Source organism: Nyctibius grandis, chromosome 2 (genome assembly GCF_013368605.1).
Source record: "Nyctibius grandis isolate bNycGra1 chromosome 2, bNycGra1.pri, whole genome shotgun sequence".
NCBI lineage: Eukaryota > Metazoa > Chordata > Aves > Nyctibiiformes > Nyctibiidae > Nyctibius > Nyctibius grandis.
In genome coordinates, this window is record NC_090659.1 from 24,921,177 (window position 1) to 24,992,479 (window position 71,303).

The following is a 71,303-nucleotide window of genomic DNA, read 5'->3' on the forward strand; positions in this document are numbered from 1 at the left end:
CTTTGGTCTTTTTGCAATAAATGAACTCTCTGGAAAACATTGTCAGAGGTAATCCGTTGTGGAAAGTCTTGTGGGCTATCTGATGTGACACAGAGTATGCAGGTCTCTCATAAAGAGGCTGCAAATAACCCTAACGCCCCCAAGAACTCTGTTTTCTGGGCATTGCAGTTACAGAATAACCCAGCCGCCCTTTCCTGGCTGCCTCCTCAAACAGGGCCGTCTTGAAGTGGAGCCACGTTAAAAACCAAAATTCTTCCCTTCAGTGACCAAACTGCAATAAGTGGTGACCTTTTCATCCTAAAATGCAACAGAGATTTGGATGGGCATCTGGAGGGACAGAGGATCATTTTGAAATAAAATACTTGGTTTAGCGGATGTTTTTTTTTTTAACGGAATGTTTTCTTCAGAAAAGGTCTAAATGGGGACTTCAAAAAAAATTCCCCATGCCCTTTTTTTTGGGCGAGGTAAAAGCTGTTAGCTAAATTTGATCAAAATGCTCAAGTAATTTGCCCTCCACCACTGTCCCCGGAGCTCCTCTGCGGTTTGGCTCTGTTCGGCATTACCAGCCCTACGGGCGCACACACAGCCAGTTTTGCCCCCAGCAGGTGAGGATGGCAGGTGTTTTGACGTAGGTTTTCCTGCTTTGCCTGTGCCTGGGTTGAGAGCAGAGGAGGAGCTGGTCTGCGGGAGGCTGGCGGGGGTCTGCGCTGGCACCCTTGTAGTGCTCCCACTCCACACAGACACGCCAGGCACTTCACAATCCCCTGCACATAGTAAAAACATGGCCCGTGGGTACCTAATTTCACCTTGCTGTTCTGCGGTGCTTGGGTTTAAACATTATTCAGTTGAAAAAACACATGAAAGCACATCGCACAGCTGTTGATTCCACAGCAGGCTCGCACCGCCCTGTCCTTTACCCGAAAGGTTACCTTGCAGGTTTTACCCCGCGGGATCCCGCTGACTAAATGGCAGCGTCCTCGGGACAGGAGGCAGCAACCAGAGAGAACCTGCCACCGGGCCATAAAAAGAGAGGGGGGCACTGGGAGTGACGGAGGTGGCCAAGAGCACTGGGACGGCTCCTGGTTCTCCTGAGAAGGTGGGAGGGGAGAGTTCATGCGCGTGCACAGGGAGAGGGCCTCTGCTTTTGAAGCATCATGGAAAAGACTCTTTGGAAAGGCAATTTCATGGTACCCATCTCGGCAGGGTCAGAAGGGATGCAGCACTCAGGTTTTACTTCTGGGCGCTTGGAAGGAGAGATCTTCCGTGACCACAGATCCACCCCCCTGGTGAGTTTTTCTCCTAAAGGAGACAAACCGGTTTTAAAACATTCCTGATTCTGCTGTACCAAGCAGGAAGAAATCCACATTTTTCCCTCCCATGAAATTTAATAATCAAAATGGCTTTGTCAAAACAGTTGAAGCTCCATGGTAGGGCTTGATAGGATGTCAGGAGAAAAAGGGTTAGTATGTTCTGGGAAGGCCCAGCAGATAATTCAGGGCAGAACAGGCTTTCCTTGACTCTTGGCTTATCTTTGGCCTTCAGAGAAAGCCATTATGCTGTGAGAACATGGAGTCAAAACTGCTACTGGTCAAGATGAATGGGACTGTGAGTTGGAACACTGATCATAATAACCGCTATCTGAATTATGTGAGTAAACTGGGGAAAAAGGGAGGATGTTACTTGCTGTTAAACATATTTTTCACCTGTTCAACACACTTGGTGTAAAAGCCTTATTTTAGTGCAAAACTATTCCAACTGAAACATGACATGTGCCATCTGTCCAAAATATGTATTTTATGAAGCCTTCCTCCCCATAATTAAAGTCTTGCCAAAAACAGATAAAGAATTTATTTGAGGAGTGGCTGATACACCAGAAGGCTGTGCTGCCATTCATCGAGACCTGGACAGGCTAGAGAGTTGGGCAGAGAGGAACCTAATGAAGTTCAACAAAGGCAAGTGTAGGGTCCTGCACCTAGGGAGGAATAACCCCATGCACCAGTATAGGTTAGGGGCTGACCTGCTGGAAAGCAGCTCTGTGGAGAAGGACCTCGAGTCCTGGTGGACAACAAGTTCACCTTGAGCCAGCCTTGTGGCCAAGAAGGCCAGTAGCATCCTGGGGTGCATTAGGAAGAGTGTGGCCAGCAAGTCGAGGGAGGTTATCCTCCCCCTCTACACTGCCCTAGTGAAGCCACACCTGGAGTACTGTGTGCAGTTCTGGGATCCGCAGTTCAAGAAAGACCAGGAACTACTGGAGAGAGTCCAGTGGAGGGCTACAAAGATGATCAGAGGACTGGAGCATCTCTCCTATGAGGAGAGGCTGAGGGAGCTGGGTCTGTTTAGCCTGGAGAAGAGAAGACTGAGGGGGGATCTTATCAATGCTTACAAATACCTTAAGGGTGGGTGTCAAGAGGATGGGGCCAGACTCTTCTCAGTGGTGCCCAGCAATAGGACAAGAGGCGATGGGACAAACTGAAACATGGGAAGTTCCATCTAAATATGAGGAAAAACGTCTTTACTTCGAGGGTGACAGAGCATTGAAACAGCGAGGTTGTGGAGTCTCCTTCTCTGAAGATGCCCAAAACCTGCCTGGATGTGACCCTGTACAACCTGCTCTAGGTGAACCTGCTTTAGCAGGGGGTTGGACTAGGTGATCTCCAGAGGTCCCTTCCAACCCCAACCATTCTGTGAGTCTGTAATTTAATTGCCTATGACTAGACCCCACTGACACTTCTGAACAGCGCTGTGTTTTGTGACTAGCCTCACCTTGGCAGAGATGTGTATGAGGGAGTGAGGTACTCAGTGTAAGGTGCACCAGCCCAAGCCTGCCACAACCCAAGGCAGAAATGGGTTAGAAAAGTTACATTTTTGTTGCTGCGTTGAAAAAGCCTTTCATATCCACCTGTTTCAGGAGAAGTCAGCATTTGCTTGTACAACCCACAGATGTTTTCAATGCATCTGATGTGCCTCCTTTGATGGGGCTGGTGGCTGTAGGGAGAGCTATGCTCCAGAGATAGGTGGGCAAAGAGTAGACCTGCTAGCTTTTCTTAGGAGGACACTGGAAGGAACCCAAGGCACGAGCAGCTCCAAACACGCTGGGTTTCCAACCCTTCGCAGGTCAACCTACTGTGCTTGACCCATGGGGCTGATCAATGCATTCCCATATCCTGATGGGTCCAAAAGGCCGCTGTCTCACTGTGAATCAGCACATTGCCTTCACTCCAGTTTCCCTATGGACATGAATTATCATCTGTTACATACCACACTATGCAGGGAACATAGGGGCAGTGGGTGCACGCAGGCCGCTTGCCCTGTTTGTTTGGGCATACAAATCCATCTGGTTACCACTAGAAGACGGCGTAACGTTTCAAAGCCTGAGAGTTGGCAGGTGTGAAAGAGGAAGGTGCATTTGTTTGAAGAAGCTATGGTGTATTTTTACGTACTGAAAGAGTAGTGCAACCTGCAGTATAAACAGCACTTGACTTCCCCTAAATAGGGGTAGATTTTTTTCTTAAGACTAAGGCGGGGACGCAGGGTTGATGGCAGGTGAGTTGGCTGTTCTTCTTACTGCCACACCACAGGTCAGGTCCTGCAGGCTCTCCCCTCACTCACCATCCTCCAGCACTACAGCCACTGGGTGACTCTTGGCATTTGGCACCAAACAAAGCAGTGGCTGGACGTAGCCATGACAGGTGGCTCTCCTCCATCATTCCCCCTGACCTTGAGGAAGGCACAGGGCTGGTCCTGCTTCACAGGAGTTGCTGTTTGATGCAGCAGCCATACCCAGCTGAGCAACCCTTGCCTGCAGTCCTCCCTCCCACCCCGCTTCCAGCCATCGCTATCATACAGTGCCCGCTCTATTACGGACACCTAAAAAAAACAAACCAGAAAACTGATTTCACTGATGAGGTAACGTGGTGTGGGGGGGAAAGCTGCATTTCAGCTGGATGTGGTCTGCAACGCAGTTTACTGTGCAGAGCTAGGACAGCTTTGAGGCCAAGCCAGGGCCCTATCAGGCGAGATGGCAGCGTGGGTGGCTGGGTGCAAGGCTGGGCACAGGCATGACTGCAGCACAGCTTAGGCAGGGACTGAGGCAGAGGGCCTGGGCTCTGTGGGACCCACATGCACACAGAGCATCCCCGCTACATGTGTTTAACCCTGCGGCAAGCAGGGCCAGCAGCCTGGTGCAGGCTGGGCTCCTTGTGCCCTGGCAGGGGCCGTGCCTGTGCATGCCTGTGCACAGCCACTTCCATCGCCTGAGCTCCACTTCCCTAAGCCCGTATAGATAAAGAACGCCTTCAGGAACATTTCACGAGCAAAGCTCAAACATGTCTGCCTTTACCTTGCCGTGGCAAAAGGTAGTGGCACTTCCATCAGCAACACAAGTGTGGACTGGTGGTGGTGGTTTTTTTTTTTCCCCAAAGGGAATTTATTGCTTTTGTAAGGTAACTTTCTGGACTGAAGTCCTCCGTTTATCTCCAGAGCCAGTACAACAGATTGTACCCAGTAATTTTCCCTGCGCCGGTGACCCATGAGGAGGGGCACCTCCGCGGCTGGGGCCAGTTCAGTGCTAGCAGTGCCGCAGCCACCGGGAAAGGTCGTGCCTCCTTCTGCAAAAAGGGGGTGTGCGTGATCACCTGCGCACAACGCTCAAGGGGCTGCTGCTAACAGGACGCCCTTGGGGCATGCCAGGGAGCCCCGGGTATTTCTCTCAATAGCTGCACTTCCTAAAACCACCCCGATCTACCTTCCTAGGGTATTTTTTAACTGGTTCAGCTCCTTGTTTGTGACCGAGGCAGGAGAAGCAGCAGCACACAGCAGGGGCCGGGGCTGGGGCAGGCATGCCTTTAGCCTGCTGGCAGGTGGAACTTGATCTGGCGCACTGCCTGCTGCTCTGTGCCCGGTTAGCCTTTGGCCTTTCTGCTGAAATGCTCTTTCCTTGCACAGTGAGCCTGGGAGCGACATCAGCCTTCTGCATATCAGACTGCGATATCAGGATCCTTTTTGCCTCTGAGTAGACTGCCAAAAGGTAAAGGTAAGGCAATGATCTGCAATTGCTGCCGGCAACGACAGCACTTCAACTCATCACATGAAAAGCACGTGTAAGGTAAAGAAAGTTTAGTGCATTGTTTGCTTGCTGTGTCAGTCACCCCATGCTGCTGAGGAGCAAACTGGATCAGAAGTGAGAAGGTAAAGCTAAGGACAGAGCACTCTGTGTGTGTGAGAAGGCAGATGAACCATGCCCCTATAAGAAAACCCAGCATGCAGGCAAGTGAGCCAGCAAGGATTTCATGCCACATGCCCGGGGGACCAGCATGGGCACCCGAGGCAAGCAGGGGAAGGCCCCTTGCACCTCTCCACCCCCTGGCCTTTCCCCATGTCTCTGAGATGGAACAACATTGCAATGAGAGTGGCCAACAGGGCCCTAAGCTATTTGGACAGGGCTGAGCAAGGACTGACCGCATAAGGAAATGGGGACCAGAAGAACAGGGGATGGTGGTGGTGGTAGGGGGTGTTTATTCACTTGCCTAGCAGATACAAACCACCTTCACCCTGGTTTAACTTGAGCAATCGACCAAGATGCTGAGTGGCAGCACAAACGCGTAGCTCTGAAATAACACAGCCAGCCCCTTTGGTTTCTGCCAGCTGCTCCTTATCCACAGAACAACACCCACACACCTCACTTGAATTCATGCACCTTTTAACATTATAGCTTCACCATAATTCCCAAAAGACATCACCTTCTCACAGAAACACAGGCTGGCCATACCCCTTGCATTTATTCAGAAATATCTACCCAATTGACCACACAGGCACCTCTTGCTGTAGGAACTTCAACAGTGACATCTGAGCCTGAGCTCTACACCCTTCCTTTCCTGCCCCGTACAGAAACACCAGGATTGTACTAAAGCCAGCCACAAGCAGCAGATGGTGGGCTGGCTCACTGCCAGTCCTGCCATACCAGCAGCCCTCCAGAGACAGAACTGCACAGTCTTGCAGTCCACACATGGAAAGTGGGAGGTCTTCTGTAGCCAATAGGAATTTCTCACAGTCTGCAGTCTAATACACTTTCAACTTGAACTGCCATTAAAAAACCCAGAGTCATTCTGCAATCAAACAAGCTTTTATTGAACTCTTTATATTGTACATTTGTGAACATTTGTGCAATAAATACAGCACAGAGTATTGATTTTTCCCAGCTCCTTAAAGCATAAGAAGTCTTCCCTTTGTCATGGTAGTGTGTTGACACTATGTAGTAAAGAAAGGCTGTTGGAGGACAGTGGCAATGCTAGGCAGCTCCTGACAGTGAACATGTGTGAGATTCATAACAGCAAGCAGAAGTTTTGAGAAACCATTTAGTGACAAGCTTGGTGGGCAGATGAGACTGGTCTGGCTGCTTAGAGGAACCTCAGCTAGACAGAGTTCTGGAGTCAGCCACAGCTTGTGCAAGAAGTAGGAAATAACATTGGACGTGACGACTTCAAAATGATCCTGAAGTCATTGCCTGATAACTGCTTGCAAAATATTATACAGATTTTACTGGATAATTGCATTCAGATGAGAAAATAAAAGTATTTTTGCAGGTTGCAAAGTTAAACCAAAAGGACAGATATTCTCTTACAGTGACAAAACAAATACAGTGTAAATTGCTGATATAAATATCCATGTGCAAAATAGTTCTCAGGCTTAATCAGCATTTGCATAACCAGCACAGGTAAACAGAAGATGCAGGCACCCACTTCAGAAAAAAAACAAAACAAAACACAGTTCTGTTCAAGCTCTGGACTTGAATTTCAGGTTAAACACCAAACAAACTGAAATGTGTTTCTTGGTCCTCCCAGTATTTGAAACAAAGAGATGAGTCCAGCGTTACTACAGCCCTACCACTACTAAGCAGGGCCAGGCTAGTAACAACATTCTCACACATGCAAAAAAGCATCACGCTCATAAGCTTTTGCATGAGAGGAACTTCAACCCTGCAGAATTCCCTGTCCCCTTCTCTCTGCTGCCTTCATCCCTACTATAGGAAAGAGCTCTGGAAAGTTTTTCAGTCATTCAGCAACTCCATTTATTTACCAATTCCTCTGGTCAAACAGGGATGCTACTGTGAGTAAGAGTGGCTGGGGGCCACCGTTTCCTCCTTGTGCCAGTGTAGAACAGGAGACAGCTTCTGCTCTTACCAAACTGCACAGGCAGAGTGGTGCTGGTGGATTTCTTTGGATATTTTGGCTTACTTGGATTGCTTTAGACTCACATCCCCTCTTCCCTACCAGCTCTAACCACCTCTTTTTTCTTAGTCAGCAATACTACCTGTTTTCTTGATGCTACAGAGATTAACATACAAACAGTAAACTAAAAAAACCCAAATTAAAATCTTTACACTTTTCTCTGTGTCACAGGTAAAGCTACCCATTTATCTGCTGCTGCCCCAACTCTAACTTCTCTCTTCTACTGCTGTTCTGAAAAGCAACTTTGGGAACCTCCTTCTACCCTCCTTGCATTTCTTGCTGAATTCAGTTAGGCTGGGGCATGGAGCTTTTACAGGCACTAAAAGAAAAGGCAAAAAAAACCAACTACTTAAGCACCCCCCTCCCTGCCGCCATCAGTGAAGGTCAGGTGGAAAATGGGGAAAAAAAAAAAAAATCAGATAAAAGCAAGTAAAATAAATTTTCAAGAGCAACAGTAATGCTAAAATTCAGCGTCAGTGATGGCTATGATTGCAGCAAACACTTCAGTTTGTAGCATCTAGTGAAGTACACAGGTTCTTTTACAAGTGTGGGAATCAAAGGATGCAGTGAAAATAAAAGTAATCAAAGAAATAAGTCTCTCTCAGCCTTCCCTGTAAAGTAAGAATAGATACGAAAATATATCTGGCAACAGTATCTGAAATAATAGGGAAAGAAATTTAGAAGCTTGGCTGAAATACTAATGTCTCAAGGGGTACAACTAACCATTCACAGACTCTCGCTATGCTACGAAACATCAAGGATGTTAAAAGTGCCAAGATCAAAGACAGTGCCCTTAACTGTGCAAAGTTATTTGTCACCCCTTGGGAAGTAGCTCAAAAATACAGTTTGAAAGATGAGTTATTAGACTCTGCCAAGCAGCAACAGAGGTAAGACAGAGCTGTTCAGCCTAGAAAAGCTAATCCAGATTTGAAAACGGTGTCTTTAACACACAGGTACACGCATCTGATAACTCACATCAGTTCAGCTTTCCACTAGTCAGAGCACCCGAGCTGGGGTTGCTACTCAGTGAGGGGGAGCAGTGAGAAAGGAATCACTGCACAGTGTAAGGGTAAAAAAAAAATTAAAAAAAAATCAACCATCCTTTAGAACCAATTATTATTGAAGTTACAACATTTTTAGACTTTATAGCAGTTTATTCCAGAGCCTTGGGAAAAGTTTTCTTAAATCTTAAGGAAATATATGAATTCAATGGTTAAATCATAGTTTAAAGTAAGTATGGGTCATATTACTTCAGTAATAGCCCTAATCTGAGGGGACAGCCAATGTCTAAGGAAATAAACTGAACAAGGGCAGAATAAACTTAGCATTCACCAGCAAGGAATTAAAGAGTTACCAGAAATCAGTCTGAGGCTTTTTGTTATTACAACAAAGCTCTTAACATTCACAAATTTAAGGTGAGAGAGAAGCAGCTAGACAACAAACCAGGCTGTCACACTGCTGGCAGGCAGACACTATCACTGGTGTCACTTCTTTGGCTTTGAGCTCTTGCCTCCCTCCTCCAGGCCAGCATCACTCAAGGCACAACTGCAAAGGCTCTGCTTGGTGTTCTTTGCTGAGCACTGACACGGGACAGGGTGGCTTCCACCACCTGTCTCCTCTGAGCACACACTGCCAAAATGTATGGCAAATTCCACTGCCCCAGGGAGGCCAGCAAGGTAGAAAGAAATCTATATACAGGAGGTAGTAATTGTGACTTGTAATTAACCCTTTTGTTTTCTCTTAGCTGACTCACAACTCCTGGCTTTCAGCTTCTAAAAAACTTTGCTATCCTACCAGCAATAGCCCCAGCCTAAACAGTATTTTTTTTACTTCAGTGGAAAGAAAGACAAACTAAGAAAAGTGTCCTCTTGCTCATCAAAAACTTTATCCTTGGCAAAAGGCCAGTCAGAAGACGATTAGAGCAGTCTTTATGAAAATGAGGAACAGCTACTTTTCTCCTGTAACTACGGGGTCATTCCACTCACCATTACCACTAACAGCAGTCGTCAGCCTGAGCACAGCAGTGTACGGATGAGGCTGCTGGTGCTAAACTGTGCCACGGCTACACAAGTCAAACATTACTGAAGAATCCAGAGTTACAGAAGCGGTGAAAAGTTGTAGCTGCACACACCTACTGCACATTACTCTTGTGTCCTCTTGACAGTACCCGCCCACACCATGTTTGCCAGTTACTTCCAAGTTTGGCTACTGTGAATTCAATTAATAGTAGGGTTTTTCTCCTGGAATAAGGCACTACAGTGTAGGAGCACTTGAACAGGACTTGAAAGAGTTTACAGCTCTTGACAGATTACCTTTGGCTCTTCTAAAACAGGCATAAAAAGAAGCACTTTAAGATAAATAAGAGGGTGGGGAGGAAAGGGGAAGCTACTAGATGAAACAGCCTGATTTTCAAAAACCTTCAGGCAAGAAGCTTGATCTTACCTTTTAATCTTTTCACTTGTGCTTACTTATCAGGGTACAACTGGAAAAAAAAGAAAGGTCTGATTTTACAGTGAAAGCTGGTGCACTATGTAAAACAAAGTCACTAATTTGTGTTTGTCACTTCACTGTCAGGCTTCCACTCAAGTCAGTTTTTCCTCAGAGCAGCTGGTTTAAACAAGCCTCAGCTCCAGCCCTCACGATTTCCTCTTGTTTTACACTGGTGTCACCAAAAGGGAAACCCCCCTTCTCTCCATGCCCCAGTCCCATTTTTGTCTCCACACAGGTATTATCTAACTTAACACCCTTGCACAAAAAAAAAAAAAAAACCATCCAAAACTTTCCAGAGCTCTGTCAGGCCTCTGCGTCAGTAACTCTTTATTTCAACACATTTTATGAATCTGAAACAATGTTTTGGAAAGCCAGACTTTAGACATAACAAGTAAGGAACATACCAGTTAATTTAGGCAATATTTTTACATATACATATAGGTAAAAAAATAAATTGTCTTGATAAGAAATATTGTGTAACCTGATTAAGAAACAAGTCCCCAGAAGCTGTGCAATACAGCAAAATGCACTGGCTATATAGCTGACACAAGTATAGCTAACTGCTTATTTTCAGAATTAAACAAAAAAAAACAAAACAAAAAACACCAACACCCTAAGGGCAGACTGTTCTACCTAAGAAATAAACCTGATTCTTTGTTGGAGATTGCAAAATGTTGTTGAAGAGGCTCCACATTGCTACTTGATTTTAGTTGGACTTTCTTTCCCGTTCTCGTGCAGTCACAAAGTTAAGCAGGTCGATGGCTGTAACGATGCCAAACACCATTTGCCGCTTACTGGAGGAACCGTCAGTGTGATCTACACAGGAACAAAGAGGGGATTCTGGCTTTAGGAGGTACAAAAACACAGCACCCCACTTGGTTTTAATGGCATTGTTTGTAAAGGCAGGTGCCAAGCCATCCCAGCTCCACATGTCAGAGCCTGTTGGCAGAGCTGGTTATCACTACTGACCCCTGTATATTGAGGGGGAACCCAAATGTCATCTTGACCAACAGTTACATAGGAAATGGCAAGGATTTTTATTTCAGAAAGGCTCCTCAACAGAAGGGCTTTAGAAACTGAAACATTACGGAAGGAAGGATGGATAAGAGTCCATCAGATTTATTCTTCTTGACTTGAAAATTCAAACCAAATCCTGTTATATCTTCCTCATACATTAGTTTCTGTAGCTCTACTTGAAACAGCTGCAAACTGATATTATCCTGCTTGAACCAGAGGCCACTAGAGGAGGACATGCAACACTACCACCTTCCACTGTCAAATACAGAATTAGTATAGAAATCACCATACAACATTTCCCCATTTACATCCAAAAAACTTACTAACCTTCTAATCATTGCTGCATTGAGAGCAGAGGTTCGAGTGATCTTTCATTGTGAGCATAAGCCTTTGACCTGGGAACCAAGTGGCCAAGCAACCTCTTGCCCTTTATCTATGGTCTAAGTTCCCTGTTCCTAAAGTCTGGCTGTATTGAGATGTTTAGCCTACTTAAATACTCAGTTTGTTCAGCCAGCTGGATTGTCCTGGACTTTTCATTTACTCAATCTTTGTTCCATTGCAAGCTTCCAGCGAGAGTCTAGGTTTACAAATAGTTAGTCAGCACAGAGTCAAGAGCACATCCTTATGTAGATTATCAGGAACAAGCCCAAATTTGATACCTATTCTTGATTTACAGTTATAACTGAGATAGCTGTCAGATAAATTTATCTGGTGAGTCTTAATATTGTTTTTAGTTTAGTTTCTCAGTGTTTGTAATTTTGCAAGTTGCCTGCTGTAAGGAAGATAAAACAGGAAAAAATATTATTCACATACAACAGTGATATACCCTAGATCTGAGGATTTATTTAGTCATTTCCAGTTCATAAAGAAGGCAGTGTAAAGAGTTTTGAGAAGGATGAAGAAAAGTAGAGTTTGGAGGAAAAACATGAAGTGAAGGGGAGTAAGTTAGTTTAAACAAAATGAACAGGAAAAAGAAATATTAAGCTGTCTTGAGATGGTGATGTCAGTGTTGACATCTAGGTCTTACTAAACTTTATGAAGTTCTAATAAAGGTTTTGCTTTAGAAAGGCAAAAACAATGAAGTGTAGTTAATCTGGGACACTCACTGTCATGGAACTGCTGGAAGTGGTATGACAGGAGTAGGAAGAAGCAAACATCAGTTGTACTGCAGGAGCTTATTCATTGGTTTACTGCTACTAACAAACCCACTGAACAGTGGACGGGACTCAGGCATTCAGTTCTGAGCAGTACCTTGCTCCAAAAGCAGGTGTGTTACAGTATGTGAGGTTATTAATGGATTTAACATTTACTCCACAAGAATTGCAGTGCTAGTGTCTTACTAAGTGTTAGTAGCACAAAGTTACATATATAAAAAGAGGGTTTGGCTTCTTCAGAACATGTTTACACACTCACGCTTGTACTTGCTTCTTGTTACCACTCAAAGATTACCTCTTACGAGGTGCAGTACATCATACTCACATTGAATTTGTTCATGAACCACTAGAGCAAAGTGGTCTGTTTCCAGGATATGAGAGAGTTTCCCCAAGTTGTCTTTCAGGTTAATCTGAGGAGAGAGTTACAAAACGTCAATAAAACAGTCCTTTATAAATCTAGTAGTCAATAATCCCCATATACTTTGTGCAGTATTAAAACCAATACATTAGCATTCATATACTGCTCCCATCTGAAGTATTGTAAAACACGAACAAATCAAGGCCGAATTAAAAGATCAGTTTTCTTTGTTTCTAATTTCCAAGAAAACAGAACAAAAAATTGAGGCACTACATGAAGTTATTCATTCTGATTCTGTAAACATAATGAATATACTGAACATATGGAATATCTGAAAAATGTTAATGATGGAAGAAGGTCAAGTGTTCTACGTGTCTAACAAAATATATATACCATATAACTCATTGGTAAGTTTGGTTATTTTACTCTAGCAAGACTGGGAAAAAGTGAATGTATCAGGCTGCAAATCATTGTGGAAATTAATACAGTCTGCAGAGGCAGCAGGGGAAGAGAAAAGCTCAAACAAGCCAAAAACAAAACCAAAGGTGAAGATCACAGAATCAATCAGGTTGGAAGAGACCTCAGGGATCATCGAGTCCAACCATTGCCCTGACACCACCATGTCACAGAATCACAGAATCACAGAATCACAGAATGTTAGGGATTGGAAGGGACCTCGAAAGATCATCTAGTCCAATCCCCCTGCCGGGGCAGGATTACCTAGACCATATCACACACGAACGCGTCCAGGCGGGTTTTGAATGTCTCAACTAGATCATGGCACTAAGTGCCACGTCCAGTCTTTTTTTAAACACATCCAGAGATGGTGACTCCACCACCTCCCTGGGCAGCCCATTCCAATGTCTAATAATCCTTTCTGAGAAGAAATTCTTCCTATGTCCAACCTGAACCTCTCCTGGCAAAGCTTGAGGCTATGTCCTCTTGTCCTATTGCTAGTTGCCTGGGAGAAGAGGCCGACTCCCACTTCACTACAATCTCCCTTCAGGTATTTGTAGACTACAATAAGGTCACCTCTGAGCCTCCTCATTCAGGTATTCAGGTGCAAATCAAGGACTGAGAATTAAGAATTAATTTTTAGTGAAGTTCAACTTTGCTAAGACTAAGCAAGAAAGCACCCTGTGTTGATTCTGCTGAAAGAATACAGATCCTTCTGAAACACTTAGCTAATCACCCGCTGAAACCATTTGAAAGAATGCATAAAACTGTTCTTCCTACATGCTATAACATACTAAGCAGCAGCAACAGGTCTAATGCCCAGGTGACTCTCTCCAGGTAACAGCAGCCCACACCATCTCATGTACTTTCATCAAAGGGGACTAAATGAATTTGCAGCAAAGAAAAGTCTTGTACTGCAGATTAAAAAAGCCTTTATCCTGCACTGAGCTCAGCTTGTGACTGAAGAATAAATGCCACAGCATGAACAGTTGGGCTGCACAGAGCTCCCGTCTCCATACTGTGAGTTAGAAGAGAGCAAAAGGATTCCCAGCAGCCTGTGTTTAAGGGACCAGCAGGCTATAGTGCGTACTTAAGCTTGTGGGCCAGGCAAGGGGTGGGGGGAAATCTGGACCTACTGCCACATCGAGCCAACTATCAGTCACCACCACTGACAAGCAGTTTTGTGCAAATGTACGTGCAAAGCCTAACTTTTGAACTTAAGTTCAAAGCTCACTGAAGGGGTAGAGCCCCTTGCCATCTGTGTATAATCAATAGGCCTGTTTTCAGGGACTGGGTAGGCTAAAGATGACCAGGACAAGCAGCCCATAGGCAGCACTAGGACAACTACAAAGACATAAACATGTTTTGAAATGCTTAACAGAACTCCCATGGAGTTTTCACCTGTCTCAGTACTGCTCATTCAAGCTCCCTAAAAATTTTGCCCACAAGTTTTCCCACATTTATGCATTTTTTTTAAACCTATTAAGTCTTTAAGGCAATTAGCCTATGCACATGCTACTACACTACACATGACTGGGACTGCTTGATTGGCTCTAAGGGCAAGTGACATGGCACTGCTCATGGCCCTACAACTAAATTCTCTCCTTCCCCAGAAGTAGGCTCTGGTCCACTGGGGATGCTGGGGACACCAGGCCTCACGTTGTTTAGCAGAGTGCTAAATGGTTTAGGACACTAACCAAAAAATCACACCAGGGAACAGGGTAACAATTAAACACTAGGTATAGAACAAGAAAGTGTCAGAGACCATGCCTCAGTCCTATTTTCTGGTAAAGGCAGACAAGAAGTCTGCTAAGGCTATGTCTGCACCACACCTAACAGATGTTAGTAGTTGATGCAAAGATCCTTTGGGGAAGAAGTGGTAAAGAGACCCCAAACCACTGGAACCAACATCTGACTCCACAAGAATGGCCCTCCTCTCCACTAACACACAGCACTTGTTTGGACTAGCAAATTATCCTGTAACTAATCTTTCAAAGCCCTAGGGTACTACCCTACTGGAGACTTTAAAAAAAAACTATAACCATTGCTTCTCCATTCTAAGAGATTGCCACAAAATATTTGTGGCAATCATACCAAAGAGAGTTTCCTATGTTGCCAAAAGATAGCTTTGCCTTGGTAGTCACAGACTAAGCCAACCTCTCATTGATGCATGCTGTGGTACAGATCCTAACTGTAGGATATCCTAAGTCATTTCAGTGACACGGATGATCCGTTTTCCCAATTTCACCAGTAAACAAGCCAAACAAGCTTCACTACATCGGTAAGAATAGCAAAATCCACAATACTTCTGAGGTTATGTGCATTTAACCATGTTTCTCCATTGAAACATCAATTCAAATGGAAAATAACCAATGAATGATGCTTTTAGTTAGCAAGTTAGCAATACCACCGCTTTTGTGTCACTCCCCTTCCCTCCTCCACCAAGAAAAAAAGTCAGAACTAAAGAGAAAAGAAATGGTTAAGCTGTTCTTCATTAAGCATGAGAAACTTCAAGCTGCCCATGGAAAAAAGCCACAACCTCAGAAGTGCAGAGAATTGGCTACTACAGCTAACACCAGTGTAGCTACAGAATTGATTGCACACCACCAGCCCCAGAAACTCTTAAGGTGTCCAAGTGAGGGAGAACATGAACTAAGCAGTTTTGTTACGCACCACATTTCCACCTGATGCTTGATTATCTGTCTGGGAAGGAAAAAATATATTTACATTTGTCCATAAAGAACTAGCATCCTTTCTCAACCTCAGGGACTTGGTAGTTTGTAGACTGAACAGAAGCATTACACATACTTCCAGAACACAGCACCTCATCTACTATGAGACAGTGTTGAAACTAAAAGTCTGGTGAAAACTACACCAAGCATTCCATGTTAAAAACAAAATCCTTTTCCTGCAAGAGAAGCAAACTGTGCTGGTTTTAGCTGGGATAGAGTTAATTTTCTTCATAGTAGCTAGTATTGGGCTGTGCTTTGGATTTGCCTGAAAACAGCTGATAGCACAGGGATGTTTTTATTACTGCTGAGCAGTACTTACACAGAGACAAGGCCTTTTCTGCTCCTCACACCACCCCACCAGCAAGAAGGCTGGGGGTGCACAAGACGCTGGGAGGGGACACAGCTGGGACAGCTGACCCCAGCTGACCACAGGGATATTCCATACCATATGGCGTCATGCTCAGCATATAAAGCTGGGGGAAGAAGGAAGGGGGGATGTTTGGAGTGATGGTGTTTGTCTTCCGTTGTTTTAGCAAGGCATCTGATATAAAAGGCAAACAGTTGCTAGTTTTTAGCCAATACAGAAACTATTTAGAAGTGCTGTTTCAACATCTCCCTGTCTCTTCTCCTGGATAGTTACATTGCCCAGATTTGTGCTAGGGTTTTTGGAGAAGGATGAAAGGACAAGCATGCTAGAAGGCGGCCTGTTGAAGCAATGGAACAGCACAATACAGAGCCACAACACAAACCTCAGAGCTGTTGAGTGACCTAGGACAGAGTTTGGAGCACATCTGTGCTCAGTTACAGCTGCTCTGTATGGTCCCAGGTAAACCTTACCCAACCTGATGCCATTGTAGTGTTAGGACACCTACAGTAGTACTTTAAAGCAGAGAACTAGGAGTTGTAGAATATACCTGCTTACCTGTTTAAATTGTTTGTAGATCACTTTGCTGACTTCATCAGAAGGCTGAACTTTTCCAGCAAGCAGTGAAGAAAGCATGTTACCCAGAGTAACCATGCCCAAAATCACCCTAGGGAAGGAGAGAGAGAAGATAGAGCTAAACAACACAAAAGTGTCAGGTGTTCCTGTAGATAAAAGCATCCACTCTCAGCCAGCCTGGAGAAGTCAGTTCAGTTGGTTCATGGTATAAAGCAACATTACTGATGGTACACTTGGATTCTGTGTCTCTGCAGGAGACAGAGTCCAGTTCTCAGAAGCTCTGGAGACTCACACAGAAGTCAGCAGGTGCTGTGGATGCCTGGCCCTTCTGAGCATCAGGCTCTTTGTATCTCTAGTCCTTGCAACTGGAGAGGCTCCTGCAATCTGAGAGAGCTTTTGAAAAGCACAACTTCATTGTTTTATACCCTCATCTGTCCTTTTGAAAGGTGTGATGGCCAAGGACATGCTCACCTCAGTTTTGCTCATTCCCGTTCTCCCTACAAGGGCCTGCAACAATTAATCCCTTGAGTTAGCACTTTAAGGGGAGAGTAATTTAGCAACTCTTCATTACTCAGCCTGTCCTACAAGAGACCTACAGGGTGATAAGGCATACCAGCTGGCTGGGGACACCCTGGTTTATAGGGGTCACTACAACATTGCATTATAATGTAGTGTTCTTAAGAAACTGGGTGAAAGTTGTGGTGAACATGGGTAGGTTTGGTGGTTTTTGTTTTAAATATGAATTTTTGCTTTGTTAAGTTAAACAGCTATTATAAAAAAACAATTAAATTATCCTGCAGAGACACACTGAGTAAGTGTATCATAATAATCATTAGAAACTTATTATGTGAAGGGCAGGACAGTTCTGGCATGACAACATATTAAGTCCAGCATTGGTGTGTTTAAGGTAACATTTCTGAACTGTGTTACTATAACTGAAGAAAGATGAGTGAGAGGATATTTTACTTCTAGTAAGCATTTAAAAGACATCCCTTGGGACCTGGTGAGGGAAGTGATACATATGGATGAATAGTGATATATGTGGACATACCCAGATTCATCAACAACTGGTACCTGGTCGAATCCCTTCTCCCGGAGAATTTCAACAGTCTTTGCACAGGTAACAGTTGGAAGCACAGTCAGGGGAGCAGAGAGGCTTAGTTCCTGAACACTGATATTCCACCACCTGGGGATGAAATTAAAACCAAACCCATGCAAGTTTTATGGATAGAACAGAACCAGTTGCTCATGTACAGTGGCCTTCAACACTCCAGGAATGACAAAAGGCTGCAAGGAAGACTCAGGATTCACCCACAGTCAGTAAAGCATCAAGGCTTTCAAGTTTTCTCCCCAATATCAGAAAGACACTGAAGTGTGAGGCTTTAAGACCAAAACTCACTTCCTCATTTCATCTACTTTCTAGGATTACAGATAGTTAGTGGAGAGTACTGATCTCCCTAGTTCCATTGTTTGTATCTTACACAGAAAATTTTGTGCTCCTACTCAAAGAGCTACCCATATTTACAGTCATTATAGGTAGCAATTTAGGGAAGATCCCCTTCCACCTATGTAGACTTGCAGTGCTTTGCACTCAAAAACTCTGATCTTGGAAGTGTTCTCTGTATACTACTTCTTCATTTCAGATACAACCTTTTAATTTATTAAAAAAAAAAAATCATTAAGTACCAAGTTTTCTTCTGCTGCCACGCAACTCAAAGAAGGAAATCAACTAATTTAAGCAGATTTGATTAACAGCTGCAATTATATATCAACACAATAGCATGAAACATTAGCTAAATCAGAGGAAGTAGTGTAAACTGAAATGAGTTTTAAATTATCAACTGCCATAAAGTCAATTGAATAGACTCATGAAAATCCAAATGGATCCGATATGCTTACCAAGGTTTTTTGACAAGGTCTTCTTCTTTCATGAACCCTTTCTGAATCATCCATTTGTCACTCAAGAACTTGGACCTGGAAAGCATCAGGAAGTGAAATGCTCATTAGCAGGCTGAACAACTGACAGAAAACCTAATAGCACACAGAGGTGACTGTTTACAGCTCACTACCATCAACAACTAAAGCGTAATTGAAAATATACCACCATTTGCCATTCAAACTTACCAGCCAGTGACATTAAGAAGAAGTACTCATAGAAAGAAAAAGGAATCCCATAGGAAAAAAAGTTTCAACTACACCAGTCCCTTGCAATATGATAGACAGCCTGGAATGGAGGAGTGCCAACCTGCACTTACACAAGGTCTGTCTGCAGTTTCTAGTCAACTAGTATTGTGTTGGATGCAAGAGAAGTCAGGAAACACAACAAAAAACATCATGTTTTGGAATATGTTTCAATGCAGTAGGAGAGAAACTTCTCAACACAGCTCAAAGCCCTCACACTTCCACCTGTAAACTCACCCCAACACTGGCTGCTGCTACAGTAGTGCTGTGCTCTACTATGGACACAGGAAGAGAGAGCAGACAGCCTTACAGGGACCCTTCCAGGAATGGGGTAATACCAATGGTCCCCAATACATAAAACAGTGAAAGCAAGTCTTTTCCTGTGAAGGATGCTAACCAGTGATGGTTATATATTGAAGTCAGACACAAGGAGGAGCTCAGCTTTCAGATGGCGAAGCTCCCTTCTACTCCATGTCAGACCCTTTCTAGATACCTCAGAAGCTGTGCCCCAAACATATTCCTTGCTTGGGTAACTGGGTGCTATAATACGTATTCAACTCGACGCTGCTGTAAGGAGGTCTGAGGGACTGCCTCACCCTTTTCCCAGAGGGAAAACAAGCAGGTTCTTACATGTAGTTCCTGATAGAGTCAGGGAGGATAACAACACAGCGCTGACCTTCCTTCAGCTCTTTGGCTGCCTTCACAGCTACAGACATGGCACTGCCCGAGCTGCCACCTGCCAAAACGCAGATCAGAGGCAAAACTGTCAAACCATAAGCGAAATGATAAACAATGAAAGAGAGGAAGAGAAACAGTAGAGGAGCCCAGGGTGAGGAAAACAGCTTCTGAAGTGGAAGGAGGTCTCCCTGACCTGCACAAGGCTTCAGCCTCCCACATACTATTCAGAGAAACCCAAAGGATTCGCATCTGCTCTTACCACACAGCAGTCCTTCCTCTCGGATCATCATGCGAGCTAAAGCAAATGACTCCTCATCATTGCTCTTGTACCACTGGTCCACTGTCTGGGAAGGGGTAGGAAGACAGAAACAAGGGTCTATTTAAACGAGGAGAGCTAGGGGAGCTACACAACTAGTGTGAATTCAACCCATGCTCTTTGAGGTAACAGCTGCCCTACTGAGCCATATGCCTGGGTTTCCATCCTCCAAATGCCAAGTGAGGGTTTTTTTTGCCAAGGTAAGATGATCACATTAGCACCACAGGCTCCTTATGGAAACCTCACTGTGAGAACAGGCTGTTGTGAGACAGCCACAGAGGGCATCAGTTTCCTCCCCTCTTGGAGGGCTTCCCAGGGACACAAGCTCTGCTCAGGACATAGTTATACCACTTTTGGCCAGGAGGGGCTGGGGTGCTTTGTTGAGGGGTTTTTTTTTTTTTGATTGGTTGGTTGGGTGTTTTTTGTGGTTTTTTTTTTTTGTTTGGTTGGTTTGGTTTTGTTAAAAAAAAATAGTAGTACTGTGTTCTAGGAAAATGTTATCTGTTCACAGCATTTCCACCTAGCATTGTAAAACAAATGCGGCCAGTGCAAAAGCCTTCCGAGGAGTGGTTTTGCTGATGGAAAGAACGGGAATAGTTCTGTCTGCTAGTCCTCCCCTTTCAGCTCAAAGGAATACTTCCCCAAGTTTTTCCTCCACCTTTCACCTCACTTCTGCACCCCAACAGAGGGCAAAGGCCAGTAAACCAACAAGCATGACTTACAGATCTATCCAGGACTGTGGGGACAAAATCATATCCGATTCCTTCCACTTCATACATTGTCTTGTCAGTCTTGTTCAGTTCTTCTGGTGCAGCAAGGATGGAGCCTTCAGGATCAACACCTATAATCTGGAGAAGGAGTTTCCACTTTGGCTACCATGACACACTGCTTTTGAGAACACAGCTATTTACTCATGAGCGCTGGCCTTGTGACAGCTGTTGGTGTGACACTGGCTGCACACACAGCCAAGCTAACAGCAATCTAGTCTCCCAATTCATTTCTTCCTGGCAGCATTCACCTCCCCTCTGAGCAAAATGCTTTGCTGCTTCTGGCTCCTTGGCAACCTGTCTCCTCAGGCTGTGGACACTAAGTGAGGGGCAACACTTGTTCTCATAGGTTTTGCTTGGTTTAAACAGAAGATAGGGTTTCCCTGAGACAAGATTGTCCTCATTCACATGTCAGGCATCATTACAGCCAATACATTTTGTGCCAAGTGTAAGCAGATAGGTTTTATTTTGTTTACCACCCCTTGCCTATGTAGGAAAATATTCACAACTGAAACACAATACCAACTTCTGCGAGGAAATCTAACACAGCACACAGGTAGACACACAGCTTGGTGCATGCAGAGAAAATTTCACTGAGTAAAACCTCAGCTGCTCCAGACAAGTTAGGGAAGGCAGAGTCAGAGAGAAAACACAAGACCGCAGTACACTCCAGAAAAGGAAGTTTCTCAGACACCCCATGAAGGGATCTGAGGGCCAGTTTTCATCTGCTGAGCCAACCTGAACTCTGGTCACCAGTGAGACCAGAGCATGATGATTTCAAACAGTCAGAAAACCCTTCTTTGCTGCTTAAAGCTACCCTCTAACTGAGCACATCCAAGAGCTTCCCATAGAGACCCAGGGCAGGCTTGCAAGGAATAGGACATGTCAAGTGGAGCAGTTTGAGGTTCACCCCGCTAAAGATAAATGCTTTAGGCTTGCCACTTACTTTGCAACCTGGACACTTCTCCTTTAGCTTTCTGGAGATGCCAGTGATAGTACCTCCTGTGCCAGCCGTAGCCACCAGCATGTCTATTTTTCCTGTTTAATGGTGAGGGATAGAAGGCAGTTGTGAAATCTCCCCCAGAATTATGGATTAAAAACCCACCTTACCCCTAAGTATGGACTTTCTTCAACAAAAATGCAGAAAGTGGCAAGATAAGGCTCTTTGCTTCTCCAGAATTGTTATGAGACCTATCTTGAGACCACCTTGCTCAATCCTCCTTTACTTCAACAATGGTTTTGAAATGTCTGTCCAGTTTGTGGTACTTTGGACACAGCTGGAGGTGGCCCATAGAGCTGACACCTGTAGTTTTCCTGTTACTGTGTTTGCTGATACAGATAATTCATTCTCTAACCTAAAATGAGCAGCCCATTATATTAGTTAATTTACTGAATGAGTGCCAAGAGCATGGGATAGGTACCCATTGAGAGAACTGTTAACACAACTCCTCTCATTTTCTTGTGAAAAAGATTGTTTTGGTCATGAGCACTCAGAGTGAGTGCAGGTATGATAGTTCATCCTTCTGTCACCACCTACAGTTTCCCTGGTGCATCCACATGACAGCTTTGTTAATTAAAAAAAAAAAAAAAACAAAACCAAAACCAAACATTTTTAAAAGGTCACCAATTCACACACAAAACCAACTGCTTACCAGTCAAAAGAATAACACCCCTCCAAGCAGGGGTAACTGAACAGTGCCTGGCCTATAAGGAAAAGTAAATACAAACAAGAAGCCTAAAGCTAGAACTCATCTAGAATCTCAGTTTGTGGGATGGCAGCTTGTTAAAGCATACTCATTTTAACTCAAATATAAAGAAAGTTTGTCACAGAAAGACAAGCCAAATCCTCTGAACAGCTAGAGATACTTTTGGGGAGGGAGGAAGAGAATCCTTCACATGGTCCTCACCTTAATGAGAAGGAATTTAATAGCTGATTTTCTTATGAGAGGGTCCCATCAGAAACTGTACCATTTTATAAGGCAGGTCAGTAGTCTCCTATATGACTTCTACCACTATGGCAAATGCCTACATGATAGGCTGCAGCATCCCATTGAATGCCTCCCACAGCTCTCAAACCAGTTCCTCAGCTGGGTGAGTTAGCCCAGCTAAAGCTCTCTGCTGCCACAGCTCATTCACTTCTGGTACTCCAACTCAGCTGCCTAGGGCTAACATGGAAGAGACTCCTGCACAGTAAAAAGGTCTTAGTGGTGACAACTGCAACACAGAGCAGTTTGTACTCCTGAGGACTCCCAAGTGAAGAAGCTTCCAGTGTATTGGAGTATTTGGTTTGAGAATGTAAAAATATCTATTTCTGTATTTGTCATCAGAGAAAAATGACCCTATTTTTTCACGCCAGTCTACTCGTGTCTTTTTTTTTTTTTTTTAAAGATAACTTAAGCATCACTGCTTTCTCCACCTAATCACAAGCAGAGGAGTCTAAAAAACAAAGCATCCTTCTTAAATGGGAAAAAAATTTCATTACTACATCTACTGAAATAAGGTAATTCTCTTATGACACACAGCACACGTGGGGTTTGCTGTATCAAAATCCTTGCATTTCTCATCCACCTCAGGTCTCATTCTCCAGGTACCTAACAATAAGAGAATACCAGGAACTCACTGAAGAGGGGATTAGCAGCAGAGCAAACATACCTTCGCACTGCTGCAGGATCTCTTCAGCTGTGGTGTCATAGTGCGTCAGGGGGTTGCTGGCATTACGGTACTATATTGAAAGACAGAATAGCCATTAAGTAGACCACAAAGACAAAATTCATATTGTGAGGCATTTTAAGAACCTGACAAACATTCTCCAAGCCCCACGACAGCTACGTATACTCTTTGCCAGCACCCTCCAGTGCCAAGTCCAGTCCTGTCTGTAGGACAGTTTCTTTTAGGAACATGACCCTTGTACCCATTCTTCCACACAGGAGTGCCAACTCAGTGGAAAAAGCCACCCGTACGTTTTGCAGTTTCTGCAAACATAGGCTAGTTGCTGCCCTCTAGTGACTATAAAAACTTGCTGCCCTACAGCATGCTGATTGCTCAACTACAACTCCAGACCTGGGACATTTTGTCCTCCAGAGACACACGTACGGTTTTGAACAGTCAACCAAGGACACTAAGGAACAAGGCTGCAATACCTCTTCCCATGCTACGCCTGCACCTCCGACGCCTTGGCTATTACCTGGTCTAGTATGTGTGCATTGGGGATTTCATTTTTCAGTCTCCATGCTACCCCCACGTGAGACTCAGGAGAATCAAATCTGGCAGCAGTTGGGGTCCTCACAATCTCAGCCCCCAGAGCTCTCAGGACATCCACCTGTAGGAAATAAAGGTAGTCACAAAACCCCAAAACACTCTTCCAGCACAGAGACTTCACTGGGATGCAGGGGAAAGAAAACATGATTCCCTTTCGCCTGGTCTGCAACAGCCTCTTTAGCAGTTCTCCTAAACCCAGCCTCACATTCCTGAGCCACGGGTCCTAATCCTTAATGTCATTTGGTCTTAACTGAGCTTTACTTAGGAGCTAGATGTCAAATTCCTGTTTTTATTCTAGGCCTTCAGGCCTGTAGGGACTATTACTACATGTTGAGAAGCCTCATTCAGGCAAAAACTGTCTCCTCTCATGACGGTCACATATGTTCTGCACTCCAACAGTACTATAGCCCAGTATTTTATGTTTAAGTGCAAGTTATGTATGTTTACCTCCTTCTTTGGACACAGTCAGCCAAGGAGATCCTCTAGGGCCCTATGCACCATTCAACTGCTACAAGGGCAAGGAAGTTTGTGAAACCGAGCTAAGGCAAAGCCTGTCTTCAGAGGGGAGGGTGGACTTCAGCGCTGCGTGGCACATGGCAATGGCCATGTGGTACCGCTCCCTCCAGAGCAGGTAAAAGCAAGCAATGAGTATGGGCCTTCAGGGGATGTTGTTCTCATTTGTGCCAACTGAAAAGCAGTGGAACACTGGAAGTGTTTGAACTGAGATAAGTGGGTTTGCTGACAGCAATTTGCTGCCTCAACTGTGAAACACAGGGGATCTCTTCTCTGCAGGTGCAGCACCACAGGACAGGGCTTGCTCTAGATCTAGATGTTTTGTGCTTTCCATAGTGAAGGTAAGTGGACATTATTACCCAGGCGGCTTTTCCTTCCCCTTTGTTGTTGTGGTAACACAACTCAGATGCTTGCCAGTATCCCCCAGTGTAACCTGAGGAGCTCAGCAGGCTCCCTCACAGCCTTGCTCAGCCTAGTGCAGAGCAGAAGAACATTCAAAGCTTCAGCACTGCCTTCCTTCCTCCTCCTTTGCTCAGTGAGGGACAGCTAACCCAGGGACAGGTAATCACTTCAATGTGCTAGGTAGATCTCAAGTTCCCTTTGACATTTGTATTTAAAACAGTTATGACAGTTTTCCAAGCAACAATGCCGTAGGGATAGGTCTTAAAGACATTTTTCTGTCCACGGCTAGCCAGCCTGGATTTCTCTGGGCACTGGCAGCAGCCCCTCAGCATAGTTCTGCCTGGCCAGTGACTTGGAGACCAGGAGCCTACACTTTCATTGCTAAAGCCACAGCACTCATCTGCACCAGGAACTCTGCAAGTGCAAACATGCTGTTTTTTAAATTCTTGAAAATAAAAGCAGAACTGACCTTCTCCATGCTCATTTTCTCTGGCATCACAATGATACAGCGGTAACCCTTCACTGCTGCAGCCAAGGCCAGCCCAATTCCTGGAAGCAAGCAAAGACACGTAGAGCATACAGTGAGGAGCAACAAAGAACAAAACCCACAATGCTAGCTTTGGCACGCCCTGGCTTTAATCAGATTTTCACCAGAGGCTTGAGTACAGTGTCCCCAGAGGAGTGGCAAAGAGAACGTTTCTGGCTACTGGGGAGAACTGGATTTACAGATGCTGCTAGTTCTTTGAGTATCACAGCAAACAGAAAGTTTAGCCAAGGGTGGGGAAACCCGACATGTGCAAATTGCTAGCTTTACCACATGTACATGACCTTCCTCCTGTCTCACCCACTTCATTTTTACAGAAGTAATTTGGGAAAAGAATAGGTAAAGAAGACGAGAGCAATCATTTTGATACTGTCAAAACAGCATTAGAGCCTCTATTGACTCACGTCTGCATTAAATCCCTAGTTTGCAATGTGCCGAAACTAAGTCCTTTCTTAAAAGACATGATTTAGATGCTCTTCGTGATTAAGGTTCTAATGCAGTATGTCCACTTGCTAGCACAGTCAAGTATCTTGACTGTTAGAGACAGACACCTCATTTCTACTTTAAAAATCTGCACCTCCAGCCTGATTTCTGCTTTCCAGCTTGTCATTGTCTGCCTACCTGAAGAGCTAAGCTCTAAGCTCAGAAGTGCCTTCCCCATAGACACCTGTTCTCAAATCACGTCTCTGCTGGATAAGCTAAACAGATCAAATTAGTTGACATGTGTCTGAGGTCAAACTGCACGGCACCTCCCTTGCTGTTTTGGCTAGTAGGCATGGTACCAACACATGCCTGTGACAATAACTCACAGGCAGTTTACCCTACACAGACTTGCTTGTTCAAAGCTGGCTCTGTTTCTATATGGTGCTGGATTGCACAGGGGTGAAAAAAAAAAAGACAGCAAAGGCCAAAAACTGAAGAGAGGCCATCCAGTACTCTCCCTTATGGTCTGTGATGAAGAAAACATTTTGAGACCTGAACTCTAACACTTTGTACCTTCTGCTACTAACCTGGAAATGCAGCAAACATCAAAACAGGACTTTGGCTGAGGGAGAAGCAGGATGCAGAGAGGACAAAAATATAACACATTAGCTCTCACATTAACATACTCAGTAGCTCTGAGCAGTAGCCTAGAGCAAAAGCCAATTCTCTCAGGTTACTGTCTGCCCTGGTCAAGAGATAGCTTTCTGCAGTAATTGTCCTGTATCTCCTTCAGCTCTGCTTTCTTTTGGATTCTGTGGCAAGGAGAATCGTTTATCAGGTACTGACCTAGAAAGCAGGATGTCATAATATGACCTCAGATACTGGAGGAATGCAATATATATGGATATTTTCCACTACATGCCATTGTTTAGGCAAGACGTATAGCCACAGTTACAAGGGCTTCAGTTGCACTGCTCGTCCCACAGAACACCTGCTGAGCAAACAGCAACAGATGTGACTTCCCAGTTTTCTACTGAAGACAGGGGAACTGGTCACAGATCAGCTCACCATTCCAGTCCCTCCATCAACAAAGGCTGGACTGGATCAAAAGAACAACAGAAAGAACTGCCTGGCCTGTGTCTATCAGAAGGCAACAGTAGATGGATGCCCAGGAAGGAGTTTAAGAACAGGACAAGACACCTCTCCAGAATACATCAGGTAGGGAAGTAGCTCGTAGTTCAGCTCAGGAACCTCCTCAGAGGAGGCAGTATTTTTTATATTTAACTAGCTCAACAGGGAACATTTCAGGTATGTTTACTCCCCACCAGTACAGCAGCTTAACAGAAGCACAACAGCTGAGATGCAGGAGCCCAGAGCTGACTCCAGTCTGCTCGGATCATCAGATGTTCTGCCCTGCCCCTGATTAGCAGGACTGTTCCTTCCTCCAAGGAAGAGATGCTGACCCAAGTGGAATCTGTTGAATGTCTAGGTGTGCAAGGACTGTGTTAGCAGATAAGCTGCATCCCTACAGCACTATCATCTCCCATCTCAGCTGCACCACATGGGAAAGGATGTTTCTCAAACCAGACCCACCTCACCTGACAGAGTGTAGGAATAAGGACCATGGGACTTCCCAAACAGAAGGGGAAGATCCCGATTCACACCAGTCTTTTGGTGCTTGATTTCCAATAATTTCAGTCAGACTTTAATTCCTGAATAGGACCTAAAGAACCTAGTGAATCTGGCCTAACACTTCTTTTCTTTTAAAGCAAAGAGTCTCTGCAAATTTAGAAGACCTCTTTCCCAGCTGTTCTGGTCAGCATAGGACACTGCAGAATTGTTCCTTGTGCAAGATGGAAGAAGCACTGCTCCCTACACCATGCAGCCAGGAAGAGGTCCCCTTTCTTCCTTGCACAGGCAGCCTTCATGCTCCGATCTCAAGTCTGTCTCTTCCAGGAAAGCCACCAGAGCATTTTCCCCCACATTTTGCTAGGGTCTCTCCATCCCCTACCTGTGTTTCCAGAGGTTGGCTCTATGATCGTGTCACCAGGCTTCAAGATACCAGCCTTCTCAGCATCCTCTACCATCCTCAGGCTGATACGGTCCTTCACACTGCCCCCAGCATTGAAGAACTCACATTTTACCACTGAAAACAAAGAAACCAAGCAGAGTTCTTGAACAGCAATAATTTGCTAAACAGGCTGCTGATCCCTAACATATCTGCAAGAGCAACTCTGTTGACGTGTCTGCTCAATTCACCTCCCTACTTTACAACACCAAAGATGGTGATTCAGTTCACAGCATCTCCTCTGTTATAGGTCACAACACAGCAAGTTTGGTACTGGATGTTGGCCACACAAGCCAGGAACCCATACTCCGTCAGTCTCCTCAAAATATGACCTCTCCTTTCATCTTTCCTCTTTACTACAGCCCAGTCATTAGTATAAAAAGCCCCAGGCTTCTTTCAGTGCAATAGCATGGGGGAAGAAAACTCTACCAACATGCCTTGCCTTCTCTCTGCTACATCTCCAGGCGAAGAATTTCTGATCAAACTGGAAGTTTCTCCCCTTCTTCAGCCTACACTTTCACTTCAGTACTCCCAGCATTAATCCTTTCAATGGTGTTAAACACCACCTCTCAGGACTCTGATCAGAGCCTCCAGATATCTCCAGTATGGTTGGGTTTAAAACAAACAATCAAAACATTCACTGGCAGTTTCATCCCCTTCATAATTTTCAGTGATCTTTAGCGGTAACTGCAGGTCTACATTTTACACTGACAAATACTCTGAATACGAGAAGCAGTAAAAAACGTCATAAAACTTTTTAAAAATTAAAAACTTATTTTCTATGAAAAAAAGTTTTACTTTTTCTACAAAAATGGAAAAGCTGCAGGAAATGTCCTCATGAAGTACAAATTGAAAGATGTTTTAGATGACCAAATCCTAAAAACCTGAAAATCTGCCAAAGAGGAACTTTTCTCACCATTTTCCACAGGGTACCTGCACTCCTCCTATGCCCAGGTTACATGACACTACTAACCACAACTACCCAAGTTTCTAAAACCGTGTCTCTTACTTTGATTTTCTGCCCACAGCAGTACTCACAGAGTTCACACTTGAGCCCATACTTCTTCCCAATCTTGTTGATTCGCACCAAGGGTGTATTGCCAACTTTATTCAGGATGTTTGGCAGGATTTTCACAGGCTCTGGCCTGTTACATATACAAAAAAAAGTCAGTGTATTCACAGAAGGGGCCACAGGCAGGACACACAAAAGCAACACAGCATTTCCAATGCTTTTTATTCCAACTAGCTTTCTCCCTCCCCTTTATCACTCTACTTACTTTAGGTATTTTGGTATAAAAGAATGTCCATTGGATGCAAATTCACAAAACATCAAGTCCTTGATCCAAAACAAGGCTTAATCAGACATCAAGCCAAGCGCTGAGGCAAGAATGAAGTGCTCTGCACTTCTTCCTGGCATGAAGTAGCTTAGCACTGCTCAGAGTCAGCTATTTTACAAGCAAAAGGCATTAATAGTGCAATCTTTCATCTAGTCGGGGAACTGCTTGCCAGGTTACTTAAGTTAGTTCCAGCCCATGTAGTTTTACATTTTTGGTGTAAGGCCCCTTGTATGCTTAGTCTGGGTTCTTAGCTTTGCTTACACATGGAAATTAAGAAGCACCAGAATATCTACATGCTAAACAGCATCAATTTAAATCAGTCATCTTTTGTTGAATCCACATGACTCTGAGGGGACCTGAATTAGTACCGTACTGAAAATCAGCAAATAAATTAATACTTACAGAGTGGCATGATGATGGGGGGAGGCAGAGAGGGGTTTCCCAAGCTTCCACGTGCATTTGCTAGGTGTATCAGGGCGGATCCACTCCCTTTCCTTCTCATTAGCCTTGCAGTTCTCATTGTCCATCCCACCAGGTAGAAAATATTTGCCAGCTGCATGAGGGCATGAGTTTTTATCTGGCTTCTCCTGGGAAGGAAGTGTAGGCATGTCATCCTTGGGGAAAGGGGAAAGGAAGGGCGGGGGGCGGGGGGGGGGAGAGAAGGAAAAAACCCCTAAAGGACAGAGAGTGATTTGTATGCCCTGCTGTAACAAGGTATTCTTGTCTCTATCCTTTCACCAACATATCTATTTCCAGTCTAGTGTTTCAGAATGCAGTTCTTCTGAGGGAAGCCTGAACAGAAACTACCCTGGTGGCAATTTTCAAGAGAGTAGTATTGCCTATAAGCCAAAAGGTGCAACGGCAACAAGTAGCTTTTAACACCCAAAACCAGGTTCTGCCACTGACTACAAGAGATCCTGTCACTATACCCCAGACCCAGGTATTAGGGGAAAGAGCACAGGACGTCTCAGTTAGACGAATCCCATCCTTGAGTGTCCCAGTCTTGTTTTTCCCTTATATGAAAAAGGTCACAACAAATGGGTATTTTAATGGTCAGTTGATATTTCCATAGTACTGTGAAGATGAGAAAATTTTGATTTGTCAAATCCTTATCACCAAAATGAGAATCTTGCACTGCAATGCAGAGTGCAAAAGCTCAATACAGTGCCCTACAAGAAGACAGCTTAAACACACTGAAGCATGTGCTTACTGAAACTAGCCTCTATAAATATCAAGAAAACAGGACTAGTCTCATGGGAGACACACTTCCCACACCAAAAAACAGCTCTCTGAAATAAAACCTCCCCATCCTAAGCAGAGAGGAACAGAGTAAGACTACTTGGTGACTAATTAGAAAATGGTGCCAAAAGACTCTGGGTTGCTACTTGTGGTCATGAAGGAGAACTCTTCCAGAAAGGCCACTGGTTTCAATAGCACCTACCTCCACAGCATTCCAGCAAAAAACCTAGAAACCCCTCTGAAAACAGATAGGGCTTTCCTAAAATCTGGTGACAGAAAGACAGGCAAACAGTGTTCCCCAAAGACCGACGAATACCTTAGACACAGAAACAGGCCTTTCCGATATCAACTTCTCCATGTTCTTTGGTGAAGGTGACAGCACAGTAGACTGGGCTTTCTTCAGGATACTGAGTACTGTTGGTCACAAGACTGGAATCCTCTTCAAAGCTGCAGGTCATGCAAGTTAGAAAAAAAAAATATATCAGGAAACAGTATCTTGCAGGGGCAAGACACACATCCTACTTCCATAGGGAAAAAAAGAAGCATCAAAACAAAGTGAAGATGACTTGTATAAACAGGATAAAAAAAAATCATGCAGCAGAGGTATTGCGCAAGACCAGAGGAGGGTCTCCTGACTCTGTTCTTCCCACATTACCTAATCTCTCCTCTGCCCTGCCCTCCACAGCTCAGATCCAGTAAAGTAAGCAGAAAACATCTTTATTGGACTGTCTGCAATTCCATAAGCTTGAAAGCCACACAAAGTAACAGAAAACACTCCAGTTCACAGGAAAGGGCTTCATGGTGCCATCACCAAAAGACCCTGTACACAACTTAGGAAAAGGCTTTATAGAGGAACACCTGCAGAGGCCTCTCTACCCGTGAGCAGACCAAAATCTCACAAGTTCCTACCCGAACTGAGTTAGTGCTGCATGCACAACTATAGTGATGCTGGATATAACACACAGAGCAAACACTTCAACCACAAGGAAGCAAGAAAACCTTCTAGCGAGCTTTTTGTTTTAGAAATTAGTAGATACAAAATGGAAGCAGTAAGTTCATTTCTCCTTCTCCAGACAGTTGTTCATAGAGCTTGCCTGCTTCCTTTCCATTGAAGACAAAAATTGGCTGAAGTCTTGGAAACCATTGCAGTTTTTTTCCTAATATTTGTTTTTCTCATCACCATTTTGCTGCAAGATTCAGCTCTTTTCATTACTGAATTGTGCTAGGCCTGGAAAGGGTCCCTGGCCTCATCCTCCTTCTTCTGATAAATGTATACAAAACAGACACAGCTTAGATCAGGCAAAGTTGATGGTCTGGTGACACACTTGAAAAAAATCTGAATCACAGGATCAGTGAACTTTAGCATTTGATCCTTCAAGTTAACATGCACCACTAACCACTACTACCTTATGCACACCAATTCGTTTCTTGCATGCTGATTTGAAGGAAATGCCCAAGGTGTTTAAACTGCCCTCCTGTAGGAAAAAAAGCCTCTGAAAGTGCCAACTTCCCAGACTAAGGCTTGAAATAATTCTCCTTCGGGATATAAAGACTTCCACGCTACTGAAATGATACAATTCTACTTTATTTAGGTTAATATATGCCCAAGAGCCAAGATGCACTACATCCTGTTGTACACTACTGACTAGGACTGGACTGAGAGACACCAGTGCAAGAAAGCTAACATCCCGTAAACATACATAGTCTAACACCAACCAGTCTTTGCTACCAGAAATTATCTCACTTCCAGTTCCAGAGTGAAACCCAGCCTTTATTTCTATTTCTAGAAGGTGCCTGGTTCACAGTTCAGAATAGCAGCACTTTTTTTAGCAAAGAAAAAAATACTGAAGAAGTTTCAAGCCTTTCTGTGAGCCACATCCACGTGCTCCGTCAGACAGCTGGCATGCAATACTGGACATCATAGACACCGACTGCCTCTGCTCGCAAGTAACACCGACGATATTTACAAAGTCCATCTAATAAGGGTACGTTGCTGCCAAAGGATCAAACCATTTCAACACACAGGAAGAAAGCAGCATGGGGTTATAGACAGGAAACAGCAGATTTTGTTCATCTTCCAGGTTCTCATAAAATAGGAGTGCAAAACCTTTAAAGGCTTTAAATCACCAGTCCTCAGTGTCCTTCAAGAGAGTCCAAAAATTGAGGAGAGAAATTTGTTGCAGTAAAAGTTTCAGAGATTTCAAAACATAAGTACTTGTTCTTTGTATTGACAGCAGGAAAGAAATGAATGTGGGTCTCTTCAAAAGCTGCCTTTTGGAGGATTCCCTTTGAATTGGGCAAGACAATACCGTCTAATTTCCTCTATTGTAAGGCAAAAAAATCCCTAATCCACCAACAGCAACACCCATCACCTCTTGAACTAGAAACAGCAGAAACTGAGGAAAAGCTGTATTTATTGCCTTCAATAAGCAACTAACTAGGCTGTGAGATTCTCTCATATGTTTAGAATGGCAATACTCTGATGTTTGATCAAAGCTTCAATAATGGGGCTAGAACTACGAGGAGGGGTTCTCCTCCTCTTAAAAAGGAAAAGAGAGAAAAAGCTAACCACAAGCATTGCCAACAAAAATCCTGTCACCAAATACTAACCTTAAGTAACACCATTCATTGGAAGGAACACAAACTCCTGTTCAATAAATCCCTTCAAATCGTTTTATTAGGTGTTATTTTCAATAACACCACACCCACCCAGTCTAAAGTAAATAGGTATGCATATATACATTTATAAAGTCAAATTCTAATCATGTTAGTAGGGAATCAGTCCCAGCTATGGTCAACCTAATATCTTTGGGTTTTGAAGAAGGACAAAATTCTAGGGCACACTTGGTTCTTCTCCAAGGGGAACTCTTACTACAGTACTCAGAGACATAAAAGCATCTGCAACGCCTTACTGTTACATCTAAGAAACAGGTCAAGAGCACAAGAGTGACTTGTCGTGTTCAGAACCAACAGGAAGACCTCAGATCTTCGAGTTCCTCCAGTGCTATTGATGAGCATCTTGACACACCTCCCAGAACATTCAACTGGTGCTTACAGCCCTAGATGATGCAACTTCAGCAAAATAGGGGCAGAGATGGTCAGTCTAGGACATCCAAATTCCCCCCCAAGATCCTGCCTACAGGCCCAGATCAGACCATAGGAAGCTGGTGCATCTTTCTACTGGGGAGACCATTGGGGAACAAAGGAAAGGGGGTGAGCAGAAATCACCAAAACAGAGGATGACAGCAACTTCTTCACTAGCCTGACCCTCTTCTCAGTCTTTCTTCTGGGAATGAAGACCGGGGAGACAGGACAGGAGAATGGCAACTCTGCTTCTCCAACTGCAATTGAACGCTGCTCAGAACAGCCTCAGGGAGATAAGCTGCAGGAAAAGTTGCTCATCTTCAGGAAAGAAATTCTGTCAGCCTGAATTTAAGTTTGCTGTAAAAGCGAACACTCCCATAACTAGCTGGGAGTGTGGGCAGAGTCTAACTAGAAAAGCCTGACTAACTTCTGCCATTATAACTGCAGAGCATGAGGCAGAAAAATCAGAAACACAATTTACAAAGTCACTTAAACCTAAGTCACGAAGGGGACTGGGAGATAGACAGAGGAATGAGATCCGGAAAGCCTCATGGGCAAGGCTCACATCTCTGGATCCATCTCCACAGGGAACCCAAGACCTAAACTGTTTCTCAGCTCCTACAGAACACGATTGAAGGCCAGTGAGTGAAATTAATCCCCAAACAGCCTGAGCTGAACTCACTTCATAGATATATTAGGAGCTACAGTTTCTAAGGCTGTTTACAGCACATGACGTCAGCACTAATGTAGATATTTAAAGAGTATCATGTATGCAAGAACCTAATTAACTTGAGTCTTGTCTGAAGCAGAAATGAAGCTGTCTAAAAGGCAGGTGTAAGACGTGGATCAGAGAGAGATGTTCCAAGGGCTGACTACTCAGCAAAAGATGAGCTACAGGATTCCATTATGCTGCAGTCTGAGAATGGGAGACTTTGACTTTAGGCAGGTACTTTACTCTGTGAACAAGTAAACCACTACAAACCAGTTGTTCTGCTCAGAGTATCACAGGGTCTTAGAGAGCTTTAGGATCTTTACAGGTTACCAGATGTAGCAGTACCCATCCAGCCTTTGGAAGCTGTTCGGAAACACCACAGCTATAAGGGATTCAGGAGACAGTCAGCCATTTGGGCTTTTTTTTGCTGTTGCTGGTGAGGGGGATGTGTGTGCATGTCCCCCCTTGCTACTTCCTCAGTAGCAGGCAGCCATCACTCCTGTGTCAGGAGACATTAAGTGACCTGAAGTAAATGGGGTATGAATTAACAACACTGTGGCTTTAGGAAGAGATCCTTCAAGAATCGAAAGCCTTACTTCCATTTTCTTCTACAGAGCAGATGAGCACATGCGTGTCCTCTCAATGATCACTCTTTCTTTCAAGGCCAGACTGGCATACTCATAACCTTCCTGATAGGAAAGGTGTAGCTCTTTAATGCACCTGCCTCTGTAACATTGCAAAGGTACTAGAACTTCAACAGCAACTTCCACTGCTATGGCAATTGTTATGCTAGAGATCAGCCAGGGAAAATAGGAAAGTGTTCAGCCTGCCTTCCCCTCACAAAAGGGAAGCTGTGCATGCAGCCCTAACGCAGATGTCTTCTGACATCTCCCTTTCCTGAGTCGCTCCAACCCTGACTGGACTCACCTGATAAGTCTTCTGAGTGAAGACTGATGTCTTCAAGGAGCACAACAGCATTAGAGAAAAGACTGGAGAATGCCTTATCTGCATTTTTACCTGCTACAGTCAGAAGTTTTCATTATTTCTTTCCCTGCTTCTAGTTCCCTCTCCTTAGCACACAAAGATGAACCAACACTACAGCCTGAACAGTGCTCTTGATCTGCCCAGCTCACCAAGTACAGGGAGAGAAGCATTACATGTAGGGTAACAGAGGCTCAGAGATTAAGCAAGTTGCCCAGCTTGACAAAAAGAGGGAGTTGGAGCCCTGCTCTCAATTTCTGACCAGGTCTATAAATCAGGTAGAAGCACAGTTCCCCTTCCCCAGCATTATGGCGCCCTCCTGCAAGGCATCACATCTTTTGTTAGCCCAGGGACCTCTGACAGAGGCTGGCAGAGAACTGCTGGTCACTACTGCCTGGGCAGGAAGCCAGATTTTTGGCTGATGCATGTTTTGTGGCAAAGACCAGCTGCCACCCACTCTGGCTACATTGTAGAGCTTTTGGAGTGCAATCACGAGCATGGTACACCCTGCTGTCTGCCTAGTTCCTGTGGATCTCACATGCAGACAAGCAGGCACCTGCCACTAGCCAGACACCAGCCCGTCCCAGCCATCCTGGGAGCCTGCTATGCTGCCAGCGCCAGATTAGTGACGTACCTGAGCCAGCATGCACGCTCCGGGACACAGGCCCCCCGTGATCCCGGCTACCAACCACAATTTTCAGAAGTACTGCTCTGGCTTCAGGAAAGCAGGCTGGGTTAGCTCACACGCAGAGGGTGACGATAGGATACTAAAGAGCCACCAACTAATATCAAAAAGGATGACCTGTCCAAACACCCCAAGTACTGGACCTAACCTAGCACCTAAACCGTACTTCATCAGTAGTGATCTCACTACAGCCATTTGCCTGCCAAGAAATACCAGGTTCTGAGCAGGTCTCAGTTTCCCAGGAAATACCTTTTGCCTCTGACATAAAACCACAGATTTCACCTATCTCTATACTCTGAGGTTTTCCCTCCTTTTTGCAGCACAAGTTTTGCAGAACATGGAGCTCTCATGCCTCAAATCGGTAAACAGGCACGTTGAAAGGGTAAACAGTCTGAGCAACTTTGCTGGAACAGGGCCCAGCACTCCAAAACCTCCACGGTCAAAGGCTTTAGGATTAAAGAGATACACAGAAAACTAGATACTCAAACAGGAATAGGAGAAGAATCACTTGTCTTTCAAGTAGTGGCTGGTTCAAGAATATGCCAGCAGCATTACTAATGCTGCTATTAAAGTAGCTCTCTCGGGTTTCAGTCAAGTTCAGACCCTTCCCAATAGGGGAAGGGCAATGTATGAAATAAAATGTGAGAAAATAAGCTTCTTGGTCCACTGCGTTAGCCAGACTTGCCAAAAAACATTGGCTAGAGACCCCCCACGGTACCCATGAGAACAATGGATGGCAGGCCAGGAACGTCTGAAGAGCTGGTGCCAAACCCAGAGAGAAAAACAAAAGGCACAGTGTCATCTTGCAAGCCCGTATAAGAAGCAGAAAACCAACCTCTCCTCCTGCTGCTCCCCGCCCGGAGGAGGCACTCCGCGGGCACGCTCCGGCTGCCCAGAGCATCCCCCGCAGCCAGCACCCTCCGGGGCCTGCGCTCCCGTCCTCCCCGCGGCCGCGCCAGCGCCAGGGCCCGCTCCAGAGCTCCACTCGCCCAGAGCAGCTCCGACGCTGCCCGTCCCTACCCCTTACCTTAACCCCAAGAAGACGACAGAAGCCCGGCCGTGCAGCACAGCCACACTCACCCGCCAGCCCGCAGCCCTCCAGCCTCCCCCGCCGCAGCGGGGGGGAAGCACTCCCGGAGGGGGGATCACTCCCGAGGCAGCCCCTCCCGCCACGCCACAGCGACCCTTTAACGGCCGTCCCCGCTGCGGCGAGGCCCACCCCAGCCCAGGCGGCCCCGCCAGTTGGGGGGGGGGGTGGGGCACGGCCACCCCCCACTCTCCTCCCCCACCCCACGCCCGCGGATGATGCAACGGGCAGAGAGAGAGACACGCAGCCCCCCCCCCCGCTACGGCCGCCACCTCACCCACGCGAGCCGGACGCTCCCCAGGACACTGCCGCGGCCACCCACCCGCGCTGCGGCGCGGCACAGCGGTGAGGAGGAGAAGGATGGAGATGAAGACGGGCCGGGAGAGGCGCAGCGGCGGCCGCCCGGGGCGCGGGGGTTAAGAAGAGCCCGCGAGCCCCGTGGCCCCGCCCCTCTTCGCACCGGCCCCGCCCCAGACGCCCCGCCCACCGAGCGGAGGGAGCGTGAGCGAGCGCGGCGATTGGTCGCCACGGGGGCGTTGGCGAATCAGAGAAAGCCAATGGGGAGGTGGCGCGCGGCCACGAGGCACTGTCGCCTGCAGGCGTGCGGCGGCCGGGCCGCGGGGTAGGGGGTGCCGGCGCTGCCCGGTCCGGCCCCACGCCGGAGCTCCCAGGGGAAACCGGGGGCAAAACGCCCGGGTTTCTCCAAACGGCCTGCACGAAGCCGGGGGCGAGGTCTCTGGCGGTACCGGGGCCGTGGGCCGGAGTGGGGCGTGCCCGGGCCGCGGCCTTCGAAGGCGACTTTACTCGCGGGCCTGTGCAGGTGTTACCGGCGACTTGTCAAAGTTGGAAAAAACCCACCCACCGCCTCAGAGGGGGCGGCTGCGAGGGGAGTTTCACGGTGGGGTCTGCAGCCACACGCTCCCCCTGGCACCTGAACCCCCCAAAAAGGCCTTGGGGTTGCGCTGCACCTGGGCACCCAGCCACGTGCTGGGGCCCGTCTCGGTCTCAGCTTGCCCAGATCGGCATTGAGGGGGAGAGGGCCCAGGCATGTCCCAGTCTCACAGCAAAGCGTGGAAATACCCAGCCCGGGACAGGGAAGAGCTGGTGAATCCCCCAGCTGGGAGCTGCAAGCTGGAAATGGTGCTATAGAAAGTAAGTGCAAGTGTCTCGCTGGAACAAACGCACATTAGTCATTTCACTGGTGAGAGCTGTGCACAAACCAGGAAATGGGTTTATCCCAAAAGGTGCCGAACACCTACCCACTTTCTCTGGTTGAAGCTCCCGTGTTGCCTACAATTTGGCACTTGTCTGCTGATGCACTTGCTGTCACAGAGGCTGCGTGCTGCTTGTGAAGGAGCAGCCATCTCGAGCCTCATGTAGGGGGTTCTGTTATAGCCGAATTGGCTTCAGCTCCATGAGTCCTCATGGCACCTATACAATGGATAGTTATTATGCTCTGATGTAATTATTGCGCTTCTGATGGTGCCTGAGAATGTGACCATGAGGTATTCGCCTGGGAAGTCACTCACTGTCAATGGCCGGATCTGCACTGTTGTGAGCCGAGCTTTATGATGTGTAACATGGGGTGCAGGTGAATTTAATACACTCAGTGCAAACTGTCTCAGAGTAATTCTTGACAACCACAAGGTCCTCCAGATTATGCAGAAAGTTAAAAAAAACAAAACAGAAATCCTTTCATGAAAGCATGAGATACCAAAAAGGCTTACCAGAGTGAAACGTCTCGAGAACATAGCTTGTTGCTGTAGAAAGTCCAAGCAGCAATTCCTTCCGTATCTATAAAAAATAGCAATAAAGAGAAAAGCAATTCAAAGCAGCTTTATTTTAGAATATGATTCACCATGAAGTATTCCACGAGTTTTAGGTAATTAAAGGGGTGGAGACAACTGTATGTCTCCATCTGTACATATCGATACTACGTAGTATACCCATTTGAAGAGTATTGAATGCTGTATAAAAATAAAATGTAACAAGATGTTTCAAGCAAGTGGTAAAAATGACAGAAGAGACTTCACAACTGCATGTGACTGGTCTGAAGCTGAATGGCCCAGTCTTAGGGTTACAGAGAGACAAGGGTCTCTCTGGTAAGGAAATGGACCATGACTAGAATGTGGAGTGAAACTTACGAAAAATCACAAAAAAGCCACCAAACAATTAAAAGCAAATCAAGAGAAGAGCCAGTTATTTTATATCAGCCTTAAATAAACAGCAACACTGAGGCAGCTGTTTCATTCCATATGCTAAAAATCCAGACTCAAATTACACAGAAAAATCCACGTTTGTGACAAATTACATTGCTTTTTCCCTGCCCCCTTCTGGATCAAAGTAGGTGTAAACCTAGTTTGAATTCCGCATTGTTATTCTCATTTTCCTAAAGAAATATTTACTAGAAAATACTGCTGTTAAACAAGGCAATTATTTACTTTAAATTGCAGTTTGCCTAGCTAGTGCATAGTTATGTCTGAAATAGGCACATAAAGTGAGGTTTGCACAAGTAACCATTAATCCCACTGGCAAAACACCAACTGGAAAAGTGTGCGGAATCAGATTCTAGCTTCCATTTGGTGCAGCTAAGTTACAGAATGGCACAACAGGAATGCAGAGTGTGAAAATGGTGACGTTGTGAACGCCTGGCCCTTTGGAATGGGTGTCAGACGAACCGGGCATTTACAGAGTCACCAGGGCACACACACGTGAGGCCCAGCCGCAAAGTGCAGCGAAGCAGAAGTCCATTAATATTTGGAACAGAATGGGTGCAAGTGGTTGAAAACTGAAGTCGTACCCACAGAGGGTAGCCAAGGAGGGATAGCCGTACCTTTTCTTTTACACCTTTCAGGAGGGACTGAGGGAAGAGGCACCGAGTCAGCTGTTCTGTCTGAAAAAGTGCCAGCCTCGCAGCAACCACCGCAACTTCAGGCAGATGGGCGTCAAGATAGGAAACTGGCAGCACAGATGGATTTGCCAGATCCTGTAAAATGTAAAACACATACCTCAGAGGAGACTTGTAAGACCAAGTGACAGCGCTAGGCATGTTGAAAACTATCTGAACATAATGTGTGAGGCTAATGAGAGGGATTTGGTAATTGCAGCACAGCTCGGCACTCAAAACTCGACCTCTTTCACCGTGGCAGCAGCCAGGTGAAGGTAAACAACTGGCAACACTTACATGAAAACGGGAGTTTTGACTTTAAAAAAACCTGACTTAAAAGATATCCACAGCAACACCGACCCACACTGTGCCATTGGCATTAGTGGCATTAAACTCAGTCATGGTGGCTGGGAGTGAATACACAAAGCTTTTCTCCACCCCACTGCCCACTAATTAGACCCATTATGGCTGAGCCCAATGAGTAGGACACTTAGATTACTCTTCAACCCAGCCTTGTGAATAACTCCCATAAATCAGCAGGTCACTACCAATCTTATAAGTGGAGCCACTTAAGCCATTTCCTGAGATCTGACAACACTTAGAATTACTTTTCTCCCAAGGAACAAGAGGAGTTGTGGTGAGGGTTGGCATACGATAAAAATGATGACTTGATCAGCGTAGCAGCGATGTGACACCAGCTGGAATATTAACATAGAAATAAACAGCTTGTTTAGGAATGGCAAGCAGAGAATGTTGTTTCTTGTATCAGTGATGAGTAGACATGCTTAAGACTGAAAAGTCAAGGAGAGAGATCCCTTGGACAAGTGCAATGAGTGATCAAAAGAAGGGGGAAAAAGGTAAATGCTGTTGTGGTAGGATCACTGAACGAGGACGATCAGGTGGAGGAGGCGTTTTGTGAGCAACTAATGAAAGTCACCCAAAGAACCAGTGGTACTTTGGCGGTGCCCTTTTGGGAAGGGAGAGCACAACGCTATCGCACAAGCTCATGGAAATGTTTTTATACAAAGGGAGGAAAAAGCAGCCCAAGAAGAGCCACTCCATATTTTAACTGCATGGGAGAGGCTGCAAACAATTTGGAGGACAGAAGCATAGTTCAAAATTATCTTTGACAGACTGGAGAAATTAGATGAGAAAGTAAAATAGGAAGTTGGCCAATAAGGACAAATGTAAAATTTTACAGCCAGGTAGAAGCAATCAACTGCTCGAATAGCCACTATCTGGACAGCAATTGTGTAGAGTGGAAGGTATGACTATAGTGCCATGCAAACTCAATGTCAGTCAACAAGGCCCTGCTGTTGTGAAAAAAGCAAACATCATACAGGGTTATGCAAACAGGAATATAGTCTGCAGGACACACGGCACTCTCAGCACTGGTGCGCTTTGTTGAGGTACCATGTCGCATCTGGAATGCTGCATTTCAAAAAAGATATGGCCCATGTGGGACATGGCCTGAGGGGCACAAGAAGGTGTAGAGAGAAGCATGGCCCAGGAGTAAAGACTGAAAGCAGTGGAGTTGTTCACAGAAAACTGAAAAAAGGCAGAACTGCCTTCATTTAGCTGAAGTGCAATGAGGAAGAGGATAAACCATTTTTCATATTCCTTCAGAGTAGGAGAAAGTGGAAAAGGTCAAAGTTACAGCAATAAGGAGTTAGGCTGAACATCAGAACCACAGCATTGCTCAGGCTGGAAGGTACCTCGGGATGTTTGCAGTCCAGCCTCCTGCTCAAAGCAGGGTCCGCCTAGAGATCAACCCACGTTGCTCAGGCCTTGTCCAGTCAGGTCTTGAAGACCTCCCAGGACAGAGACTGCACAGCTGGTCCAGTGCTTGACCATCCTCGTAGGGAAAACATTTTCCTTACACACAGCTGGAACCTCCCCTCTTTCCGTTTATGACCTCAGTAAAGATCCTGACTTTTCCTCTTGCTGACCTCCGTGTAGGCACAGGGAGGTGGCTGTTAGGTTACCCCCCAGTCATCCCTCCCCCAGGCTAAGCAAGCCCTGCTCACCTGGCCTGTTCTCACAGGGCCACTACTCTAGTCCCTGACTGTCTTGGAGGCCCTCTCCCCCACCCTGAACTCACTTCAACTTAACTGGTGTCTGTTCCATACTGGGGACCCAAAATGATAGACAGTATTGGATGTGGTCTAATGGGTGCCAAGTAGAGGGAGATAATCACTTCCCTCAGCCTGTTGGCTGTCCCTGTTCATTCCACCGAGGATGCAGTTGGCCCTCTTTGCTCCCAGGTCACACTATGGCCTCACATCCAGCTTCCTGCCCACTGTGACCCCCAGGGCCTTACCTGCAGAGCTGCTCCCCTGCCAAGCGGTCCCCAGCCTGTGCCCTGCCAGGGACTGGTCCACCCAAGAGGTAGGACTTTGTCTTTGTCCTTGCTGAATTTCATGAGGTTGCTGCTGGCCCATCACTCCAGCCTGTCCAGGTCCTTGTGGATGACTTGCCTTGCCCTCTCGTGTGTCAGGTGCACCACCCCAGTGTGGTGTCATCCACAAACCCAATGAGGATGCACTCATTTTCTCCTCTAAGTCACTGATAAAGACATTAAAACAGGACAGATACCAGCACAGACCCATACGGAACTGGTAACTGGTCTCTAGGGAGGGTATGAACTATTAATCACTGCCCTCTAAGCCCAATGGCCCAGCCAATTTTTCTCTCATCTGGCAAGCCACCTATGCAGACTGTAATAATTCAGCTTGGATAGCAGGCTGGAGTGAGAGACTCCATCAGAAACCTTGCTCAAATCATCTACTAGTACTACAAGGAGGACATCATCTCCTCCTCTCTCTTCACCTACAGATCTACTCCCTTTGCTGAAGACAGTCTTTCTGTAAAGTGTCACAGCTGCCACCATATGTGTTTGAGAATCACAAAATTGTCCCAAAGACCAAAGGCTTGCCTCCTTGGCAGCTGAGCAAAAAGGGCAATTAAACATCTCTTTGTTGTGGTTAGCACAGTCACATGAAAGGGTCAAAAATCATGAGTCAAATCCCTCCAGAATGAAAAGACTGGCCCAGACATTAATGAGACTATTACTCAGTCGGATTTTGGCCTTAGACTTTGGAATTTCCCTTGCCCATCCCCAGTCCAGCAATGCAACAATTAACGTTGCACGCGATCCCAAAGTCAGTAAGGCTGTCTGCTCACTTTCCACCGGCGCTTTGTCCAGAAATCAGTTCTTCATGTCCTGCCTCAGAGTTCCTTTATCAAGGCTCTTCCTCCTGCAGCTCCAGGACCGTTTTCTCCACCAACACAAGAGGAAGCAGAGAGGAAGCATCCTCCATGTTTACTAGAGAGGAAGGGGGAAGGAAGAGGAAATGGTGGAAGATGCAGGACTGTTTGGATCTGTGGAGCTCTCTCTCATCTTTCTCTTAGACAGGAGCAGTATTAGCTCTCAAGGGAAACGGGTGGGTAGAAAAGGGAGGAGCAGTCGCTCCCCCTGGCACTTCCCACAGCTCCCTGCCCAGGAGGCAGGCTGGTGCACAGGCTGCAGTGGGAGCAGCTCCCTCCCTCCGCCTGGCCGGAATCCCAGCCAGCTCCAGGAAGAAAGCGAGAACGATCTGAAACACATCCAGTATTCAGCTGTATAGGTAGCAAGACTTGAAATCAAGCCAGGTGCTGGCAAAAGCACAGCAGGCCTAAGCCTGGTAGACCAAAGGCTGTTCTGTGAAAAACTAAGAGGCAGGGAGACAGGCTTGATTGCTCTCTGCGGCCTTTCTCCCCACTTTTGTCTTGTGGCTCACTGAAACCAGAGCAGAAACTATTTTTTTCCCCCCAGACCTAACTAAACATGCAGTTTTGGAAACTGAGAGCTGGAAGTGGCCTATGGCGCACCGATTTCACAGTGCTCAGGAAACCAGTGCTCTGCACACCTTTGTCAAAAATGCATGAGTTTGTCCCAAGGGAATACCTGAATCATAGTAATTTTCCCTTCCTAGTGGGAACAGCTTGCAGAGCTCTGAATATTTTTAAGGTACTTGGATCAAAGGGGCAATCATACTCACACAAGCTGCAACAGGGCTCCAGCTCACCCGAGAAGTCGCTGCCCCCAGCCTCACTCGCATCCCACTACTTCATCAGAAGTTAGCACCTTTCTGCTCTGCTGATGTGTGAACATGCGTAACTTGCCTTTGGTCCTGTCAAAACGATCTAGTTAGCAAGCAAACACCAAAACTGAAATTATGAAAACAGTACCGAACCTGATGATTATCGAAGCACTGCTAAGAAGCAGGCACAGTTAGAGATGAGATAAGCTCACTCTTCCCCCTCCCACTTTGCGTATGTTGAAATGAAGCCACTGGCTACTATAGCTGGTCTGTTGGCAGCAGATCTGGTTTGTTAGCTTCCACCATTCAACCCGATTCCGCATATCCAATTTACAGTTGAAACTTTAGAGGAAATGAATTAACGCTTTTTTTGGCAGTAACCTCCAGCAGGAAAACTGGAACCTTCTAAAGTGTTTCTACTGCTGCTGAGGGAATACTACGGGACTGCAGTACAGCATAGCAGTGTCCTTTCACTAGTGGTTCTTCTTGCTAGAGGTTACGATTTTGTAATAAAAATAATTTGGAGACATTTGTAAAAAAAGTAACAGCAGCTAATCGGATGAATTCAGAAATACTTGTGCATAGTTTTAGAATGCATCATGTATCAATTCAACATGAAGATATATTGATTTATTCTACAGACATTTGGCTGTAATTCTTTTTTTTCCAAAACTGAAATTCATGCACTCCAACCGTGCTCTACAGTAACATAGCACAGCTTCATCCTTGCAATAAACGGCAAATAAATACAGCTACAAATACTCTTCTATGACAGCCTTACCTACTAGGCATTACTTCCTTACCAGCTGAAGTGAGTGCACACCAACTCAGTATCATTTTTTTAGCTCTGCCTTTGCTGAACAGGATTGTTTTTTGGGGCAGTCATCAGTGCAGCAGCATCAGCAGTTACAACAGTTTGGAGAACAGCATGATTAACATCCTCCCGACTGCTATGAGTATATTCAGTTTCAGGTGCTGTTGTAAAACAGTGGCAACAGACATGGTCGTTAACACCCAAAGTTTTGCAGCTGCAGCAACACAACACTAGGAAGAATCATCTTTAAAAAGCCATGACCCCTCTCACTCACTTATTTCTTCAATTAAACATGCTCCTTCCCTGCAGACCACCACAACAGAAACTTGCGGGATCTCTCAACGAGAACCCTTAACAATTTAAAACCAAAATAAAACCCCAAGTCCCAACCCCACGTTGCACTCTTGATACTTCATCAATATGAAGAGGTTGGGTTTTTTGGGGTTTTTTTTAGTTGAAGACATGCTCCACCAGCTCCAAAAAACAGAAGGCAAAGAATCACTCAAAAAATAGCTCAAGACAAGAGCTAAAAATTTGAAACTTGCAGTCTATGTCCTCATTAGTCATTTAAAGAGCAGCATCCCATCTAAAGGAAAGGGATAATTTTTGTCAGATTCTTATAAAAAAAGGCTTTATTTTGAACAAGTTTTCTCCATTTGGTTTTACAGTCTCAACATACATCATATTCATGGACAAGCAGCATTTTCACAGAATAAGAGCCAAATACAAAGAAGAGGAAGCCACTTGGGATTAACAGTTTCAACTTAATTGACTCAGACCTCAGAAAATACTGTATGCTGTCACTTATTTGAGGTAAAGGAATTCCATAAATTAAGATCCACTGTTTAACAGAAGAGTCAACAATGAAATATTTGTGAGAAGTAGGTACCTTTGGGGAGGAGAGGAAAAAAATTTTACTCCAAGACATGGTGAGCAACAATAGAAGGGGGAGGTAGGATTTCCATTTGGTTTGTATCGGTAAACCAATACAGTTTGGACTACCATGTATAAGTATTTAACCAAATTTGTGCAGTTTAAATTTCAAGTTTGATGAATTTTACTGGTAGCATAGTCTTAAAAGGTGAACCTAACTGAAGATATGTCATGAGCTTAGTTTATATGCTGAATGCTGTTACTAGGTAATCATTACATGATCAAGTAATGATCACTGCATGAGTTTTTTCTTTCGAGTATCCAGTAAAATCCATTGCTTTCAGTGCCCATTATGACATATTCCAGTTACATGGTTAATTTTCAGGTAGCTGTGCAATCAGACCATAAAATGATGCACTTGGTGGAATTCAAGAGTGCTTTCTTAAGAAAAACTGTATTGGGTGGAGAGGAAGAAATCAACCTTCAGCTATCTGTTCACGAGAAAAATATACCTGCAGTTTAACAGGGTTTAGGTAAACAGATGAAAGCTGTTATAGGGACACAATAACTTGTTTATAGAGCAAATCAGCTTGTGTCATTAATCTGTCTAAAAAAGATCTTAAACCTTTTTAAATAGTATCCACATTATACTAGATATTGTTTTAAAAAAGATCATTCTCACCTTTTTGAGCTTGAGATTTATATTAGCTTACTAATAATCCTAAATCTCATTGAAGAGGAAATGGAACTGGATTAATATCCTGTAAACTGCAAGAAGTAAATTATCAATGTTAAATTCCTAATGCCTAGCAGAAATACCACAGGTTTCAGCTCAGCCATTTATTGCCAGGCACTGCTCAATTTCTTCCAGTGAAAAGAAAGAATAACTTATGTACTTGCAACAAAACATAAGCAGTGAAGCCATCTTCACAGAGATACGTGTCTTTAAAAAGGTTACTGGCAAAATAAGTTCCACAATCTGTTTGGCCAAACCATCCAGTGCGAACAAAATAAATTCAAATTGAATTGGTGCAAGAATTTAGTTGTAAGAGGCAAAGCAGGTTCATTTAGAAAAGCTCATTTTTCAATACCATTTTGTTTGCCAACTCCAAGTTCCAATGAGCAAAATGGTTTTATACTTATTTTGGAGGCAGAGAGAAGCTGGATTGTTAATCTGGCTATGTAATGCTTCCATATCCTTTCTATTTCTTTCCTTTTTTAAAAAAAAATAATAATCAAGGAGCAGATTTATCATTTAGCAAGTTATCTGACTCAGAACTAAAAAAGCACTAGTAAATTCTCTCCCCCATTGGAAAGCTGTATTGTATTATGTAGCTTCATGTACATAAAATTGTATCTTGCAGAAATATGACCACTGACCAAAATTTCTTACTACGTTACACTTTGAATAAAAGCAAACATGAATGAAGTTAAACTGCAAGTCAGCTATGGTACCAATTGTCTCTCAAGATGTTCCATCAACATTTCAATTCGAGCTTTTAACTCCTTAAGAGATTCACAACCTACGATATATAGCTGTTGTGCAATTCAATTAAAACTCAGAAAAAGATGTCTTGTTTGTGAAGAAACTGCCATCTATCCATTAGCTTCTATCACACTTCAGACTATCAGAAAGCGAGTAAATGTGGAAAAAAATTATTTTCCACTAGCATCCAATTAGTTTCCTATGACCGTGAACGCTAACGAAATGCTTTTCATTAAATGACAGCTAAGAGAACATAGAATGGAAAAAAAAAATCAGTCTGTTAAGAAATTTGGTCCTTGTATTAGGACCTTGCATTTCCTTCAATAGATCCTATGTATCATGTTGCATGGAGCATGAGGTTTTTTTTTTAAACCTCACCTGCCTATTATGAATCATTGCAATAAAAGTATTACTTTTTTTTTTTTTTTCCACACTGCACTAGGCAACTTTCTTTCTAGCCAAAGACAAGGAATTTAGTCAAGAATCATAAAAAAATTGAACTATGAACTCTGGCACAGCCAGGAGTAGCAACTCAACTACTCCAGAGTGCTTAGAAAATAGGCTTTAGATTTTACACCAAGAAATTGGATTTATTGTAAATGCCACAGTCACATTGATAGACAGAGCACAGACTTCTGGTAACAAACAAACATACATTTTTGTAACTAAGCGTTTCTACTTGGTAAATAAATGCATTTCGCACAGCCTTCCTTTTAAATGTGCCCTAAACTAACCTAAATAAGCAGACAGCATAGCAGAAAAGGGAAACTTATGTGAGTAACTGTTTCTTAAGCAGTATATTATTTTTACTATGTATATAATATTTTATATTATATACACACACATTTTCATCAACAGTTCAAATTATACCCGAATAAAAAAATAAAACAAAAACAAACCCAAAACTGGCGCTCCTCCAATACATTTACCACCTTTCCCTCAGGCATAGTTAATCCAGGTATTTGTCAAGATAGAGGAATGACAGTTAAAAAGACTCCCCCCACAAGAAACAAGTTACACAAAGAATACTGTATCACTACAAATTTTTTATTCAGAAGCCCATCTTTAAAAAAAATCTCATTATGAACTTGTTTGGTCAAACTACAACACTTTCTAGCAGACATACAGTAAAAATGGCATGGCTCAGAATCGACCAGATCTTTCACGATCTCTTGACCGCCTCCTGTCACGTTCACGTCCTCCTCCTCCACCACCACCACCTCCACGACCACGATCTCTGGATCTAGACCGACGTTCACGGGACCTCGACCTGGATCTATGCCTTCAAAGAAAGTTTGGACATTTTATTGTTTCATCACATTCAGCAATTTACTTGCAGTACCACACAGTGGAACACTTAAAGATGTAAGTAACGAGGGCGAAGACAATATGGCATTAGAAGGACCAGTAAATTGGCACTCAGGCTGCAAAACCAAGTATTTACAAACTGAACAAACTTAATACTGAGGCGTCACCACATACAGTTAAAACTCAACTGTTTGCTGCCAGTTGTCCGTTACAATGGATGTGCAAAACTTTTAAGGAAAGGCATGTAGAGGAACCAAATGCACTGTTACACAGCTGTTAATTAAAGCAGCAAGAGAAAGGGACACCTACTTTTACAGTTATGAATAGCTGTTAACAACACACAGCAAAAGCCTACACCTGTTTGTAAGTCCACTCCTGTTAAATCAACTGTATTAATTAGCAATTACAACTCAGGTTTTTTTTTTTGTCCCCCTCCCCCTGCCTTTTCCTACCCCCCTCTCCCCTTCGGAAGCCATCAGCATTTGCTGATAATCTTCCCTGCCTCTGAGGTTGATCACTTAAACTCAGGAAGAAAGCTGAAACCTCCCAGAATATTCTGCTAACACAGCTACTATGGATTTATAGCTTATATGAAGGAAAAGAGTGGTTTGAATGTTTTTAAGCATTTTAGAAAAGTCAATTTTATAAAACAGGTAAACAGTACAGTTTTAAATAGGTGTAGAAATTACAGCAAAACTAAGAAGCTTAGGGAAATGAATGCTACAAGTCTTAGGTTTACAGAATCACTGTTCCATGGCGAGATGTTTTGGGGTGGGAGTGCATGTGGGGACAAGTTTTACTATGACAGACACACATATATCACTCTTGCATACCACTGAGCTGTCCAGAATTACTAAATTAATCTATTATTCAAAAGCTCTGGTTTACCCTCCTTTTTTCTACTTGAAAAAACTTTGATGTATTTCATTCTGTGTAGAACTACTTTCAGGTCAGTCTATTTTATACAATCTACCTGTGAAAACCCACTGACACATGAACTGATTTTTTTTTTTTTTATATCAAGCCTGTGACAGCTTTAGCTGCACAAAGAATTCAAACAGGGCCAATAAAGACAAAACTGTATGGAGGATTCAGCTACTTTATTTGTTTTACCACAGACTGAAATTGGGCTATGGGTAAAACAATCATATTCCAAAGCCAGGCACGCAAGTCTGATCTTTCTTGCAATAAAAGGTGATACCTTTTAACTAACCTTACTAACTCCGAGAGATCCAGATTCACAAAAGTGGCCAAAAGGCTATACAAGAGCATACTTTGTCTTTTTCATAAATCATTCAAATATCTTAAAAGCTTACATTTAAGTTTAAATTAATATTAATTGGGATGTTTTAGGAAAGTATTTAGGCACAAATACATGTGCCTAAGCAACACAATCTACATTTTCCAAAGTTAAATTAATCCTCACAAATTCTAAGACACTGCCAATTAGAGACGTTAATAGGAAAAACACATTCACAGTCCCAGGCTCCTTCTGTGATTGAAAGAAACCTACAAAATTGTGTTCTATATAAAAGGAAGCTCAACAATTTCATATGCCTATCCTAAATAGCAAGCAGATTGAATCCAGCCCAAAGTGAACCATCCACAAGACACGTATCATAGTAACAGCAGCAGTATAAGCCTTTCCACAATGTACCTTAATAAATAATTAAAAAGAAATATATAATAAAGCATATTTATCAGAATCTTTTTTTGCCATTAAGCAAATTATTATTCCTTTGCCCTACTGAGTATTCCTATCAAGAAGGGTCACATTGTGAGGCTAGCATTAATAAAAAGAGCACTCAATACAGTGATCACCTGTTACTAACACTAAGGAATGAATATGGGCTAGAAAAGTTAGCCATTAACTGTTAAAAACAAATAAGGCTGGGTACTGAATATAATCTATAGATATGCTTGATTGTGCAGAATGCTGAAAGTGGCCAATCTGATCCTGCCAAAACGCCCATTAGCCAAGTAGCCTGCTTCTAACAGAGGCCACAAGCAAATACATTTAGACGACAATAAAACAGAAAAGAGGCATAAAGCCGTACTTCTCCCTAATAGTGTCCGCCTGTAACCGTTCGCAGTTCGGAGACTTGAACCACAGGTAGGTCCTGTGTACTTAGTAACTCAGTGAATATTTTTCTCCTTTAACCCTCCCTTCTCTTAAAGCCACATCAACCTTCAGCATCCACAGTACCGCAGAACAAGAAGCACCCTAACATTTTTTTTTTTGTAAACAAAGACTATTACTTTGTTCTAAACTGGCCACTTGCTAGCTTTACTTGATGCCCTTTCATTGGCATGTGTCAGAACTGCATTAGAAAAAACAAGACAGGACTTAAGTTTAAAGGTTTGCCTTCAGAATTTTCAGCAACTGATCCCCAATTTACCTGTTTTAATCATATTTAAAAGTAAACTTACTTTTTACGACGACGCCCATACAACTCGCGTCTTAACTCTCGAGAAATGGGCTTCAAATGCATAAAGTTGCAGAAACCTCCTCGTGTACACTCCCTGAAACAGAATTCAAGAGAGACAGTTGAAACTCCCAGCTCTACACTGTATATGTTTGCCCTAAGCCCTAGTGGACCTCTAGCCATCTAAAAGTTAATCACCTCTAACATTAAAATCAGTAAATTGCAAGCATCATTTACTGACACTGACTCGCTCCTAGGTCAAAATCCTAAAAAGATGGCAAAAGTCAAGAGGTTGACTGCAGGTCCTCCATATTAACATTACCTGAAGTGGTTTTCTTCCTACATGACACTACACATAAAAGCCACACCCAAGCAACCACCTTGTCTGTGCAAGCATTTCAAAGATACTGTCATAGGCAAACAGGAAGTCACTTTTTACCCCATTTCATATTGACGGCAACAGGCCTCTCTGAAGTCAGTCACAGGTGAAAGCTCAGCATGAATGGGCTGTCCATTAAACCAGCGATTGTTCAGGTCGATTACAGCCTTTTCTGCATCTTCTTCACGGCGAAACTAAAAGCAAAATTAACATTTTCACATGTTATAAGAAGCAACAGAAGTAGATCAAAGATTCCTATCAAATCAGCTGTGCAACATCTGAGGCTTAGGATTAGTAATAATATGAGAAGCTGCTTCAGAGTTCCTGGGACAGTCCATCAAATCAAGGGTAAAGATGCTAGCTTTTCACTAATCAGGACTCAGAGCTAATCAAAACATTGACATTTTCTCTTAATTATGTTCTATTTGGTCTTTCAAGTTTTGTGGCTAGTATTAAAAGATATGATAAAAGATACTGTGTTTTCTTAGTGCAACTTTAAACAAAAAGAATACTTAAGAGTACTTTCTAGAACAGTAATGCTCCAAACTCATGGACTTTTTCAAACATTTAAGAGAAACCTGCATGAGAACAGAAGCTTTCATTCATTTAAATTAGAATTTACAAAAATCTGATCCTGTTTTACAATAAATGTAAAACTCAAATTTGAAATTCCTTTTCACAGCTAACCACTGCAAATCTTTAAAAACAACTTTTATTTCTGATTATGACCTACAGAGCTGAGAATTTTAGGTGTGAAAATACTTTCCAGTTAAGGGAATGTACACTAAAAATATTCAAACTCTCTCACACCTCCCCAACACTGTGTACACACAACAAAATTTCTGCAGGTGACAACTTTGTTCCCGTTATTCAAGAGATACCAATGACTTTTAAGAGCTAAACCTAAGTGCTCTAGTTTGCACCTTAAAGCACTCCGCTACTGCCAAATGTAACTTGGTTGCAAGATGTTTTGTTTAACTGGGAAGTTAGAAAATAAATGCACCTGTTTAAAATAAACACACCTGTTGCAAATAAACCTCTGCACATAATGAATTCCTTAAAAGGCAGCATGATGGGAAGACAGACCCCAAATTAATCCTGGCAAACTAAACAGTCCAGCAGTGGTGACTACATTTATAATAATGTAAAAAAAGAACTGTTAATCTTTACAAAAATGACCCAGATTTTGACTATCAAGAAAGCTTCTCTTAATCTCTTAAAATTTCTTTCAGATTCCATTCACTTTTTCAGCCTCTCTACTTTATATTGTGAAGTTGGAGAGGAGCTCATATCCTGAAGAGCTATTCTCGCAAAATCTACAAGCATACAGTAGCTTTTAAAATTATAAATCAATAAATACCACCCCTATTGATTATGTAAACACGTCTCTCTTTATCCTACCTTCACGTATACGTTTCCAACTAGATGATCTCCAAGGTTATCACAAACGTTCATCTCCTCAACTTCACCATATTTTTCTTCCATTTCTGTGAAGACCTCCTAAGCACAAAGCAACCCATCAGAAGCTTGCAGCACAGTAGTTTTAAGTACAGAAGTAATGCATTTAGCTGTTAGTAAGCACAAAAGGCAGCCTTCCTTAAAATAAAACAAAACAAAAAACCTTTCTTTACATTTCTGATTTTAAAATTAGCACTTGGTTGGCCTCTACTGTGTCCATCTGTAAGTATAGCACTAACAAGATACAGTAAAAAGCTATGGAAAACATTATGCATACAGTATTTACAGAATATGTAAGATGCACTGAAAACACTATATATAAGCCTCGATGCTACAGTTTTAATTATTTGTATAGAAGCAAATTAAGTAAGTATATTTTAAATTTACAGGAAAGGAGGGGATTATGACATCAAAATGCTACGTCACTTAAGTTGCGGATTTTTAAACAAAGTCTACTATAAACAGTAAAGTTAAAGCCAAACTAACCAAAGGTTATACCAGGAAACATTTAGCACTGAAAGTTGTATGTTTTATACAAAAACCTGAGGAAACAAGTGCTTTTCTCTGAATCCATCTAATTGTCCTATATACTGAATCCATCCAACTCTGTGTTGACAAATCCACGAACACTTTATGCATTTTTACATCTTTTACATACCTCAAAGAATTCATCATAATGTTCCTGCATCTCAACATCGCTCACAGCACCTGTAAAAATAAAGAGTCATAGTGATTAGAGCCTATAAATAAGAAGATATTTTGTTCATACTACAAAACAATCTAGAGAGGCCATCTGGAGCATAAAAGACACCATATAGCATGGATCTAGCTAATAGGAATATTAAAAATAAGTATGTGTGAAGACCTTTGAGTCCCCAAAGTATATGTCAAAACATTACATTGACATGATCAAATCAAAACAAGTTTTAATCAGAGCCAAACTTGTATGCCACAAATTTAAAGGAAGGGGAAGGAATTACTTTGAAATATCACTTAAATTTAATGTACAATCCCACCCTCTATCTACTAACAATTTTACCTAAACAGAAGGCAAGTGCTTTGTTACATTTGCACGTTTTAAAGCATGATTACGACTTAGTGTTCCTCTTCCTAAAAGCAGAATTTCATTTTAACATGTCCACCTCTCCAGTATACACACTAGAATTTGAGGGTTCACAATGTAACATAGCCCAGATTTTTTTTTAAATTTGCTCAAAATAGTTATTGAAATGACACACTTTTCTCAGTGCCCTCAAAGAAGGGTACCATAATGCTTTGCAATAGAGAGCAATTTTCTATTTTGATTTTGAATATACTTTAATTTTTCTGTAGTCCTGTAGAACACCTTTTAGTGCAAGACAAGCCAGCTATAAATTCAGGTTAGATTCTTTTCATGCTCCAAGCCAGACTTTACAAATGAGCGCTGCTTGCCTGCTGCTATAAAAAACAATGTAAGTTTGGCTGATTTTTCAAAGCATTAAGAATATAAAAATGAATTTCATTTATTTTTTCCAGGCTACAGCATTTTAAAGTACATTAAGCTGTATACATTAAAGCCTAATGTATTAGCTCTTCAGCAGTTAAGTGGTTCATTAAGATCAAGTGGAGCAGTTTTGAAATGAACCCTGCATTTTATGCTAGAAAAATATTGTAGGCTTTAAATTACAAACACTACTATTTTAGTTCACAGAATGTGAAAGACAAGAAACTGAGCCAACAAAGCTGAGTTTATTCACTTCAGGCTGCTATGAAAAAAACAGATGCTTTGGGCTCAGTCATTTTTGGCTAATATTACCATTTGGATGAACTTCACATTTTTCTTCAAAGGCTCTAGTATTAACCAGCCACACTCTCTGAAACTGTAATTACTTTTCTTCCACCCAGCTCACCTCCTGAAGAAGGCTAAGGGCCATTTGTTACATAGTTTAGGCTAACAATGTTTCTGCATTTGAAACATGTTTACTTTTACGAACTTTCTTCTTCCCCAGGGTTATATAGCAAATTAAGGAATATCAAACATTAAACCAGTATTTCTGGACAGTTTAATACTTAACTATATTCCCATGGTTCTGCCAAAACCACTGATAACAGCTTAGCAATACCTAAGGATTTTTTTTTTTAAAGATATCAGACAGGGGCTCTGTGAGCCACACTGGGAAGTGTGGCCACAGATGGACAAGTGCTAAGAACTTATAAGGAGATTCCATTGTCAAATTAGGAGATCATAAGCAACAGTTAGTTAATAACTACTTGAATGTCCTTCTGAAGTGGGAAGCGTACATACGCACAGGCTTTACAAACATTCATATTCCAGGGCTACCGGTATCTGAACCTTGAGGAGCCCAATTACTAATTAAAATACTCAGGAAAACTATTGCTCTTCAAAACTAAGGTTAATCCTCTATGACGGCAATAGAAAGGAAGACAGTTAAGCAACAACAACAAAAGCATTAAATAGCTACCCAAGTTATCCATTTAAAATACATGCAGTACTTAAGTAGGGACAAATACCAAAAAAACAGGGAGCCAGGAGTTTCAGCAAACCCACTGACAACAGAGCTCCAGCTCTACCGCAGAAGGTACAGTGAGGCTCTGTTAAATAGCTACCCGCTCATCAACACAAACTAGAGTTGGATACCAGCATTTAGAACACTAGAGAATCTGTTCAAGACTCTTGCAGCTGTAGAATCTAAACAGCTCCACAGACCAAACTGCTGCAACTCTGTGCAAATTAGTTACCAGCGCATTGAGAATTTAGGGACAGAGCGGAAATACCCAACGGTACATTTTTTGGTTTACTGAAGCAGCATTAACTACTAAGCATCCGCAACAAGAAAGCCTACAAACCAAGAGAACTGTTTAAGCATCTAGACAAACTTACATAGCTCATTACATATCTAGCTTGATTGTGTGACAAAAAAACTCAAATTACTTAATTGGGCCATTATTACTTTTAGAAGCAGAAGAGAGAGTGTTGACTTTTTAAGTTAGTTGCTGATTTCACAAAGCATGTCTAATCAAATGCTGGTAACTAATCTGAACTAGTCTATAGTCCAACAGTCAAAAAAAGGAATAGCCAAACAAAGCTTTATTACCACACAGTCAATATTCACTTCAACAAGAAATATTAGTTAGAAAATAACACCAATCCTTTTTTGGTCCTAAAACTTTTTTTTTCCTTTTTAAAATCTTAATTCTAATATTGGTGATTCAATCACAATGATGTATCAGTAATTGCCGATCAACAATCCTGGTCATTTAACTTCTGCCAGTCTCACAGTAAGTGTGTTTTCTTATGCCCATTCCTACCTCAAGAGGAGTCATTAAATTAGTTCATGACCATACCCAAATGCCTTCCCCTCCTCAAAAGGACTTTTAAAGATATATTTTCCTAGGTAAACCAAACAACTTGGTTTTGGAATTTGAATTTTCAAAGCATGGAAGGAATTTTAAGCATGCACCTATCCAAAAAGGACAGCTGCCAGAAGGGAAACATTTGTCAGTCAAAGTGTATTCTTCCCAAGTAGACTCTCAATAGAAGCTGCATTAACCTAGGACAAATTTCTGCATGCAGTCTGAAAAATTTCAAGTTAAAGTTCTCTTAACATTTACAGAGCAGGAAATTTGTTCTGGATGAAGTCAACATGTCATTGTCCTGCTCTTTTAGACAGTGGAACCTAATGAGTAGCACAAAACATACAGAAAAGCATTCCTAGGATGCAGGCAACTGGCAGGGAGAAAGGCGGAGGGAAGAGAGCAGTGCAACCAAGACTGCTTTACAGGGGAAGTACAATTTCAACTCTTTTTGATTTAACAGATGGTATTCAGATTCCCCTCATAAGTTTTGGGAGCGGGGAGGAAGGTGAGTGGGACAAAAAAGGTTTTGGGTTTTTTTGTGTGTGTTTTTGGTTTGGATACATTTAAGGAAACGTGGTCAGTTTGATCTGTTAAACTAAAATGGTAGACCAGCTTAAGTCGACACTGAGCTCTGACAATCAAGCCCAGGGAACCAGTGAAGGAACTTGTATGAACTTACAGCGCAAACCGTCAGCAGACTGGGAAGAGTTTTGAGGGTTACGGTAAATGTTCAAGAGGGCAATGGTCTGAAATACAAAACGCAACAACTTTATATTATGGAAAATAATTTTAACAAGAAACTGGTTTCCTTTAGGGTCGCTTTAGCCGAGTCTGTGCTGAAAGAGAGGTGGTTATTCTCTCCCAAGAAGGAGAACTTTCACTTAGCTGGTGACCTTTCTGAATCAACCTAACACTGTAAAGTAATAGAGATCTCATGATACTCCATTATTGTATTTTTTTTATTTTATTCACAAATATTACTATAGAGGGGTTTTGCATTATTTCAGGAAAATATATAACAGATGGCATCCAAACACAGTGTTCAAATTACAAGCGTAATTATTTGTTTGAATTTGGTTTTACTGAACGGTTTCTTAGTAGTAAAACCCCAGGAAAGGAAGTAATACAATAATTACAGCATAACATGAAATCTCCATTTTCCTAAAAAAGTTAAGATGAAAGAAAACCCAGTTTTGGGAAACTTACCGTACAACACATATATACCTATTTTTTTTTTTGTTTAATCAAGAATTTGAGAAATGTCTGCAGTTTAACCCTTTAAAGAGAATGCAGTGTTACTGAGCAATAAAGTTTCACTTTGCAGCGCAAAAGAGCATCTGCATCAAGTCCAATTTATGCAGTCAAGTCTGCATTCTGAACTGCACACATCTGACAAGTTCTTGATCTATGCGCAAGAAGAGTTCCGTCACTTGTCCTGTTTGCAACAGCTTTATGTCAGCAGCTCAGAAGCCAACATTATTTTCTCATAATTAGGAGTGGGCTCTTTAACACCATTCTTTAAAAAAATTTCTCCAACTGTGGGACTTACAGTGTGAGCCGTCAGCCGTCTGTGCACTGTTTTGGGGGTTACGATAGATGTTTTGAATCAAGATGGTCTGCGGGGAAAAAAAATAAAAAGGGGAATTCTACTGGCTGCTGTGCATATAATAGACAATTGCAAAGAGACAACTTGTTTGCAAACAGCTAAAAGTAATATTTTATTCTTAAGACTTCCTTTTGTATTTGCAGAATATCTTCCAAAATTGCATCCAGACCATCATATTATGAAAACAGTTTCAATTAACCACCAAGAAAGAGCTGCATTTGTCTCAACAGCTATCCTCAACGTGGGAGTTGTGAGGCACAGTAACCTAAGACGTCAAACTACATGGTATTATGGAGATGCCTAGCTTTCGAGACCAGATTCGTTATTGTAACGCTAGGGGGAAAAAATAGTGTTATGTGCACAGCATGTAATACATAATGCTACAGAGTCTAAAGTGTTACACCAGACGGTAAGGTTTTTAGGCAAGAGCTATGTCTCGTTTTGTGCATCAGGAATTTCTTGGTGGAATTTCTGTTTAAATAATATAATAGCATCATAGGTTCACATGTTTCCGATCCTTCAAATAAGGACAATATCCTTTTAGCCCTTCTGCTTTTTACTCGAAGAATTAGCCCAGGCAGACTTGAAACCTTACATTTGTACCGTTCTTCTTAAAATCAAGTTGTCTGAAAAAACAAACCATGTTTAAGTTAGTAAACTAATATTACAAAAAAAATCCAAACGTCCATATCACTGTAAGCAGCTCAAAAATTGAAATTTGATTACTTAAAATACAAGCTCAATGTTAGTATGAATTGCAATCCCCAAATAATTTTAGCTTATGCATTATTATTAGTTACAGTAAGAATTCGGAGCTTAAAGAAGTCACAGGACCAGCAATGTCATACCTACATATGCTGCCCACTTAACATGTAAAAAAATCTGTAACATCACATTTAATAATGGGTACGGTCATACCAACCAAAGCTTTGTTCTCCCGTGGCCCACGTTTAAAATAACTATGTTTTAGCCTACAATTGGAGAGAGCCAGAAACATGCATGTAGTTGCAGTGTTTCTGCTGATTGGTGGTAATTTGATCACCCTGGATTGCACGACCTTTCCTAACACAGCTCTTCCGTACAGTAGCTGCACCAGCAATAGCAGCACAAGATAAAAATATTGTGCCGCTAACTTCCTATCAGTAAGACATCTGTTCTTCTATCACAGCTGATTATCAATCTGCATACAAATAAAGATTTCTGTAGTGAACCCTATACATCTGCCAGGTACTTTAGAGATGTTACGATCCAGCACATCTGCCAGGTATGATGCTGTAGTGGTCCCAGATATCACTGGATGAATCTGACATGCCCTGCTGACCTGCTTCAGCTGGCGTTGCTAACTGCAGTTTCTAAAGCAAAGCTAAAGGCTGCACTGACAGAAGAAACCGTTGTTGCACATGAAGTTTTTTTTGTAAAAAATAAAATAAAATAAAAAAAATGTAGTTTGGGGTTTTTTTTTGTTTGTTTTTTTAACTTAAAGACAACTACTGTGGAAGTTGGGTAATTTAGAAATATTTTCTAGTAGCCAATGACCTAGATTCACATCTCTAAATAACCAATCACAGTTCAGCACGCTCTCCATGTAGGTCAGCAACATGGAGAGTTTTGAAAATGGATAATATTCTTTTTGAGATACAGTATTTACATAAAAAAAATATTAAGTTCCCAGAAATGGAAAACTGGTTTTGTAGACGAAGTACCAGCAGTGGTCCCTGTCGATCAGTAACCTAGACAGTCCCCCTAGAACTACCCTGCCCACTCACGCACTCGTAAAGTTTAACTTCGTGAGCACCATCACTCTGAACTCCACTCACGTGGACAGTACTTACCTCCCTAATGCTCCCCAAACCAACACCAGCCCACCATTCTCATCAATCCTGCTCCAAGTCAGCTAAAATGAACTTGCAGAGGACTCCACTGCTATGTAAACTTTATCTCTGTAGGTAAAACTGCTGATAATGCAACAACTTCCATAGGCACTACTTATCATATACAATACTCCCAAAGAAATCTGTTTACCTGTATACCTTGACAATCAGCAGTGATAGAAAGAGGGAAGCATACAGTTCTCCAGGAATGTAACTTCTCAAAATTACAGAGCTCGTAATAATAAAAACCCTATCACCCACTGCACCTTTTCTTTTGGCAGATATGCAGTCACACGTCCTGTCTCTAACAATACCCACATAGCCAAAATTTAATCTGTCAAGTCAACTGGCGTATACACCCTCTGCAACCAGGCAAGTTGTTTTCAATAAACAATTCTTTCACATTCAAAGCAAGTATGTAAGTTACTCTTGAAACTTAAGAGCCTGGGTCAGAGAGCAAATATAACGACAGAAGAATCGCTTTTATTTATTAATCAGTTTCTTTCTTATTATATGCATAAAGGACTTAAGTTCACACCTTTGAGATAGGCAGAACGTGCTGCCATTGTTTGTGATTAAAAAAGTCTGGGATGGTTTAAGTGCCTAAACACCACTGAGAAGGCACACTCACCTGAAAGTTAGCACTGGTTGGTCTCTACTACAGGCAAGCTTACAACAGCATCGCTTCCTGCAGCCATTAAGGGTGACAGGAGATAATTAGAAATGCTGGGAGAAGTAAATGGAATACCCCCAAAAAGCAAAAACCCATATAAACTGGGGCCAAAAGTGAACTAGTTAATGTGGAGCTCAGTAATTATTCACTTGTATCTGAGAATCTACGTTTTAAAGAAGCAAGAATATACTTCCACAAGAAAGAGAAAACAAAAGGAAAACAAACCTGGCTAAATGTTGGTTTGTTGTGCAATCGAGAACACCTGTCTCCATGACGGCAAGCTCCGATTTTGAAATAAAATGAACAGTTGACTCTGAAAGTAAAAAAAAACAAAGTAGTTACATATTGGAATAGAATGACATTAATATGCAATCCCTATAAAACATATGCCCTAAATGCCTTTATCCTGATGTGGAGACGTAACATAGAAAAAAAAAATCAAAACAATACAGGAAAGCATTACAGCAAACCTGCTCATATTCATTCCTCTTTACCTCTAATTTACAGCAACTCATCTAATCAATTTTACCCGCTACTCAAACCCAAAGCGCATTCATGACACCATCAGGGACAGAAGCGATCACTACTGTTTTACCCTTCTGGTTCTCCATTCTTGTCTTTATATTGGTTTCACTGCATGATGGGATGGGAAAAAACGTGAAAAACAGTCTGAAACATTACACTATGAGCAACATGGTTGTGTCTTAGTTCATGCAACCCCCTACTCTAGGCAATATAACCTGCTTTAAAGCTGATACAGTTGTGCCTACCTAATGTTTTACAAACCACTTGTTTAAAGTTATAATAAGGTTAACTCAGACTGCTGCCAACACAGTATTTGAAATAATTCAGATAAGAGAAAAATCACATTACAGAGAGAATACACATAAGCAAAATAAATTCATTTAATTAAGCCATTTCCATTAATGTAGTTAATAATTTTAAAAGAAAACATTTCAAATTTTTTTTAAACCACAAGCTTTTCTTGAATTAACATCATCTCATGACACCTTCAAAACTATGCTGGTTTAGGAATGCCAGTAAAACTCTCACACATAAGTGTAATCCACATGGAATGATTAAACAAAACCATAAGGAGTTTAGTTACCTTGACTGGGAAAACTGAATGCAAAACTCTGAAGGGCAAGAAAACTATTATGGGCTATATATGAGTAAGCGAAATGTAAGAATTCTCCTGGAAGAAAGATTATTATTCCCATGCTCATAGCTAACACCAGTTCTTTCCACAATCCTGTTTAACCAACACCAACTCATGGAGGGGAGAAATATTAAAGTACTAAAGCATATCTGATCTCTAGCAAAACATTCTACTGTAAAATTGTAGCATGCTTACTCTTCATTACATTTTTTGAAAACATATACTTAGTATTACAATATACTTACTGTCTTTTCTGAACTCTATCCTGAAACAAAAAAGATACCTAACTATAAAATTTCCAATAGTGCGTCCAACTTTAACACTTTCTGGAGAGTTCTGCTTGTGTTTTGAATAGAAAATAAGACCAGTACAGGAATTTTGTGCCTGCTGTACTGGCATATACTAATACTGTTAAACTGTAATGCATTATATCAGAAAGGATGATACAGTAACAGCTCAAGAGAGGCTGATGATAATTGCTTTTCTGACAGATGAGCGAATTGCAATTGGCATGTAGCACTACAAAGCAGAAGGAAAACAGAAGCCTCGCGGCCAGGGGCTGACAAGAGTTATTTAGTCCAGTAGCACATCGATGCCCCCTTTTCATTTTTACGAGTGGAAAAATACGTTGGTTTGGTCAGGCCGACGGTGACCAAATTTTCGTTAGGTGGGTTTTGCAAGTATGCTTCCAACAACCAGAGAAACTAGAGGCGTTCCCGACGCGTGGAAGGCTGCAGGCAGAAGCCTGAGGATCAGGATGCAGCAGTCAGGGAAATCCTCCGCACCCTGGGGAGGGGGGAGAAATAACCAGTCGCTGTCCTTGCAGCAGAGCGGAAGCTCTCGGGCTGCTGCCAGGGGCAGGGACGCGAACAAAAGGGGAAGAGGAGGCCCTTTCTGGCGGCAGGCGGCGGGAAGCTCCGCACCCAGCGGCCCCGACCGCTCCCGCCCGCCGCCAGAGAAGCGCAGCCGCCCGGGGGGGGGAGGGCGGGGAAGAGGAGGGGGGGGCGGCCAGGCGCCACGAGGCGCGGGCACACCCGCATGGCGGCCGGCAGGGAGGGGAGGGCGGCGGAGGAGGAGCAGGAGGTCCCCGAGAACAGAGCCGGCCCGGGCCCGGCAGGGGAAGAGGGAAGCGCATGGGCGGAGCCGGCGCCGCGGGCACGCGCGGGCCCCCACGCGGCGAAAGAGGCGCACACGCGCCCCCCTTCCTCCCTCCCTCCCTGTCCCCGGCGGCGCGCGCACGCGCGCTCCAGCGATGGGGGGAGGGGAAGAGGGCCGCGCCGCGCGCCCGGGGGAGGCGGGGGGGGGGGGGGGAGCGCGCCCGCCCCGCTTCCTCTTCCCTCCGCGGCCGCGCGCCGCCACGTTCCAGCGAGCCGTGGTGGCGGGGGGGGGGGGGGGGGGGGGGTATGGGGGTGGAATTCCCGGGCGCACGCCCCGGTGCCGGGGGTGCCGCCGACCCCTGATGCGGGAGTGGAAGAAACAGGGCGGGCCACGCCGCGGGAGAGGGGAGGGCTGACCGCCACGATCGGAACAGGCCGCCCAGGCAGGCGCTGCGCACCCTCGCGCCCCGCGGAACCCGCCACCAGCCTCCGGCCTCCCTCGACGTTTCCTCCCCCGGGGCACCGAAGCGGCGGTAACGGCGCTGGGAGGGGGGATGGGCCACTCACTTGTCCTTCTCTGTTCCGAAGATGGAGGCCAGATACTCCGCCATCTCCCACCGCCCGCCCGCCGGACAGCCCGGCGCCGACCGCGCACGTCACACCCGCCGCGCCGGAAACACTTCTACCGAGCGCCGCGGGCGGGGGATGGGGCGGGGGTACATGGCTCTTTGCGCATGCGCGCGGCGCCGCCGGCCCCCTCATTGGGGGAGCGGCGCCGGGCTCTCTTCCTCTCCCCCTCCGGCGGGGCAGGCAGGGCACGCGGGGGCCTGCTCGCGCCATGCGGTGCTGGTGCCGCGCATGCGCGGGGGGGGGGGGGGGGGGGGGGGCGGCGCAGCCGCCGCACGGTAGCGGAGCGAACCCGGCCGCGGCGGGGAGGTCCCTGCCCGCCCCGCCCCACCCCGGGCCGGTGACCAGCGGCTGCCGGGGCTGGAGCCCTGCCCTCGCCAGCGCAGAGGGAAAAGCGGTGCTCTCCGCCGCGGGAGGCCGGGAGGTGGTGCTGTGGGGAGGGGCGCCAGCCGCCCACCGGGGACCGAGCGGCCCGTGGCAGAATGGAGACCGCCCTGCGGGAACTGGGGGCCTCTCGTGTGCCCGCAGAGGCGGGCGCGTATCGCCTGGGGAGCGTTGCATCAGTCGTAGTGCCCGCTGTGCTCTCCCCGTGGGTCAGCTGGGGGAGTTGCTGAAGCGTCCCGTGCCTCCGTGTCCAGACGTGTGCCCAAACTCCCGAATTACACCCTCCTCCCGTTCTGCGGCGTGGTGTGGCCACCGGGGCGTTGTATCCGAACTCCTGAAGCAACCTGAATGTTGCTGGAGTAAGCTCAGAGCAGAAGAAAGACCGCTTAGCCAGTGGCTCAAGGAAATTGAGCCTCTGATGAGTATTGAAGCACATGGCTAAAGGGCGTGACAACTCCAAAGGGGGCAGCGTGGAAAAAAAGGACTGAGGGCAGACGTGAAAGAAGGGCTTGCTGGGGAACAGCATTAGCAGAAGTTTATGTGATTGTGGAGAAGATAAGGATGCTGCTTAGAAGCTTAAGGATCTTCCTGCAATTGATACCAGAGGGTTTAGTAAAAGCAAGCCTCAAAGTAGGCCCTAAAAGGCCTACTCTGTGTAACCTTTAGACAGAATCAACTTTTCTTTCAGCAATTTTCCTTTCAGCTATAATGACGGTACATTCTGAAGCTAACAGCATGTTTTGAAGACAGGGTCTGTTTCTGGGACTGATAACACTTAGAGTTTTAGTCGTCACTGATTCTTGTTTGCACTTAGTCTTAGAGAGTCCAAGGTCTCTGTTAAATTCCTCACTAATTACAAAGAAGGGCCAGAGATAAGCAAGACAGTGAACAACACCTTTGTAGTGTCTTAACTGACTTGATTCACGGCTCTGGCGCCAGGAGTAGAGATAAATCCTGTAAGAATCAGAACAGGATCTTCTCCTTGGAGCCACCTGCATGTGTCAACAGAAAGGCCTCGACCACACTTGCGCAGAAGTGGGGTTATGCAGCGGACAGCATCACTATGGGGGGATTACGACCACTAGAGACCACCAGAGCCCACCCAAGACCCCTTCCTCAATTTAATAAGCATGCACAAAGGCAATTACATAATATATTGGCATATGCGTAAGGTTTCTTGGAATAGGTGGGCTTTACTCAGAATTGTATGAATATTCATTTTTCTATAATGTATATAAGGAGCGTGCTTTTGTCCCTGGGTGTGCATGCTAGGAGGAGAGATCCCCCATGCACCCAGTGCTGCAATAAACCAATGTCGGCTTTCTAAACTATCATTTGGTTTAGAGAGTTTTCTTGGTTACTATTTTCTGTTAACAGAATTAGTCATCGGTACGAAGGACGCTGACAAGAAATCCAAATTAGACCTTTGCTATTGTGACTTAAAGTGCTGGAATAAAGTAATTGCTCAAAGGCAGGAAGGTGCAGGTTCTGAAAGAGTTCGAGTAAAGGTTGGATGACCTGCAAGGAAAAATACACATTTTAATTAAAAGCAGAGTGGAGGGTAGGACCAAATTCTTTCAGGTCATTCTGGGAAGTTTCATGGAATTATGGGCCAAAAGCTGCAAACTTGAACTAACCAAATTGAAATTTTTAAAATGGACTAGCAATGCACGTGGAAGACTCTGATACTATACAGTTTGATCACCATTTGCAACAGAAGTGGTGGTTCAGACTGAAAGGAAAGCGAACTTACTCATTTTGTTGATGCAGAAAACAAAGACAGCACTCAGTGTATTATAAGTAAAATTCGTTTCTTAGATATTTTGGAATTCCCTGAAACATTTGCAAATATGCTTTATTTCACAGTGTTCACAGCCCCGGTTGTAGTCAATAGGACTATTTGCAAGCACAAGTGCTCGTTGTGTTGTGCCCTAGCACAGTATAATTGAAACTTAACAGCCAGTCCAGTTCTGAGGAAGTAAGCTGAATGTTTTTCTGTCTGACTCCAAAAGATTTTTAACATGCATCTACTTTAAAAATGGAATGGCAATGTTAGTAACGTTTCACTATTTTGACCATAGTTGCACACAATGAAAGGAGCCTAGTTGCTTTCTATGACACTCTTTGGAATTCCTCAGTTGGTTTGAGCTGATTCAAAGATGCCGTGACCCATCACAGGACAAGGACAGTCCTCTTGGCTCTGCTGTGTGTCTTGCCATGTTCTTTCTGTATGTACTCTTTTGGGATGTAAAGCTCACCTGCTCTCCACTGCTCCTTACTGAGATGACAAAAGCTTTCTGCTGGAACTTCTGCCACGTAAAGACTGATTAACTTCCCTTCACTCCTTCCTCCTCCACTCCCCAACTTCCCTTCAAATTTACAACTGTGATCCTAGAAACAGAAATCCCTGGCAAAGCCTGAGAAGATCTTATTACCAGTGAACAGGCACTGCTGCTTAGCTTTGCCTTGCAGTGTATGTGCCCAACAAGGTTTATGTGTTAAGATGTACCTACTTTGCCTTGGTTGGTCACTGTTGGGCTGCTTCCCACCTAGGCTTACCACTTCAGTTTAAACTCACTAAACCAGCAGAAGCTGAACCCTGCAAATAAAAGAGTGATTTCCTGCTCATGTAGTGAACTGAACTGGCTCCCTGAGCAGTTCAGTGAGCGCCAGAGCTCGCACGAGGGAAGATCAGGACTGCTGCAGCTGTAGCTTGGAGCGAGGGTAGGGAAGGAGTGGGGCAGCCCCTTTCAATAGCAGCGTGCTGCTACATCGGCTCAGTCACCGGGTGGGAGCCTGCTGGGAGTCTTGACCTAGCCCAAGCCGTCAAGGGAACTATGACTGCAGTGGCCTGCCCTGAGCTCTCACAAAGCAGAAGTTCCTGGTGATTTTCATTCATCACTGAAAGCAGCCTGTAATGTGTGTTCACAGAGTATATGCTTTACATAATAAGCAGAACAAAATTGCATTGTTTTTTGCTTTAATGTTTTTGTTAAAGCCTTCAGCTAAAATACGTTGAAATATGTTTTTAACGAGGAATTAAAATCTGTTTTCACTATCTGAAATGCACTGGGTTCTCACTCCTTTGCTTGTAACAACCCCATTCACTTTAGATTTCCCTTTGCTCCAGCTTGTGGTGTGTGGTGCACTGCTGAGAGCAAGAAACATTTTCCAGAGCGTGGCTTTCACTTATACACTCTGTAAGTCAGTGGCTGTGTTGAAGTCTGGTGACTCTGGGATCCGTGTTTCACAGACAAGTAACCTGACCTGGAGATGCTATTAGAAAACAAAACAGCTGCTCCCATGTTGGAAATATGCCTTTGTACATGGCAAGCAGAAATCTTATGATGCCTCCAGCAAAAGTAGATGCCTAAAATAACTCCTTAGGAGTACAAGCTGAAAGAGAAAATTGCACAGAGTTCTGCTTTGTGGTTTGTGGAATTGGCACGGCGCTGGTAGTGATTAGCTGGGTAGAGAGTGCTTGACTACTGATATCTTTTCTCAGTTTTGTGAGACAGTAGTCCTAGAACCAGGACTCTGCCACAGAGGTCGTATATTGAAAAATAAAGCCACTCATATCTTGCTCTTCATTTTCTCAGCAGTCCTCTGTACCAGGAGAGCCCATTACACTGGGGACAGCGGAGTCCATCCCCGCCAGAACTTTATAACTCTCTGCCTCTTTCAGCATCCCATTTCCCTCCCGTGATCAGCTGGCTGTGCCCCTGCTGACAAGACTGGCACCGCGACACACCAGAGCGGGAGGGTGCTGCGCCTGCATGGTACCCGTGGTGTGTCGGCGGGAGGGTATCTGTGCTTTGCGCAGTAATAGCAGCAAGGCTTTTCACATGTTTCTTCCTTCTGTAGGTATCTAAGAATGAATCAAGAAATGAAACAAAATGTGTTTGTGTGTGTGAGTTCATGAGACATCAATGAGCTTGTAATTAATCCAGTGTCAAAGAGCCAGCATTTCATCTACATTAGAGGTATTAGCAGTATTGCGACTGATAACCTGAGAAGCGGAATATCTTCCACTTACATCAACGTAGCCCAACCATTGTTGGAAGAAAGAGATGCTGCAGTGCATCTGCCTAACGGAAGGGCAGCGGTGCGGACAGAGCCTACGGACACAGCAGGCAACATCCTGTGGACATGTCACAGTGAGGATAAAAGGCTCCTTCTTATCAACCATATTACTATTACTCAGCTTCCTCAAGTGGCTTCACCTGGTGTACAGGGCCACACTCAGAAGAAAGAAGGGGACCTGGGATGGAAGCTAGGGAGTGTGAGAAGGGAGAGGGAAGAAGACCCTTTGAAGTTAATGTTGACAGCACAGCTAGAAAGGTGGGAGGGAAGACAGGAGCCAGCAAAGCTGGTGAATGGAGTTAAGTGTGGTAAATGGAGTTAAATCCAATTGGTGGCTGGTCAGAAGTGGTGTTTCCCGAGGGCTCAGTATTGGGGCTGGTTCTATTTTGATATCTTTATCAATGATCTGGATGAGGGTATCGAGTGCACCCTCAGTAAGTTCGCAGATGACACCAAGTTGGGTGGGAGTGTTGATCTGCTTGAGGGTAGGAAGGCTCTGCAGAGGGATCTGGACAGGTTGGATGGACGGGCTGAGACCAACTGTATGAGGTTCAACAAAGCCAAGTGCCGGGTCCTGCACTTGGGTCACAACAACCCCACGCAATGCTACAGGCTTGGGGAAGAGTGGCTGGAAAGCTGTCTGGTGGAAAAGGATCTGGGGGTGTAGATCGATGACCAGCTGAATATGAGCCAGCAGTGTGCCCAGGTGGCCAAGAAAGCCAACAGCATCCTGGATTGTATCAGAAATAGCGTGGTCAGCAGGACTAGGGAAGTGATCGTCCCCCTGTACTCAGCACTGGTGAGGCCGCACCTCGAATACTGTGTTCAATTTTGGGCCCCTCACTGCAAGAAAGACATTGAGGTGCTGGAGCGAGTCCAAAGAAGGGCAACGAAGCTGGTGAAGGGTCTGGAGCACAAGTCTTATGAGGAGCGTCTGAGGGAACTGGGGTTGTTTAGTCTGGAGAAAAGGAGGCTCAGGGGAGACCTTATAGCTCTCTACAGCTACCTGAAAGGAGGTTGTAGCGAGGCAGGTGTCAGTCTCTTCTCCCAGGTAAGAAGTGACAGGACCAGAGCAAATGGCCTCAAGTTGTGCCAGGGGAGGTTTAGATTGGATATCAGGAAAAAATTCTTCACCAAAAGGGTTATCAAGCAGTGGAACAGGCTGCCCAGGGAAGTGGTGGAGTCACCATCCCTGGAGGTATTTAAAAGACGTGTAGATGCGGTGCTTAGGGACCTGGTCTAGTGGTGGACTTGGCAGTGCTAGGGTAATGGTTGGACTCGGTGATCTTAAAGGTCCTTTCCAACCAAAATGATTCTGTGATTCTATGAAAGTAAAGGAAGCATGAAGGAAAGGGTCTCCAGAGAAAAGCAGGAATCAAAGGCAGAAGTCCATGTAACTATTCATTATTGCATGTTTTATTTTTCCCAAATCTAAATAAGGACATTTACAGGACTCAGGAGAGAAAAACTCAGCTTGGATGTGTTCCTTGGCTTTCCACATACTCTCCACTGCTACAAAGTTGTTCAGGTTAGTGACTTACTTCAGGCTACTCTCTGCCCCCAACTTGCTTAGGTCTAATGGGTAAAATGCTGCCACAAACCCTCCTCTGTTTTGGCCTGCCTTCTTAAGCCCAGTGTCATCACTGGATACCAACTAACACATGGTCAGGAGAAAAAGGTGCCACCCAGTTTTGGTTTGGAGATAAAGAGGTGGGAAAAAACAGTAAGACAGTAGGGAAGCAGCCAGTTTTAAGAGAGGCAGAGCAAGGAGGAAAGGGGAAGAAAAATTGGTTGTGAAACAAAAGGCTGCAATGCTTGGATATAGAAAAATACATTAAAACAAACACAGAAACAAATCCTGGGGGTCAGTACATAAAGTAATTAATGCGTTCACTGGAAAATAGCACCTTCGTGTTGCCAGTGCCCAGAACTCTGTGTTAATTAAAGAAGTACTGGGAGATCCAGGCCAGTGCACAGGACTTGGTTTCTCAGGCTAAAGGGGATTTCACTAACAGTGCCTGTATAGGGATAATTAGTAACCCACAGCCAGCAAGCCCTTCGAACAACTCTACCAGCTCTCTGCTTGGCACCTCTTGGAAAAAGGCACAACCATGAGGAAAGAGAATCAATTCAAGATGTAACGTCAAAAAATTAATCAGAGAAGGCAACTTGTGTACATTAGAACAGGGCTGTAGCTAGTAATCTCATCTAATCTACTTCCATGCCTATACTTCACTAATCACCATGGTTATATAAGCAGATCTTATCAAAGATCCTTAATTATAGCAGCCCCAGTAAATGCTACACAGCACAGCACAGAGAAGGGTGAGGTCTCGTAGCCATAGTGACCATATGGGTCCTCCATATGGGTCTGGGGGAGGAGTGTGTCTGGTGCAGACTGGCTGTGGCTTTGTTTCACATCTGTCAGGGCAACATACACAGGCATGAAGGACCATGCCACCAAGCACATGGGGACAGACCCTCTCTGAGTCTTCCAGGTCACTCACAGTTGAGCATTAATCACTATCAGTGGTGTAAGGGCACTGCTTTGGTGCTGTGGGTTAAGGCCAATTTAACTAGTCTGGTATGAGGAGCAGTCAGTGGGGTAGGCTGAATGGCAAGCAAGAGGAGAGGAAATGCTGAGTCAAAGAACAGTGTTAGAGAAGCAGTGGTGCAGAGACTGCAGAGCATGGGTGAGAGATTTGTGTGTCTTATGGAAACTTTTCCTTGGAAAGTTTTTGAGATCCAACCCGTGATTAGGAGCACTGCTGATTTGTTAACTGTTGCTATTAGGGAGTGCCTTACAATTGAAAAACAGGAAAATTAATAAAGCTGCAGGACTTTAAAGTTCAACACATTATTTGATGTTGTGTTTAGCGCTTCGGTCTGGCAGGCTGCTGTGCGATCTGGGGTCAAGACCCTCATTATGCTGGTTCCTCTATATAAAGGGCCCTCTCTCCCTGCCCAGAGGAGCTTAGAAGCTAGACAAAAATGCCATCCTCCTCCCTTTACAGAGGAGGCGTAGAAATCGGGTGATTTTCCCAACAGCAAGATGGACAGGAGATATTCGGAGTCAGGATGAGAGTTTAGGAACAGCTTTAGTGGTTCAGGCAGAGGCTTCACCGTGTCCAGGTTTACAGGGAGGGAGGTCTTATATCCAGCTCCTCCACCTCCAAACGATGCTGTGGAGGCACCTCTCCACACTCATGCTGCACTTGCTCTGTCTCCTCGCTCACACACGAAGCGGCAGGACCTCTTATCTGGCAGTGAGGGTGAAGCACACCAGCAAGGGACTCAGACCTGGTCCCACGGGCCGGGGAAGAGAAGGGGGAACACTCTGCATGCAGCGGTGAGCACTGGTGTGTTGGTGGCCTCCTCTCATTCATGTCAAGAGGGAGATCTCAGCGCACAAGTACATCCAGTGCCCGAGGCTGCAGCCTCACTTCTGGCTCCTTCAGAACCACTGCAGAACCTCTGCAGCAGTCAGAGGACTGAGAGGACAGCAAGGCAGCAAAGGGAGAGTTTGGTGGAAACCTTGGCAAATGTAGAGGAAGCCCCACCAGTCACACTGCTGTGTTCTGTGGTGGGGAGCCCATCACAACAGTTGTCTGACCTGGCCTTGGCTGGAGCACTGGGGGCTCTCCCGGCTGCCTGGCTGTTGGAAGCGGCCTCCTGGGGTGCGGCACTGGGTGTGCAGCAGGAGCTTGCCGATAAGGCTGCGGGGACTGATTCATACATGTTCAGAGGCTGCTGCCAGCTTAGTGCGGGTGACTGCGCTCACAGAGGTGCCAGCAGCAGCAGCGAAACGTCTGCGGGTCCTCCTGCCAGCAGCTGTAGCAGTGTCGTGGTGGAGCACAGGCTGGTGCAGGCTCTTTCATGGCTGCATGTTTTTTGGGAGGGACGGGTCAGTCTGTGTTGAAAATGCTGAGAATCCCCTCCCTGTCTGGAGGAGGACGTGCTGCCTTCTGGCAGGAGGCAGCAGATCGCTAATGAGTGCGTGTGCCTGGCAAAAGAGTAAGCGTATCACAGACAGAGAGGAAGAGCAGGGTGTGCATACATCAGCTGCCCTGTCTCCCCAGGTACTC

At 44.3% G+C, this 71,303-nt stretch overlaps 2 protein-coding genes across 7 annotated transcripts; both read right to left on the minus strand.

Moving 5' to 3' along the window:
* Positions 1–6,102: 6,102 nt before the first annotated feature.
* LOC137674378 (cystathionine beta-synthase-like protein) lies at positions 6,103–37,071 on the minus strand. Of its 5 annotated transcripts, none has more exons than XM_068419693.1 (17): positions 36,971–37,071; positions 30,416–30,546; positions 29,263–29,447; positions 28,562–28,668; positions 27,467–27,601; positions 24,958–25,037; positions 23,500–23,634; positions 22,968–23,037; positions 21,262–21,353; positions 20,271–20,396; positions 19,492–19,576; positions 19,185–19,290; positions 18,273–18,347; positions 17,425–17,559; positions 16,356–16,464; positions 12,213–12,297; positions 6,103–10,532 (listed from the first exon to the last, which is right to left on the minus strand). In XM_068419693.1, the coding sequence occupies exons 2-17, from the start codon at positions 30,455–30,457 to the stop codon at positions 10,423–10,425; spliced, it is 1,677 nt and encodes a 558-aa protein (XP_068275794.1). In that variant the 5' UTR covers positions 30,458–30,546; positions 36,971–37,071; the 3' UTR covers positions 6,103–10,422. The 5 variants fall into 5 exon arrangements, with proteins under 5 accessions (XP_068275794.1, XP_068275786.1, XP_068275803.1 ...); XM_068419685.1 differs by having other exon boundaries at positions 36,926–37,069; XM_068419702.1 differs by lacking the exon at positions 36,971–37,071 and adding an exon at positions 36,642–36,734.
* Positions 37,072–45,034: 7,963 nt separating this feature from the next.
* U2AF1 (U2 small nuclear RNA auxiliary factor 1) lies at positions 45,035–62,914 on the minus strand. 2 transcript variants are annotated; one of them, XM_068424536.1, is made up of 8 exons: positions 62,692–62,914; positions 60,094–60,181; positions 57,268–57,334; positions 53,020–53,069; positions 52,305–52,403; positions 50,964–51,097; positions 50,529–50,621; positions 45,035–48,072 (listed from the first exon to the last, which is right to left on the minus strand). In XM_068424536.1, exons 1-8 carry the CDS (start codon positions 62,733–62,735, stop codon positions 47,934–47,936), a joined length of 714 nt encoding a protein of 237 aa, XP_068280637.1. In that variant the 5' UTR covers positions 62,736–62,914; the 3' UTR covers positions 45,035–47,933. The 2 variants fall into 2 exon arrangements, with proteins under 2 accessions (XP_068280637.1, XP_068280630.1); XM_068424529.1 differs by lacking the exon at positions 57,268–57,334 and adding an exon at positions 56,398–56,464 and having other exon boundaries at positions 62,692–62,912.
* Between the last annotated feature and the right edge of the window lie 8,389 nt (positions 62,915–71,303).

Excerpts from the sequence above, each read along its gene's own strand:
- LOC137674378 (XM_068419693.1), bottom strand. The coding sequence starts at position 30,457 with ATGGAGAAGTTGATATCGGAAAGGCCTGTTTCTGTGTCTAAG. Across the intron at positions 23,038-23,499 it reads ATGCACACATACTAGACCAG|TACCGTAATGCCAGCAACCC; the intron begins GTAATAGCCAAG and ends CTTTCAATATAG. Across the intron at positions 17,560-18,272 it reads GACCTTGTCAAAAAACCTTG|GTGGTGGAATATCAGTGTTC; the intron begins GTAAGCATATCG and ends TTTCATCCCCAG.
- U2AF1 (XM_068424536.1), bottom strand. The coding sequence starts at position 62,735 with ATGGCGGAGTATCTGGCCTCCATCTTCGGAACAGAGAAGGACAA. Across the intron at positions 53,070-57,267 it reads GACGGCTGACGGCTCACACT|GTGCTGTGAGCGATGTTGAG; the intron begins GTAAGTCCCACA and ends TTATTTTTACAG. Across the intron at positions 51,098-52,304 it reads TTGGAAACGTATACGTGAAG|TTTCGCCGTGAAGAAGATGC; the intron begins GTAGGATAAAGA and ends TTTTGCTTTTAG.